This window comes from Pinus tabuliformis, chromosome 4_2, assembly GCF_031772625.1.
Source record: "Pinus tabuliformis cultivar Carrire ecotype Pingquan chromosome 4_2, CPIR1, whole genome shotgun sequence".
NCBI classification, from domain to species: Eukaryota; Viridiplantae; Streptophyta; class Pinopsida; order Pinales; family Pinaceae; genus Pinus; species Pinus tabuliformis.
In genome coordinates this window covers 215845226-215917314 of record NC_142304.1, presented here as the reverse complement: position 1 = coordinate 215917314, position 72089 = coordinate 215845226, and positions in this window count along the sequence as shown.

The window sequence follows — 72089 nt, the reverse complement described above, 5'->3', positions numbered from 1 at the left end:
GTAGAAGCAAACTTGCTAGCCAAAAGAGAAAGAATGAGATCTGAGAAAAGAGTGACCATGAAAGAAGAAGCATCTACATCAGATGTAAAGATGGATACATTGATTTGAATAGTGGAGAGGATGGTTGACCGGTTATCCATCACAGATAGACCTGAACCACCAATCCAGAATCCAAATTTTAGAGGACAGCAGCAACCCCAATTCCGAATCAAGCAGAGAGAACAAAAAGCACCAGAGCAACCAGCATAACAATAGCATATCATAACTCCTTTACAGCAGAATTATGTTCAAGGAATGGAAGAAGAAGATGAGGAAGATCTGGTAATTGAAACAAATCACTTTTTCTTTTTTGCTGAAGCAAGAGTCGTGCCTTCTTATCATTAAATCAAACAAAAATTACAATATGTACAAACTCCGTCACACTGTGTGGTAATAGGCTAAAAGGAAAATGCCTAGTTGAAGCCTATTCCTCAGTTCCCCAAAAAGTACCCACCCAACCCTTTTTTATTACAGACACGTAAACTCATCAGGCATCTCAGGTCCTATGAGCCCTCCCCATGTGTAACCACACACACAAACCTTCCTATATTTTGATCGCTGCCATTCAATTTTCTCCTTTGATCTAACAGCCAAGGTATACATCGCACCATGAAGAGGTAAGAAGATTAACCCCCGGGCCCCACTAAACTGCTCACTCAATCCAGAGCATTGATCTACCTTGCGCCATCGGACGGCTGAGCCGAATATCGCACGACCGAAGCCGTTGAACTTTAATGTGCGATGAGGGTGGTTTTTAGACCAGGCCCTCATCCATGTGTCATGCACTGTATTGCATCGCTACCAAATTTTCGAAGCTGCCTTTGTCATGAAAGCGGTGCGATCGCACCAAAACCACTCTGGTAGCAATTTTGACTTCTGCCACTGAAAGATTGGGTAATGTCATTGCTTAAACTAGTGCCTTCACTTTCTACCTTTAACATTCCTTCTGTCTGAGAAAACCTTTCGCCCTACATTAGGAATATTCTGGATTGTGGTCACCCTGACTGCTAAGGCCACCCCTGGCCCACCTTCCATCGTAAACCTCTCTGTCCAAAATTGTGAATCCTTCTGGCCTCTGTCCATTACGAGTTGGATTCTTTAGTTTTGCTTCTATACACTTTTTTGTCATCTTCCGCCTGGTTATGGCAGATTTTTCTCAGGTTGCTCTGCGAAATTGCGTTCCACTCCATTAAAATTGCTCTATCCTTACAACTGACACCTTGGTTGGCTAGAATGTTTGCCAATTTGTTGGCCTTTATCCGCACATGTATGAATCTGAGAGTGCGTAGTTCCTGTAGATGTACCTAAATTTTATGGAGAACCCGAGTTAACCTCCAGTGTTTTGTTACTTTTTCCAGCCCTGTTCCATTACTGATTCTCTTGGCTGCGTTGATGACTAGCTCTGAATCAGCTCCTATTATGACAATTTTTGCAATTGGCCCGTATTAGAAGTTATAAGCATTGTTCCAAATCCATTAGTTCTGCGATGTTGTTGGTGGATTTTCCTAAGTGCCCATGGAAGAGGGAGATTATGCTACCTGTATCATCCCTAAGAAATCCCCTAAAGCCAGCCTTCCCGAGGCTGCCTTTAGAAGCTCCATCGATGTTATACTTTAAAAAACCTTCCGGGGGAGGACACCAAAACTCTTCAACTTTTTCTCTCATGATTATTTTCTTGTCTAGGCCTTGTGGAATAAGCCCCTACATGCCTAACTGCCTAAGAATTCTTAATTCTTATTCTCAGGGAGGACTTTTAGGGAGATCCATAACTTTGGTACCAACTATCTCCTTAAGTTGTTTTAAGTTCAGCTCTACTAGGTGAAGAGAGGAATTCTTTTCCTCTTTGAATATTCTTTTGTTTCTTTCTTTCCATACATTCCATATAATGAAACTTGGCAAGAGAGCCCAGGTAGAGTTGAGAACTTCATAATCCGAAAATTTATTCCTCCAGTTGTTTAGAGTGTTAGTGATACTTTCTTTGTCTTTATCAGACTGATTGAAGATGTTGGTAAAAAAATTCCATAACCTAGCGGTGAAAATGTAGCTGTTGAGAAGATGTTCCATAGTCTCCTCTTGGGCTTCACAAATCTAGCATCTAGAGGGTCCCAACATACCCCTTTTTTTATTGTTGTCCCAGTTTAAGATTTTCCTGTGGTGAACCAACCATATAAAGAGTTTGATTTTCATCCAACCTTTGTGCCTCCATAGCTTCTGCCAAGTTTTATTTGGAGCTTGAGATTCCAGATCAAGGAGAATACCTTTTGCTTCCTTGATATTAAAGTTTCCCTCTTTGTTGTTACCCCATCTTAGTTGGTCCTGCCCTTCCATTACTAAAATCATCCTCTGATCCAGCATCCTCTTAAGGGACTTTGCTTTACTGTTGAGGGTTCTATCCTCTCTGCCATCTATTTTTTTCCATGTTCTCCATTTTCCTACATTATGTGAATGCTCCCAAAAGTCTTTCACCCTTACTAATCCTTGTTTGTATGTCTCATGCTTGAGGCCCAAAAATTCCTCCTTCAGAAGATTAGGTTCTTGTTGCCATTTTTCCTCCCAGAAAAGTGCCAGATCGCCCTCTCTGATTTCCCAGAAACTGTTTTTTTGAACCACTCCTCTGTTCTCCCAGGCCTTGTTCCATATGGGAGAGCCTTTCACAATTCCAGACATTCGTATGATCTCAAAAGCAGGCCAGGCATTGGCATATTTTTCCTTCCAGATGCTTTCCCATTGAGCTTTGGGATCCTTAACCCACCTCCACCAAAGTTTGGCCCCTAGAGCCTTGCTGAGAATCTCTAGATTATCTAAACCTAGGCCTCCTTGGTTCTTGGGTTTACAGATCTTATCCCATGAGACTAAAGCCCATTTTTTCCTTGTTTCCTCTTTGCCCCAAAGAAAATCTCTTTGAATATTTCTAAATTGCTGCAAGACTCCTATTGGAGCTGGGAGGGTTGATAGCATAAAGATTGGGATAGCTTGGAGTACTGCCTTTGTAAGAACCAGTCTACCAGCTAGATTTAAAGATCTGCTTGTCCATTTCCTGACCTTGTCTTGCATTTTAATTATTAACAGATCCCATATGCTCTTGTGTCGGGGTTTAGCTATTAGAGGAACTCCCAAATACTTGGAGGGAAGGGATTCTCTTTGAAAGCCTAGAATTCTGGAGACATTTCTCTGGATAGCAATATGGGTGTTAAAGAAAAATATTTTTGATTTGGAAAGATTGACTTCCATACCTGTTGCCATTGCAAAGTCATTCAAAATTTGTTTGTAAGCAAGCGCTTCCTTAACTGAGGGAATTCCTTGTAACATGGTATCATCTACAAACTGTTGATGAGTTAGAACTTGACCATTCTCCGAAAGTTGGAGTCCTTGAATTCTTCCCATTACTCTAGCATGCTTAATGGACCACCCTAGCCCTTCCATCATGAGGATAAAGAGAAAAGGAGAGAGTAGATCTCCCTGTCTAAGTCCCCTACAAGGAAGAAAAAGTTCAGATGGAGAGCCATTAACTAAAATTGAAAAGTTGGCTGAAGTCACCAGGGCCATGACCCATCTGACCCAATTATGATCAAAACCAAACACTGTGAGCACTTTTTTTATGTATATCCAATTCACTTTGTCATATGCTTTGGCTATGTCTAGTTGCATGATCATACCCACTCTCTTATTACTAGTTAACGAGTGAACCACCTCGTGAGCTTGAATTATATTATCCAAAATTTGTCTGCCTTCCACATACCCAGTTTGTTCCCCCGAGACAAGCAAGGGTAGCAGGGGTTTGAGTCTGTTAGCCACCACCTTGGAAATTATCTTGTAAACTACATTGCATAAAGCAATGGGCCTATATCTCTCTGGCATTTGAGCATTATCCTGTTTTGGAATAAGGGCTATAAAGGAGGTATTGAGAGCTTTCAAAATGGTTTTGTTCCACCTGGAATCTTCGACTACCTCTAAAATATCCTTTTTTACAATATTCCAGCAGGCTTTGAAGAAATCCACATTGAATCCATCCGGACCTGGAGCCTTGCCATTTTGCATTTCCTTGAGGACCTCACTGACCTCCTTTTCAGTTACAGGTCTGTTGAGATTACAATTATCCTCTCTGGAAACCAGTTTAGGGATATGTTTAATTAAGTCCTTGATGAAAGGTTCTCTTACTAAAAAGTTTTCCTTGGCAATGTCACGAAAGTGCTTTACTAACACTGCTTCTATCTCCTCATGGGATTGATGAATCTGGCCCTCCTCGTCCTTGATCGAAGAGATTCTATTGTGAGTTCTGTTTGCAATGGTGGATCTGTGGAAAAATTTGGTGTTACATTCTCCTTCTTTTAGCCATAGAACCCTAGATTTTTGTTTCCAAAAAATTTCCTCTTGTTTACACAACATTTCCCATTCTTGATGATGTTTCTTTGCTAGATCATTTTTGTCTTTATCAAAGCCATCCTTGATCAAATCTTGATTGAGCTCTAGGATTTTGTTTTCCACAATTTTCTTACTCGTAAAAATATTTCCAAATTCCTTCTTGTTCCAATCCTTTAGCTTTAGCTTGATGTGTTTTAATCTTTTATGTAGCAGGAACATAGTTGATCCCTGAAACTGCAAGTCCTCCGCCCACCATTTTTCAATGTTGCTGATGAATTCTGGGTGTGAAAGACAAATATTTTCAAACCTGAACGGTTTGTTTCTTGGGTTGCCAATGCCCTTAATCTCCATATGAATCAGCTAGTGATCCGAGCCTCCAAAAGGAAGAATTCCTGCTATTATTTCCTTTTCTAGAAGCATGAGATCCTCAGAGATCATGAATCTGTCTAGCTTGGAAGCTACCTAGGAATCCCCTCCTCTTTTATTGTTCCATGTACATAGACCATTGTTTGTCTCAATTTCCACAAGCTTCATGTTTTCTGAAAATATTTGGAAGGCTGAGGAATCTTTATTTAGTGCTCTTGTACCCCCTTTTTTCTCTGAGAGAGATCTAATCATATTGAAGTCTCATCCTCTAGCCCATGGTAGCCCTACATGTCTGGTCCAGAGATCCACCAAGGAAACAATAAACCTGATTTTTTCATCTAACCTTTGAGGGCCATAAACATTCGTTACTAGAGAAGTGTCCCTGTCTCCTACAGGCTGTATAACAATTGATAAATAATTCCTTGATGCCTCCGCATCAACTATTCTTATTTTTTGGGGATTCCAAAGGGTGAGGATACCCCCTGCTGTATTTTCTGCTTTGACTTCTAGAAACTCAAATCTGTTGAGCCATTTACTATGAATTTTCCTTAACTTTTGAACGGAGCACTTCGTTTCTTGGACAAAAATTATATCCGGAGCTGCCTGTTTCATTCTGTTATTCAACATTCTCTGTTTTCTCTTGCTGCCTAGACCTCTGATATTCCAAGTTGTGAACTTCATAATTACAGATTGGTAAAGGAGTAACTGGTTAGATCTTTCATCTTACCTGAGTCTACCATGAGCTTACCACATTCCATCAGTAGCTCATTCTGCTTTTTTCTGCCTCTTTTTTTTCCTGGGTTTCTCGGTGCTAACCCTGGAGTTGTTTTTACTGCTTTCACTCCTTGGTTACCCTGTCTTTCAATGTTGTTTACTTCTTCCACGCCCTTTGCCTGAGTTTTCCATAAGAACAACTGCTTTATTCGATTGCATTCTTCTTGTGGTAGAGATTCTACCCCACCAGTTGTTCCCTTACTCAAGAACCCTTCTAGATCTAGGTTTTCTCTGTCAAGAATCTCCTGTAGCTCATTGTCCTCCATTTCCATCTCACTCTGGGTCATTTCCTGATCCATTTCCATTTTTGATTCACTCAACATGATCCCTTTCTATTTTTCATTTACCTATTCCTGATCATGTTCTTCTTCCTTCTCGTGCTTATCATAACCCTCCTTCATTACTTGATCTTCAACTATTGTTTCTTCCTCCTCTCCAAGAACTTGAAACTGATTTGGCCTAACTTTTTGTCCTTCACTTTGGTGCTGCTTTGGCCCTTTTTTGTTGCTTTTTCCTTTATGAACTACTTTGTGAAAGCTATTTGTATCTTTCATTGTGTTAGGTTTGCTTTTGTTCTCTGCTTTACTAAGAGGGCAGTCTCTTGAAGGTGCCCGTGTTCATGACATTTACGACATCTAAATGGAATATGTTCGTAGTCAACTCTCTGCACCCATTCCTCATCAAAAACCTCCAAGATTACCTCGTCCGAAAGAGCTCTAGATAGATCCATCTCTACATAGATCCTAGCAAAGGAGGTATATTTTCCCCTCCTTGTCGCTTCAGAAGTTTTGACATAACTTCCTAATTTATTGCCTATGGCAGTTAGCGATTCTATTTGCCAATAATCCAGAGGTAGAGAATAGAGTCTTACCCAAACCGGGACTGAAGTAAAAGTTTCCCACTCTGGTACGAAGTTCATCATCCACGACTGCATATAGAGCCCTGCTGCTGCATAGAAGTAGGGCCCGCCTTCAAACACTCTGTCTTTATCTTCAATATTTGCAAACACCACAGTGAAGAATCCCTTGGATCCTAGATGAAGATCAATGCTCCCTTTAGGCTTCCAGTGGTATCTGATCCATGTTTGTAAAGCCTTTTCAGTGGGCCATAGTCCCATGAATTTGCATATGATTGCATAAGTCTGCATGTGCTCCCTGTGCGCCTGCAGCGCTGGGTCATTTAAAACTACTCTGGGAGTGATTTCAGCTTTGGGTTTGCACAGTCCCTTTTGTTTCATGTCTTTTGTTTCCTGTTTTTTTGTCATTTTCCTCCTTGTCTTTTGTGCCATCATTCTCCTTCGCTTTGATACTTTCTGTTTCCTCTTCCCTGTTTTTTCTTCCTTCCATAGTGTTACTTCTGCCTGATTCTGGAGGTTTTTTGCCCTTGTTGGCCACTGCCTCTTTGTAGGAGGGAATGGAGCTCCCTCCTCTACAACCGTCCATGGAGAAAATCCCCTTTAGAAAACCGCAACCCTAATCGTCCGCTCTTTCGTTTTCTGCCACCCCTAGGTAACAGCGTAAAAAACAAATCACTTTTTCACTATTGATGGTATGCCTATATTTCTGACCGAAGATGAAGAATGCGCAGAAGTTCCAAACATTCAAAGGGATGAGGATTACATCTTAGAAAATGATGTGGTTTTGGAGGCTGAATCTGATGATTATCAACATGGTTATATGAATTCTTTGACTGCACAACAGAGGTAGTACTCTTTAAGGAGCAGAGATGTACCAGTCAATCCCATTTAGAAAAGAAAGGATGTGCAATCAAAGAATGATTCCTCAAACACTTAGAAGAAAGGGAAAGAGCTTGCTGATCCGAATCCCAACAAGTTACCATCAACAAGTATCACTGCAAACGAGAAGAACAATTAGCAAAAAGATAGTGCAACGAAAGAGAAAACAGATAAGGACATTGGTGTCAAAGAGGTAGAAAAAGTTTCATCCTTTAATTTAGAAAGTGAAATTGCTAAATTAAAAATGTCCATTCCTTTGACTGAGCTTGTTAAGAATAGAAATTATAAACACCATGTATCTAGAATATTGCAAATAGATCCTTTGTCAGACATGGTGAATGTCGAGGATGATCATCCTGAACTCATTTTTGGTCCAGCTATAGAAGGTCAGCCTGAAGATAGCGAAGTCCCTCCCTTTTATCTGAGTCTTAGACTGCATGAGTATATTCTCCATAATGTTATGTTAGATTCTAGAGCTTCCCACAATTTGATGCCCAAATCCGTTATGGAAAAGTTGATATCATGATTTGTACTCCTTTGACTCTGGTAGAGTTCGTTGCATTGGTCTCATCAAATATTTGGTGGTTTCTTTAGATCAAATCCCAGCCAAAAATATCTTGATGGATGTGGTATTTGCTGATATACTGCCTCGATTTGGTATGCTCTTATCTAGATCGTAGGGTGCTAAACTCAAAGGCACTACCATCCTTGTTTTCGGTCAATTGAGGAAGTTGTAAGGGGAAAAGAAAATGAAGTATATGATCACTAGTAAAGAGAAGCTTGTGAATCATCCGGTAATTGTTGTACATACTGATTTAGAGTCCTTTGTTTTGTACTGTGATAGTGGATTGAATGATGTAGATATTCAGCTTGTAGAAGTAGATGATGTACCAGAAATTTCTGAGAATTGTAGACCAATTTTTAATCGAGAAAAAGAAAAATAGCAATTTCTTCTCAGAAGCCTACACAGCAGCAAAAGGGAGTAAAGAGCAGAAAAATGAAGTAATCAGCAAAGGTAAGGTTGAGAAAGAAACAAAATTCCAGCATCTAGAAGATGAAGTTGGCCTTTGGAGCATGGACTTCGATGGCGTTGTGGGTAAAGACGGTGTTGGTATTGGAATTTGGATTCGAAGCCCTGCTTTCCAGCCTGCCAAAGTCCCAAGTAATGTTAGAGTATGTTCCTACAAGTTAGCTTTTGATTGCTCTAATAATGAAGCGGAGTATGAGGCTTTGATTACAGGTCTTAAAATTTTGAAGAAACTGGATGCGAAAAGGATTTCTGTTTATGGTGATTCAAAGCTAGTGATTAAATAGTAAAAGGAGAATATCAAGCAAAACATCCATGGATGAGAGCCTATAGAAATGCAGTTCTGGATATTTTGAGGATGTTTTCGGAATATACCTTGACAACAGTACCCCGGAACTCAAAACATCATTGCAGATTCACTTGCCACTACGGCCAGCAATTTGAAGATTCCAATGAATTCTAACAGCAAATTTGAAATTCATGTCAAACATAGGCATGTTGTTCCTGATAATTTGAGGTATTGGCAAGTTTTTTGGGATGACAATGAAATTAATGCCTTTTTGCAGAATGAAGGAAAGTTTAAGAATGCTTTCATTGATGATGTTTGTGATTCCGATGAACAAGATATTGAGGTAAATCAGATGGAGGTTTTACAGCTGAAGGATAATATTATTCCTAGAGGTCTCATACCTTTAGAGGAGCTTTTTGATCAGGATGATGTGGCAAGAAAACCAACCTTGGTTCCTACGAACAAAGGAGTTGAAGATGTAAATCTTGGAACAGCTGACCAGCCCAAGCTTGTAAAGTTATCAAAAACATTGTCTCCCGAAGTAAAGGCTAAGTATGTTAGATTACTTTCTAAATTTTCTGATGTTTTTGCATGGGATTATTCAGATTTGAAAGTGTATGACAAGAATATCATTCAGCATACTATTCCTATCAAGCCGGATCAAAAACCTTTTAGACAAAAGTTGAGAAGAATCAATCCAAAGTTACTGCCATCCATCGAGAAAGAGGTAAATAGATTTTTTAAAGCTAGCATCATTGTTCCAATTAGATTTTCTGATTGGATTTCAAATTTGGTCCCGGTACGAAAGAAGACCGAAGAAATAAGGTTGTGCATAGATTTCTGGAACCTCAACAAAGTGTCCTTAAAGGATAATTACCCTCTTCCTAAGATGGACCATATTCTGCAAAGAGTAGTTGGAGCATCACGGATGTCACTACTAGATGGCTACTCAGGCTATAATCAGATCTTGGTGCATGAAAGAGACCAAGACAAAACTACCTTCACAACATGATGGGGAACTTTTTAGTATGCCAAAATGCCATTTGGGTTGAAGAATGTCGAAGCCACTTTTCAGCGGGCGATGGACATATATTTTACTAATGAGAAGGATGTTTTCTTGGTAGTTTATTTAGATGATCTAACGGTATTTTCTGGTTTTGATGATGAGCATTTGCACCACTTAAGGATCGTATTTCAAAAATGTAGGATGTTCGGGATTTCTCTAAACCCGAAAAAGAGTCTTTTTGCCATGGACGAGGGTAAACTCCTTGGCCATATAATTTCTAAAGATGGTATTCGCATTGATCCTTCAAGGGTGGAGGCAATCCAACATATATACTTTCCGCGCAACAAAAAGGAGATTCAGGATTTCAATGGTAAAATGAATTTCTTACCCATATTTATACCAAATTTGGTTGAGCATTTACGTGAAATAACTAATATGTTGAAAAAGGATAGCACTGTGAAATAGACCGAGGATGCCATGAAATCATTCAACTTGGTAAAGCTTGCTTTGACCACAGCGCCAGTCTTGATCAGTCCTGATTATACTCATGATTTTATTATATTTTCATTTGTGTCTGAACACACCATGGCTGCGGTGTTGATGCAAAAGAGGGATCAAGTGGAGAAACCCATTGCTTCTTTTCAGTAGGACTATTCGAGATGCTGCCTTGCATTACAATATCATTGAAAAACAAGTGTTGGCTCTTATAAAAGCATTGAATGATTTCAGAGTATACATTCTGCATTCACATACTATAGCATATGTTCCTAATGCAGTCGTCAAGGATGTTCTCATGAAAACTAATCTGGAGGGGAGAAGAGGTAAGTGGATAGTAGCAATGTTGGAGTATGATCTTGAGATTAAGCCTACCAAATTGATCAAAGGACAAGGCTTGGAAAAACTGATGGCTGAATCAAATTTGCATGCTCTAGACATAAATCTCATTGCAGCAATGTCAGATGACGAAGATGGTGGCTCACTCATTCAAGTATCAGAAATATTTCTCAAATCACCTTGGTATTCTAATATGTTCTTCAACATCTTTCGCCACCTCCTGGAATGTTAAGAAGTAAAGGTAGATAACTAAAACTAAAGTCTGCAAAATTCTACATTTTAAATAGTGTTCTCTATTAGAAAGATCCGAGAGGAATTCTTCTTAATTGTTTGGTTGAAGATGAAGCTCAGCAAGTAATGAATGATTTTCATAGAGGTGATTGTGGCGGTCATTTGTTTTGGAAAATAACAGCTAACAAAGTGTTGAGAGCAGGATATTATTGGCCAAATTTGTTTTCAAATTTATATAAGATGGTTATGGGCCGCCATGAATGCCAAGTTTTTCAAGGAAAAATGAAGTTCCTTCCTCTTCCTTTGAATCCAGTTGAAATAAATGCACCTTTCCAGCAGTGGGGACTTGATTTCATAGGAGAAATCCATCCTACATCATCAACACAACACAGATGGATTTTGACAGCTACCGATTACTTCACCAAGTGGATTGAGTCCATTTCGACAAGGCAATCCACGGACACGATAATTATCCAATTTTAGAATCTAATATCTTGTCTCATTTTGGTTGCCCTCACAAGATTATAACAGATAATGCAGCAGCATTTAAGTCCAAGAGGATGGTTGAGTTTTGCAACAAGTACAATATTACATTGGGTCATTCCATGGCATACTACCCGCAGGGCAATGGATTGGCTGAGTCATCAAATAAATCCTTGGTGAACATTATCAAGAAAATGTTGGAGGAAAACAAGAAGAATTGGCATCGAAAGCTTGTTAATGCCTTGTGGGCTGACAGAGTGAGCAGCAAGAAAGCAATAGGTATGTCACCTTTTGAGTTGGTTTATGGCACTAATATAGTATTTCCTACGTCACTTGCAGTCCCAGTCATGAGATTATTACAGGAAGCTGGCAACGAAGAGGATGATATTCAGTGCAAAATTAATCAGATGATTCACCTTCAGCAACCAAGGGAAGAGGTTTCCCAAAACACTTTCCGGTTGCAAGATAAGATAAAGAAAATCTATGACCACAAAACCAAAGCAGAAAAGTTTCAGCTGGAAGATGTAGTGCTACGGTGGGATGCACGGAATGAGGAAAAGGGAAATCATGCTAAGTTTGACCATTTATGGAAAGGACCGTATAAAATCTCAACTTATCGAGGATAGAATGCATTTTTGTTAAAGGAAATGGATGGTCAAGAATGTTCAGGAGGGCCAGTAAATGGTAGGCTCCTGAAACACTACTACTTTTGAGGATGTTCCCCGAAGTTACTTCACCTTCATTGTATATACCAGTTTGCTTTTCCTTGCAAGGTTTCAAGTACATTTTCATCTGAGCTTGGGGCCCGAAGTGAAGGCTACAAAGTTTGAATGATTTGTGTTAAGTTTGGTTGATTTGGTTTATAGTCAAGTTTAGAGTCGGTTGTGAGTCAGTTTTCAATTTGTATTGAGTCATTTTTCTTTAAAAAAATTGCAAAAAAGCCAAGGGGGTTTCCCTTGTTTTAGTCTTTTGTTTGTTTGACTGTATTTCCCAATGGATGAGTCACTTGGTCTACGGTGTTCTTGTCACCTCCAAGGAGGTGCCATCCCAATAAGGCCAATGTTAGTGTAAGTATCTGTATACTTCCATCAGGGATCAAATTTTCTCTTTGCATTTTCATTTTAGGGGGCTCATACTGAAAATTCTTACATCATTTCATTAGGTCATGTCAAACTGATCCACTGATGGTTGTCTTCTCTTCAGAAAATCTAATTTCTCCATCATAGAGTATACTTGCTGACCCTTCTTCTAGTTGTCTTCAGTTATGGTTTCATGGTCAATTTGCAATCATGCTTTCATTAGGTCATAGGGCATGTTTCATTAGGTCTTAGGGTTTCATTTCCAAGGTCAAGAGCGTGATTTAAAAGTGTAAATAAAGGGTAGAAAGGGTATGAGGATGATAAATAAGTCAAGTATGATGGCTAGTAAGTCATAGCCACTATATAATTATCTTTGTGAAAACATAGTATTTTGAGTTAATTCGTATTGCTTATGTAATTTTTAGTCACATTATGTAATAAATGATCTCGGCTGCACCAAAGCATCTCTCCTTGCTGCAAGACAAAGAAATACTGCAAAAATCAATTCAATTTGAGCATTATCCCCCTAAAAAGAAACAAAGAAGGAAAGGCATTAAAACTAGAGTTTTGAAAAAGGTCAAGAAACATTAGAAAGTGGGTTTTTCAAGTGAAAAATCAAAATCTACTCCTATATAAGGTCTCACATTTCATTTTCAAGTTCATCATTCTGATTTGGCAAAGAAGGACTCAAAAAGTGAGGAAAAAGAGGAAAGGTTGAGTGAGTTTTGGGCAAAGGACAAGTGGTGTTGCGCTTATGGAGGTTGGCGCTGCGCGTTTGGAGCAGTGGTGAAGTGGCGTTGTGCTTCTGTAGTCTGGCACTGCACATTTCAGGGAGGAGAGTTGGTGCTACAATTTGAGAGGTTGGGGTTGCACGTCTGGAGGTTTCCGCAGTGCAAATTTACACTGCGTTGCGCACTGAGAGGTGGCGCTGCGTGTCTGTGGTTGGCGCTGTGCATTGAGCAGAAAGACTAGAAAGCCTCCAAACTTCATAAAAACTTCCAAAAAACCCTCTCATATCTCAAACAAGTGAGTGCACTCCCTCTACCTCATCATTAAATTTGCAATTGCAGGGTTTGAAGGAATTTACCATGCCAAATATGAAACCCTAGTTTCTCCCTCCATGACATTCTAGAAACCCTAATCCCCTCTATTTTTCCCACCACTTATCACTAAGCCCTAAACCCCTTCCATACATCGCTCCATAACATCTATACCCTCTCATCCTTTATCCCACAAGTTATATTTCAAAAAGGGTTCAAACCCCTCTCCCTCACTTTCATAATTCATATCCTTCCCTTCATTTTCTAGTCTACCAAAATACCTCATAAGGTCATCTCCCATCCCCTCACTCCTAAATCACTCTTACTCATTCCCTTTATCCCTTTTCTTGGAGTGTACAACCTCAAACCTTGCAAACATGGACAGAGAATACCGAGACTATGAGGAGGAGGAAAACACAGGCAGCGATAGTTCGACAGATAGACCTCGGCATCAGAGAAAACTACATAAGGGAGGCAGAATTATTAGGGAGTAGCCATCAAACCTCATAGAATTGCAGGCCTCTCAGTTAGTTGTCACTTGTTTCAAACATCAAGGGTGTTATGAGTTCTGTGAGCAGGTAGAGAGAGTTCAACACCACCCTGAGCTCACCAGACTTTTTGTAGCCCATCTTCAGGACAACAAGGTGACTCTCGTTGGGGTGACATTTACAGTTTCACCTTCCATTATTGCAGATGCAACCAGGATTCTGAATGTAGGGAAAAGTGGTACAAGGCACAGGACCTGGATGAACATTATTATGAGCCTTATATCAAACCCAGGTACAGAAATGAGGCGAAAAGACTTTTTCCCTTCATATTCCTTGAGGACAAGTATGCCTCCATGATGAAAATCATCATGAAATATTTCACTTGTGAGGGCAAATTTTCCAGGCTGTACACCTATCACATCAGGCTTCTCATGCAATTTACCAGGGTGAGGATGTTAAACCTCCTTTATTTCTTGTTTTGTAATATTGAGAAGATGTCCCATTTTGCTTAGAAAAAGCCATACCCTCAGCAGATGAGCAATCTCTATCATTATTCCCTGATCAAGATGATTGTGCTTCATCATCTTAGCCTCCTCAACACCTCCTGGGAGACATTTATTGCTCATGACATCTTCAGGAGTCCTCAAATTCCTCCACCAATGTCTCAAGAATCAAGGAGGCCTTCTAGCAGTGCTCAGGTGAAAATAGATGAGGAGGCCAAAGAGACTAGAGCTACTGAGGTACCTGGGACTTACATGACATATGAGAGGGGCACAAGGAGATTGTTTGCAGCTGATAGGAAAGTTTTTGCTCCACGGGATGTGGAAGGGACCTTTCCTTCTTCATCAACCCATAGGCAAATGCTTGCTCCACAAGATGTGGAAGGGGCTTTGTCTTCTTCATCAACACAACAGGTACAGGTGCAGCAGCTGCACAAAGGGAAGGAAAATATGCTGAAGGAAAGTTTTTATGATGAGGAGAAAGAGGGAGACATTGATTTGACAAAGCATGATGAGCCGGAGCAGCATTATACTCATCATGGCGTGGAAATAATTGACTTAGAGGCTCAAGATGAAGAAACAATAAAGGGAATCATCATATAGGAAAAGGAGGCTCAAGTCCAAGCGTTGATGGACAATTTGGAGAGGGCCAAGTATGTCACCACATATTTGGAATAAGAGAACACGCAGTTGAGTGACAAGCAGTTCCTCATGGAGCTGGAACTTCTCAAGGTAAAACGACAAGGTGACAAGGAGGCACCGGTCACTTTGTCTCCTATTGAGAAGGAAATTGAGTATGATAGAGAGACTTGGCTTGAGAGGGTCAATTTGCACCTAGAGAAGCTATTGCAGAAGGCCAATAGGGAAAATCATATGATCAAGCACATGGCCTACCATTACATGACCCGAAACAAAATTTGCAACATGAAGGTCAAAAAGATGAAAGCTAGGCTAAGGCGGGATCTAAAGGGAAAAAAGAGGAGGATAGGCTTAGGTTTCTTTCTGAAGCTTCCTTGGCTCATCAAGATTCTTGATGGTGGTGCTGCTCACCAATTTTGGTCAGGTTTGGAGAAGATTTTGTTTTTTTGCAAATTTTGGAAATTACACACACAAAAAAACTGGCTCAGGGGCACCCAATGCACATATGGCTTGGATTTTTGGATTCAGAGCATTGATTACATGCACCCTATGGATTTTATAAGTTTTGGGGGCAGAACTAGTCCACCAAAAGGTCAAAAAACACCCAAAAAATGACCTTTCTGCCACTTTTTGGACACACAGAAGCAGTCTTGGGAGAATCAACTTTTTAGGGGTCAAATGAGCTTCAAATGAAGAATTTATAGGTATTTTAGAAATTATACTTGAAGATCTTTCCAATGAGCTATGATGAGCTCAATTTGGATGCTAGGAAGGCCTCCAAAAGGGACCTGAAATTGGCACTACGCGTTGGGCCAGTGACGCTGTGTGTAGGGGAAATTTTGCACAGGATGGCTATGTTTCTATGTTTTGACTGTGTTCATGGATTTTCCCTCATGGAGGATGTTTTACTATGGTAAATTCTGACTTGGATTGTAAATATGATGGATAATTAGTAGTAGAGGGTAGATTCATAACATTAAAAGTCAATTTGAGCTCAAATGAATCAGTTTTTCACTTTTAGAGGCAAGTTGTTAAGATACCTATATTCTTGTTTCTTATTCAATGTTGGTTATATTAGCTCCTCATCTTAGGGATTTGACCCCTGAGGATGGGAGGAGGTTGAAACAAAGCCTATATCTTTTTCTTCTTTCTCATTGTAAAGGGTTGGACTCAACTGGATGCTCATACCTTGATTGTACATCATTTTGTAGCAGTTTAGCAGGATATTAATAAGAATTGCAGCTATTTTTCTGGGATCCATGTGGTAAGGATTTTGAGTACAGTTCCTTCTCTTATGATCATATGTTAGTATGTTTTGTGTATTTCGTTAATCATTTCATTGCTTCTAATTGAATGTTTTCAAGTTGATAAGAAAAATTCATTACATCACTGCTCTACTTTGGGAAAATATTCACCATTACATGTTTTCTACAGTTTGGGAAGGATCCATGATAATCACATTCTCTTCCTAGCCTCTCACCAATCTTAAACACCTCACCCATCAAGCCCTAGAGTGACAAAACTTATGCCTACCTTGCCCTATTGAACACCCTACAATTTTGACCTAATTCCCTAGCCCTAACTATCCAACTCCTCCTGATCCAGCAAAACCCCTTCAAAATCCAATCAAACCTTGTGCTACTATACCTAGCCTAATACCCTTTTTCTGATCCAGTCATCTTGGCTTAGATCCTTATAGAGAGAGCCCTCTCCGGGCCTAGTAGGGCTAGCTACTTAGCTAAGCGTGGATTGTGGTTACCCTGGCATTGCCTTCCTTCAGCCTGAGGTTCAATCCAGGTGATAACAGGGTCGAAAAAGAGCTGAAAGAAGATCTCCCATTTTTATTCTCTTTAACGAGTCAAAAAGGGGAAAATACTCAACAAACTTTTCATTTTTTATGAGTCAAAAAAAGAGCTTAAAGGTGACTCGTCCTAGAGGAACGAGTGCTATAAAGCGTAGCAACTAGTTCCGGCAATGGAGGAATTGCTCAAAACACATAATGGTCAAGAGGCTGGCTAATAAAACTGCTCATCGTTGCGGTCCCTCAGGAAAGGAAAAACAACCAAGTGAAAGCATATGATCAGCCAAAGAGATGGTGACAATGGAATGAAACAATCAAGGCTCATCTAACAGAAATCAGCTGATAAAAACGGCAATCACGAGATGTAAATCGAGTGTGGGTTAATTTTCACAAGAACGAGATGTAAATCGGGTGTGGGTTCATTTTTACACAAGCATGAACCATGGAGAACTCTGCTTGGATTCGGTTTCATATTTACACAAGCGTGAAACGAAAAAACTGAGCTTGCTATAAGTTCACATGCCCCCGACATAATGACTTAATCGAGGTACATGCCCCTGAAGCTTCATTTCAGTCAACTAGGTGAATGGAATGAAGGTTCACTTGTGAGATCTTGGAAAGACTCGATTGGGATTTTACGAGATCTTAATCAAAGACTCGATTTGGAAAAGGGAGTTGTTTCATTTTTTACTGAGGTTGACATAGTAAAAGAACTATCCTCGTGACCCTTGTTTCATGTTTTAACGAGCTTGACACACGACAAGAAACTATGCTCCGAACCCTTGTGTCATTTTTTTTTAACAAGGTTGACACAAGACAAGGAACTCTCTTCATACTCCTTGTTTCATTTTTTAACGAGGTTGACACAAGAGAAGGAACTCTCCTCATACTCTTTGTTTCATTTTTTAACGATGTTGACACAAGATAAAGAACTCTCCTCATATTCTTTGTTTAATTTTTTAACGAGGTTGACACAAGACAAGGAACTCTCCTCATGAACAGCCCATGGACCATATGAGAACATGGCTCCCACGAGGTCTTCACTAAATGGAGGGACCACGCTCTGGGAGGAATACATGTCATTTGGTACCAAAGACAGATCAGGTTCCAATGCTCCCAGTACATAACATACTATACCATCTGTGTGATCATCAGCAGATGCAGAGATAGAATGGGTAGCCACATAATTGACCTATGGCGAGGAAGGTACTGCTTGAAAACAAGAATTGATTGGGGATGATGGTTGCAAAGGAGACGCCTAGTGACCAATGAACGACAATTGATCAATAGTCATAATTCTTCCTTCATGCAAAAAACAAACCACACGGAAAAGCGAAGAAACAAGGGCTCCCATGACATAAACATAGTCACATCCAAGGAGAAGATTGAAATCTAAAGGACCTTGGACTACCATCACATCTATATAGACGGTCTTTCCTCCCAAAGTAATAGGGAACTTTGGAAGGATCCCTAAGGGTTGACTGGTTCCTCCGTTGAAAGCCAACAGATTCTAGGTGACAGGCACAAGCTGTGGGGAGCCCAAAGCTTGCCAAGTAGTAGAAGACATGATGCTAACAGATGCACCTTCATCCAAGAGAGTGCCAGGTACTACCATATTATAGGCTTGTACTGTGATCTGGAAAGGCACATAAGATGGGAGGCGGAAAGCAATCAAGTGACTCCAATCGAAAGAAACGACAGAACTACTTGGTGGGGGTATCATATGATTGCCCCCATGCTCTACAAGAATAGAAGAAGGACTCTCTTGAACAGCCGAGATGGGAGGGTCACTCTTTGATTCATGAGAATCTGAGGAGATGAGAAGAACATGAGCAGTATGATCACCGTGCTCTTCCACGACAGAGTGAACAACTGGTGGTGAAACCAAGTCGACACCCTTTTCGACCTGTTAGCACCTAAATCTGCCCTAGGCTAAAGGAAGGCAAAATTCAGGGTAACCACAAACCACGCTCAGTCTGGTAGCTAGCCCTACCAGAACAGGACAGGGCTCTCTCCGAGTCACGCTCAGTAAATAGATAAGCGAAAACGGTCTGAGATGACTTACAGCGAAATATTGATCTTAGGCTAGTAAGTGAATAGGGATACAAGAAACAATTTTTATGAATGACTGAGCTTCTGGGATGGTATGGGACCAATGGTCAGCAAAGAACAGAGAATTTAATACAAAGGCACAGATTACTTCGTGAGGTAAGGCAGGCAGAAAGTATAACAATTTAGTTTGAAATAACGTGGAATGGAGAGATTATTTAGGAGAGTGAAAAGGGCATAGGAACATGAATCCTTTTCAACAGAAGAAGAACACTGAACATGAAATTTTCCCACAGGCAGAGCAATAAAATTGAATTCTACCTTATCTAACTCAGAAAATTTCACTGGAAATGAACATGAATTGAATTATGAAACATAACAAAATACATATGGAAACATAAGAGACACATTTGCTACACTCACAACCACATGAATCTCATGAAACAGAGCCGCTGCCTTTCATTAATTCTCTGTCAAAAATATACAGTGAAGAAGCAGAGTTTCTTTCCCACAGTCTCCCAGAAGTTACAAGCCAACCAACCCTTTGCAAATGGTTTGCATACAATATATAGAATGTGCCATGAAGAGATAAAACGCCCAAGGGTTGGGGAGTTACTCGAATCATTACAAAATGGAGATGAAGAGCCAACCATCAGCTACAGGTGCAGCGTTACAAACATGACAAATGGCTTGGGTGACCGTTTGCCTTCCTTCGCCACTTGGATAGAAGCCAATATGGAGAGAAAATACTTTAAATGCCACCTTAGGTGCCAAAAAACTGAAATGTAGATGAGCAGGCCCACTTGGAGAAGTCGCCAATAGAAATTTCGCGAAACAGAGGCAAATTTGGCAATTTTCCCTGTGTGCGCCACGCCATTTTCTCTGTGCGCCGCGCTACTTTGGAGCCTGATTTGAGGCACTTGAAGGTGTCCAAAATGTGCCCAAGTGTGCTTGTTGGAAAGCCTGTCCTATCTACTTTCTAACCCAATTGGAATTTCTGAATTTGGTGCTCATTTTCCCCTCCAAATCTTCATTCTCCCAAGACTGCTTCCTGTGTGTCAAAAAAGGGGCAGAGAGGTCATTTTTTGGGTGTTTTTGACCTCCTGGAGACTCAGATCTTGCCCAAATTTCTTGTCCAAGCACCAGTAGTCGTGATTTTTCATGTTGAATCCAAAAATGCAAACCATTCCTCATTTGGAGCTCCCAATTTTTAGCGTCGCGCCACAAGGAGAAAAAACTTGTGTTTTGCCCAAAAATTTGTCATGTGACCAAAATTTCCCCAAATTCCTTGAAATTTGGGTTGGAGGTTCTCTATGGGGTGCTATGTTGTGCCAAAGAAGCCTTAGCCAAGATTCGAATCTGATCTTGCTCTTTTGCCTCTTTTGTTGCTTTGCTCAATTTTGCTTTCAAGCTCCTTATCCGGGCCTTTGCACTCATATTTCGTGTCCTGTAATGATAAGCCATGTGTCTCAGCAAAGCATGGTCCTGGTCAGCCTTGTCTAGCAGCCTCTCCAAGTGCATGTTCACGCTCTCGAGATGGGCCTCCCGGTCCTCATTGATCTCTTGCTCCAATGATGTGAGCTCAACTCTTCTTCTTTGTGCAGCTTGGCGATGCTCTCGAATGTTTTGTAGCTCCATGATCGCCCGCTGATCCTCTAGTTGTTTGTTTCTCTGCTCCAGGTACTTCATGTTCCACTTAGCCCTCTCCAAGTCAAGGGATAAGGCCTCAATCACTGATTGCTGCTCCTGGATGATCTCTCTAAGCTCTGCATTTGTCGGTTTTGTATCTGTCTCATCATCATGAAGGAGAACAAATTCTGTCTCTCGCTCACCTGATGGCTCACTTGAAGGCCCCTCATCATGCATTCGCTCCTTACCTCTGTCCTATTCATGTGTCGTCGATGTAGGAAGCGAGGCCCCTTCCACCCCGGGTGGAGATAACACTCGCTTTGCCGCTGCAAACAAATGTCTACTGCCTCTCTGATAGGTGATGAATACTGGCATAGTAGCAGTCTCATGGCACTCATACTGATGTGAAGGACCACCTATCTCATGCTCTGCCTCTGATACTACCTGTGGAGCGCTGAAGAAGTCACGGGAGATGAAGTCCTCCCAAGAAATGCCCTGCAATCCCAACTGATGATCCACCAAAATCCGGATAAGAGAAAAGTGATAAACATTGTTGAGCTGCTGCTGAGGGGTCTTATGCTACATGAAATTTTTCATCCTCTCTATGTTCCCGCAAATGAAAAATGGGAGGTTCATCATCCACACCCTGGTAAAGTGCATGAGCAACCTGATGTGATAGGCATATAGGCGAGAAAACCTCCCCTCACAACTGAAGTACTTCATGATCAATTTCATGAGCGGAGCATACTCATATTTCAAAAATCTGAATGGGAAGACTCTTGTGAGATGCCTCAAACAACTAGCCGTAATGTAAGGCTCATAATGATGCCTATCCACCTTCTTTTTCTTATGCCACTGTTCTCCAACATTTGGTATGTCTGTTGCCACTTAGATAGTTTCAGGTGTCAATGTGAAGGTGACCACGGCCAAGATAGACTGACCTCCATGTAGGTGAAGCACAAACAGACGGGCCAACTCATGATGAACTCTGACATTTGCCACCCTTTGACAAAATTCAAAACATGCTAGGTGCTGGAAACATGACATGGCAAGAGGACATGCTTGTAATTCATTGAGGGTAGTGGGCTCATCCCTAACATGTTTGCCACTATTGTGATATCTCCTGGGAACCTGCTCTTCCGAGGATGAGTCACTTTTTGTCTCCATCTCATACTCTGATGAATGTTGTGATGCCATGACTATTGTGTGTACTGTATTTAGGCTGCCCTTTGATGATGGTGTGAAACTAGGTGTTGTTGTGATATCTGCCACCAAGGGGAACAATGAAACAAAGGGAGTATTAGGAGGGGAGTAAAGTGATGGGAATAGGGGTTATAGGGAGAATTTTGTTTAGAGAGATGTAGGGGTTTTGGGTATTTTGATAGGTTAGGGTTTGGGGGTTTTAATAAGGTAGGGTTTGGGGTTTTTATTAACCAATAGGAGGAGGGGAAAGGGAATATGAGTTTGGTAGTGTTAGGGTAGTGATAATAGGAAAAATGGCATAGGGGAATAAGGAAAAGTGGTAGGGCAGGAAAAATAGAGCCTTGGCATCAACATACACTTATACAACCCTAGCATCAATGGTTTTTTGGTGTCTTCTTGTGGTTGGATTTATGAAATTTGTTGCATTCAATCACAGGCATAAAACCACCATATCGCTTATAAAATTTGATGAACAAGTGATGTTTCGAGCCTACCTTGCAATTTGATGGGCTTCACAAAAGATTTGAGGGAGTTTGGCACTGTTTATGGCCCTTTGTCTGTGTGCGTCGCGCGCAAAACCCAGTGCGCCGCACTCTGGGTGTGCACCGCGCCAGTTATAAAAAATCACTGCGGGCGGGCTCTGTGTGCGTCGCGCCTTGTGCATGCGTCGCGCCCCTACCTGTGTGCGCCGCGCCCCTGAAACCTCTTCCAAACTGCTCCAAATCGCGCGATTTCACACTCCACGACCTTGCAACGTTTTCCCTATGCCTTTGATTGCACAATGGGTTTGGTTTGTGATGGAAACTTGTGTATAAGACTTGGAGGTCATGATTTTAAATTTTGCTTTTTCAAAAAACCCACTTTTCTAATGTCATGTTTGACACTTTTTCACTGACTTTAAAACAACCCTGATTTTCACTTTTCCTCTGAATTTTGGCTCAAGTGATGAAATTTTCGGCACTCTTTGCAGGGATTGCTTGACAGGACATTTGGCCACGGAAACCATGACTGCACTTGAAGAAATCAACTGAAGACCTTTTTGAAAATTTTGTCACCAATAACACTGTTTGACTTTTCTTCAAAACAGAGTTTTGAAGAACAGTCGAAGTTTATCAATATGACGATGAAACTCTGTGAATCATTACTTTACAAGGGCACCACTCTGGCCTGCATGGCTTTACTGGACATATTTAAAGACCAAACTGATAAATCCCTAGACCTAATGATCGAAAATGACCTTTGTCCATCAAAGGACCAGACCTTGACTGTCATGGACTTTTGTGATCATTGACCAAAGACCTAAGCCAACAGGAGCCAGACATGAGGGGAAATGACTAGCATGACCTTCTCCGTCAGATCATGGCATGCCCCTAGCAGAATGCAGCTGAGTGAATGGAGCGGGACACCTAAAAATGAAATGCATAAAGAGTTTTGATCTCTGACGGAGGACTGACCAGACCGACTCTAACACGACCAATGGTTGGTCAGGAACAGACACAAGAGAGTCAGGTTTAGGAAGAGCAGGATGGGCAAGAGATGAATCCAAGTCCATCTCTTTACCAATTGGCGAGGGTTAGAAGAAAGCCTCTGATAACCAACAGGAAGTTGGGGTTGAGGAGCTATAAGGTTTTCCAAAACTTTGGAAGCTTTATCTATAAGGGGAAAAAGGTGAAGAAGATGCTCTCCTTCACATAACCTACAGGGAAATCTAATCTTCCCTTTCTTCTTACCATCGCTAGCCAAGAGTGCAACATTGACATGATCTCTAAAGGTCAATGGGGAGGGTCAATCTCGGAGGACAGTCTCAGAGGAGATGGTCACCCTTACACAACCTGCAAGGGAAGTTGACCTTCCATGGAGGATCAGAGGGTTTTCCGATGGGAGGTGCATTTGAAGTAACAGTCGCACGGTCGACCCCATGCTTAGCTGACTTCTTCTTCTTTATCTTCTTCTTAACCTCCTGGTTACTAGATTTGAAACTTTGACCAGGCAAAGTAGAAGAGGAAGGTGAAGAAACAGGGGAAGAAGGTGAGGGGTCAACCTTAGAATCATCATGTCGTGATTCGAATGAAGGAGACAGTGGGGTAGGAGTTGAGACACTCAAGATCACTGAGGTCGAAAATAACCAGACAGGTAAACCAATGGTTAACCCAGGGAAGGACAACGTTGCCATATAAGGAGCACCAGTGTTTCCAAAGGAAGGAAAAGCACCAGGATTCCCTTCTGAGGGGAACCCTCGACTGGTAGACTCCATAAATGTTTCCATTGGGATTGACTCTAAAGAATTACTAAGGAAGTCAACTTTTACCAGGAATATTTCGTGGTAAATTAATTTTAGAATACTGAAACAAAACTTTGTCGTTTCATGTTTTAAGAGTCGAGAAAAGGATGAAAGGTGACTCTATTGCTTTCGATTGGAAACGAGCTCAAAAGGACAAGTGCTCGGATGATCCTTTTACTTTTAAAGAGTCAAAAAGGAATGAAAGTGACTGGTTTGGAACTCTAGGCAAAAGGTTAACCAGACAACCGTGAACTGCAGAATACTTAGCGGCGAACCAAGAAGTACGAGCAGGCAATCTCCCCAAATGTTGTGTTTGGTGTATCACGTCTGCCAGGCGGTCGACTGGATAAGAGGATTACAACCTAGTGGGGTCTCCCATCATATACGTTACGGTACAGGGAGCTATTACCGGGAATAGTGTCTATGCAGAACTGCTAATCCCACTAAGGCTAGTAGCTACCTTAGAAACAAACAAAGTAAAACTACTTTCGTTTTCCTTTATGAAAGATAAATGAGAGAAGAATAAAGGAGACCAACCTCTGTCTTGCAATTGGTTCCTTACTCGATTCCTCTCTCTTCTGATAGTCCTTTGCTACTTGCTTTCTTGTATACCCAGCTTCACAGAGTACCTGTAGAATCAAAGCAGCATAACACTATATGAGAACATGGATCTATTATCATAAACAATCTAGGATCATATGTAAATTGACCATACAAATGCATAAAACATGAATCACACAAGAGTATGGAGGAAAACTTGAATAGCTTTATTGATAATCAAGAAAGAGCCAAGAGAGTTACAACCAATTGTTCTAATCAAGCATCATCCTCTCAACAAGAAGCCCTTCTTCACCTCATGAAAAGCTTAGATCACCCAACACTATGATGTTGCCTCAAGAAACCAACAGCAATTCCTTACAAGATGCAAAATTCCAGCCTCTGGATCTCTGGGATGAGGGATCCATATATAGATGTCTGCAAGGGAGATGAGTCAGCTTGTGATTTGATTAGTGTCTTCCCTCTGATAGTTCTTGATTCCACTTGGAGATTGATGATCTCTTACTCATCCCTAGTTGAATTCAGAGAGGCAAGTGTCACAGGAGAAGTTTCTGGAAGATTCCATGCTTTTCCACCTCGCGGATTAACACTGCCATTTGTCCCTTCTCGCCCATCGCACCCCATAGAAGGGCTTTTTGAAATGCAACGCACTTTGCCTATGGAGCAGGTGAAATGGTCCAGTTTTGACCATTTTTGAGTAGTTTTTCATGGAGAACTTCTGGGAGAAGACGTAATTAGTTGACCTTGTGCTTTTAGGGGTTGGAACAACACCTTTAGGGACTTAGGAGCCCTTGGTTTATGGACATTTTATGCTTGGGGTTGCAGTGCCCAAAAATGTCTATAACAGTTTCCCCCTAAAGCATGAGGTCGTTAATCTTTTTGATGTCGGGTGAAATGCTTTATCATGAGGATCTGAAGTTCTTTCAAGCTAGAAGGAGACCTGTAATAAGATACAATACAATACATTATCTTCATAATATTTTCATGATCTAGCTGAGGCAGGCATTCCCATGCTCAGCTTTATAAATTCATTTTCATGTACATAGGACAGACAATCGTCTGAGTGTAGACTGATGATTCTGGTAGAGCCATCATCCCTTAGATTGGATGATTATCTGTGCAGTAATGATGTACATTTGATGTCTTTATTTTCCTGAATATATATCGCAGCCCGGATGGATGAAACTAGATCCGGGGTCTTCAATCTTGTTCGATCTTCACTCAAAGTACAAGTCGATCCATGTGAGAGATGTTCTGGAGTCGAACATGGAAAGACATCGCCTGATTACCAACCAATGATGTAAGCTGTTAACAGGTGCGAGAGGAATCACCGATAATGATAATGATCCTCAAGGTACTGCAGTACAATTCACGTGGTGTGAATAAGGGACTTGGCGTCGAACACCACGCAAAATCTTTCGGTCGAAGGCCATTGATGTAAACCTATCGTCGGAAGTGAGAAACTTGCCATTGAGGCATGCAAGCTTCAAAGTACTGAAAGGGGTGTTCCTAGATCGACTTCTTGGATAATGAGTTGATGTCGACAAGAAGTGATCCGTCATAGGAGGGCCTTAATGAATCCCACATCAATGACACGAAACGGAGCAAATGATTTTAATGGAGGTGAAAACGATCTGGTGATATAAGGTTCAGGGTGGCGGTCATGAAAGAATGGAGCGTAAATGTATTGCAGCGGGTAAGACACAGGTGAATTCTTTGAGTGACTTCTCTTGAACATATCGGCGACACTGACATGATGGATTGGTAGCATTAACCCCAAATGTGGATGGTGCGATGTGACCATGGTGATGAGACTGGTGAATGAAACAACCCAACCCGACTTGGATGCGGAGTGAAAGTGTCATGTTCAAGAGCGACTTGCTACCAACAAAGTTTCTTCAAGTTTTCTTCCCAATTTTCCCCAGTCATTGCTGACCAGTACCTCTTTATTTTTGTCAAGCTTGAGGAGGATAACATATGCTTGTTCTATAATTTGCCCTTCGGGCAAACCCATCGCTATGTTTCAATGAGCCTAGCGATAGTGAAACTCGTTCTTGTCTGTTATGGACAAGTTTGTCGCTATTAGGTTTTAACGAGTTTAACGACAAAGATAACTTGGTCCTTTTCAATTTTAGAGAGTCTGAAAAGGGACGTAAATGAAACTCCAAAAATCCTTTTTCGTCATCTAATCCCTTAAGTCTGAAAAAGTATAAAACAATACAAAAGGGATGAATTTTTGGTACTTTTAACGAGCCGAACAAAACAAGCGCTCGATCTTTTTGTGTAATAATCCCTCAGGTCCAAAAAGATTAAAATCTAGAGGAGGGATAGCACTTCCGGTCACTTTAACGAGCTGGAGAGGCCAATGGCTCTGCAATCTTTTCATATTTTACGATTCAGTTGAAAAGAGCTTAAAGGAGATTCGTATTTGAGGAACGAGTGATAAATTCGGGTAGCAGCTGATTCCAGGTAAGGTTTGGAATTTCCCAATCACGGCAGTGTTACAAGGATGGCTAATAGGATCACTCTTCGCAGCTGTTCCTCAAAAGGGGTAAACAATCAAGTGGAGGTGAATGATCAGCCAATACAAAGTGGAGGTGATGATGAGAACACGACCAAGGCTTCAAAGGCTGAAGTACTACATTCACGACGGTTATTTACCAGAAATTGGTTCATTTTTAATGAGCTTAAACGCTGGGGGAAACATTTGCTCATTGCTTATGTTTATTTTTTAACGAGCATGAAGTCCGCGTTAAAACTGCTCGATTAATCCAGTCGTATAATAAGAATGTCTCATATATAAAAACGGCATTATTTCAAAGCTTTGCCCCACATCCTTTCTTTATGCAAGTTAGGAAACAACCAATCCTACGAGTTTAAAGGGTTAGAGGACCTACAAATTTAAAAAACAAATGGTTGCTCTTTGCTTGCATGCCAAAAGGTTTGCATGCCCCCAGGTATAGAGACATAGAGTTTCAAGGTTACCCCGCAATTTCGCAGACAAAACATTTGTTTTGCCAAAAAGGTCTACCTCTTTCAGGTTACCAAAGATTGTTCTATTCGCACCACAAACAAAACACTTCTTCGGCGATGTCTACCGAAATAGACAAAGGCGAGTGGCGCAGACGCCTCCACCCACATAACTTTGACGAGGGAATCTTATTCCAGTCTAACCCCCTTTTCCAATTACGGACGGGAGTGTCAAACTAGTCATATATCTCTCGCGGAAACCTATGTTATACCTGAAGTTTTCCTGCCGAAGCAGACCAGGGTGCATGCCCCCTGGGTTTCAGTCATGTCCCCCGAATTACTCGCGCTCATCAGGTGGACGGACCGGGGATTGATGAGACATTCCTTGCGTGAAAAGACCATTCAGGGATGGTATATGACTATTTTCTATGTGTGAACCGGGGAATCAAAGCTGGTCTACGAGCTTGACCACTCTTCCTTTGTGCGGAAAACACATTACTCTAAAGAGTGAGGAGACAATGGCTCCCATGCAATAAATATAGTCTCACCCGAGGAGTAGATTATAATCCAGGGGTCCTTGGACTACCATTACGTTCATGTGAACAGTTTTCCCTCTCAATGTTATGGGCACATTGGGAAGGATCCCTAATGGTCGACTGGTTCCTTTGTCAAAGCCTGTTAGATTTCTCATCTCAGGCAAAAGCGATGGCGAACCAAGCGCTTTCCAAGCAGTCGAGGAAAGGATACTCACAGAAGCCCCTTCATCTATGATGGTACCGGCCATAACCATTCTATATATTTGAGCAATGATTCAGAATGGTATACTAGCCGGTAAACGGGGTCTGCCTAGTAGATTCCAGTCAAAGGAAACAACTAGGTTGCTTGGAGGTGGGACCGAATAGACGGTCGGGTACGACTCTAACGAACTTCCTTCCTGCGGTAAAGGAATGGGTAAATTTCCCCCATGTTCATCGGAGTCTATGCTTACGAAAAGAATTTGGACGGTGTCATCCTTGTTCTCTTCGGTGACTGTATCATCTGAAGATGGAACCTCTGAAGGCAAGACCGAGTCAACTGTCGCCTCGACCTTTTGACTTTCGTCTAGTATGGATTCAAATGGTTTTTCTTCAGTGATAGATACTTTGGCCGACCACCTGGGCGGGTCAGCCGGATTTTCAACTAGTGACGGACTTGGCAAGAGTTTCTTATATCCAGGAGGGAGCCGTAACAGTGAAACCGGACGGTCGTCCAAAACTCTTTTAGCCTTGTCTAAGAAGGGACAATGCTGGACGGCGTGATCACCTTCACACAGTTTACAGGGAAATTTGCATTTTCCTTTTTGTCCAAGGGCTTCACTTTCACTAGTTGATGGTGTATTTTCAACAGGATCATCAGAGGTTGACGACACCGGGTTGTGCAAACGAGGAGACCAGTCCCTTAAGATCCGAGGGATGCAAGGAAAATCTCTATGATAGTGATCTCCTTTGCAAATGACACATGATGATTTAGGCAACGTCAGTGCAGTGTGTCGATTTTCGCTAGACGACGCTTGGTTACCCATTTTCGCCTTTGGCTCCTTCTTCTTCTTCTCTTTCTTCTTCTTTTCCTTCTTCTTCTCAGGTACTTGATTTTTGGCTTTACCAGCTTTATCAAGCGAAGGGGAAGGAGGAGAGGAAGAATTGGACGAAGTAGAGGGTTGGGGGGTAATCCTGGAATTGTCTAGTTGCTGACTCGATTGTTCAGGAACCGTGGTGTTCTGAACGACAGAGGTTGAGAAAAGCCATACAGGCAAGCCTATTGTCAATCCTGGAAGCGACAATGTGGCCATATGGGGTGCACCAACATCTCCCCAAGAGGAGAAGGGACTAGGATTTCCTCCAATGGGAACTCCTTGGTTGGTGGACTCCATTTTCCTCAACCTAAGACCAACGTAGGAAAGGTGATAATTATTCCGTTTAAAATAAATTTTAGACGCTTTGACACAACTTGTTTTTTCAATTTTAAAGAGTCGAGAAAAAACAAAAGATGACTCTAGTCGCCTTCGATTTTTAATGAGCCTGAAGTGACAAGTGCTCAGATGGACCTTTTCCGTTAAGGAGTCTGAAAAGGAATGAAAGGGACTACTTTGGAAATCTAGACAGAGGGATTACCAAACCAATCGCAAAACTGCAGAATACTTTTTACGGTACGGCAGTCAATCTTCCCGAATGCTGTGTTCAGTGCATTGCGATCGATAGGGCGGCAAACACGACTTCCTATGGATAAAGGATTAAGCCTATTGTGGTCTCCCAAAATATACTCGACGGTACGTGGGAGCACAAGTGCGTACTGGCACTTATCGTCTCAAATTGGAGGAATCACCGAACCAACAGTGAAAACAACAGTTACCAGGCTTTACGATGCCGGAATACGTCTCTAGCCTAGACTTCTAGATGTTGTGCTTTAGGTTCCAAAGCGTTGTTAGATTCATTAAATTTATTTTATAGTTGATCTTGCTTAAGAAATTTGCCTTTCAGGTTCACCGCATGATGTAGATGTACAATTCCTAAAATGCAATCTAAGATGATAAACAGTCGTTTTATCTTCTTTGTACAATGAAAATCCTAGCTACTAAGGAAAGAGAAATGGCATTCTTTCAGCAAAGAGCATAGAGCACACACTATATGCATTGTCCTAAATCAAACCAATCAAACAGTCTAAATGCAAATGCACATGCATGTATTTGTTTTCAGCCTTCTTAATATGTGAATGATAAAAAGAAAGCTAATGCGCAAATCTGAATTATTTTTCAAAGCGACAATTACTAACAAGTTTCCTTTCAAAATCAAAATGAAGACAATGACAACACTTTGCGATTTGGAATTGAAAACTTGCTTCCGACACTAGAAAAACTACTAATTCAGATCAAATACAATAGTAACAGGGTAATCAACTATTAAGAGCAATCAGACTCTCTTCTATGACTAAAAACGACACTTGCGACACTTTCAAATCAAGAAACAACAGTACAATTACGTTACTTCTTTGTAAAGGAGAACTGAAAATGACTCAAAAAATACATAAAAACATTTACAGTTCTTTGCACAATGGAGGCGGAATAACAGCAAGGAAAGGGGTTTCAAACAGAGGTGTACTGACTACAGGCAGCAAAACTCTTGAATAGATCTGAAAAGAGTGAACACAGAAACCAAAATTTAGGAACAATGCCTAGTCTGATCAGCGCACCTGTAACACAGTGAATTTGAAATGCAACGCACCTACTACACTCGGGAAGTGCGCTGAATTTGAGATTCACAGAACAGACAGTGCACTGGACCAAGGACGAGAATTTGATTAGGTTCCGGGTCACAGTTTGCAGTTCAGTTCAGGGATTTTGGCCGAGCAAGTGGTAATCAGTAAATCAATCACAGGGGTAGATATAAGGAGGTTACTAGAGCCACCACAAGGGCAATTAGAGAGCTTGTAAATCAATTGTTTAAATCATAAACAAAACCCGGAGATTGACTGAAGCAGCTTTGATCTACTATGCACTTGCATAGCAAGTGCAGTTCGAAGGCTAGCTGGCTTGACTTCAGGCTCCGTTTGTAAGTTTATAAAGTAAACAAATGTAAATGAACAAACAATCTACTCGCTCCCCAGCGGAGTCGCCATTTTGTTACCGGGAATAGTGTCTATGCAAAACTGCTAATCCCACTAAGGCTGGTAGCTACCTTAGAAACAAACAAAGTAAAACTACTTTCGTTTTCCTTTATGAAAGATAGATGAGAGAAGAATAAAGGAGACCAACCTCTGTCTTGCGCTTGGTTCCTTACTCGATTCCTCTCTACTTTGATAGTCCTTTGCTACTTGCTTTCTTGTATACCCAGCTTCACAGAGTACCTGTAGAATCAAAGCAGCATAACACTATACGAGAACATGGATCTATTATCATAAACAATCTAAGATCATATGTAAATTGACCATACAAATGCATAAAACATGAATCACACAAGAGTATGGAGGAAAACTTGAATAGCTTTATTGATAATCAAGAAAGAGCCAAGAGAGTTACAACCAATTGTTCTGACCCAGCATCATCCTCTCAGCAAGAAGCCCTTCTTCACCTCATGAAAAGCTTAGATCACCCAACACTATGATGTTGCCTCAAGAAACCAACAGCAATTCCTTACAAGATGCAAAATTCCAGCCTCTGGATCTCTGGGATGAGGGATCCATATATAGACGTCTCCAAGGGAGATGAGTCAGCTTGTGATTTGATTATTGTCTTCCCTCTGATAGTTCTTGATTCCACTTGGAGATTGATGATATCTTACTCATCCCTGGTCGAATTCAGAGAGGCAAGTGTCACAGGAGAAGTTTCTGGAAGATTCCATGCTTTTCCACCTCGCAGATTGACACTGCCATTTGTCCCTTCTCGCCCATCGCACCCCATAGAAGGGCTTTTTGAAATGAAACACACCTATTGTGTGTATTTAGGTGGGATGCAACGCACTTTGCCTATGGAGCAGGTGAAATGGTCCAGTTTTGACCAGTTCTGAGTAGTTTTTCATGGAGAACTTCTGGGAGAAGCCGTAATCAGTTGACCTTGTTCTTTTAGGGGTTGGAACAACACCTTTAGGGACTTAGGAGCCCTTGGTTTATGGACATTTTATGCTTGGGGTTGCAGTGCCCAAAAATTTCTATAACATGAGCACAAGTCCGTACTAGCACTTATCGAATCACAAAAGGAGGAATCACCCAACCTCAGTGAAAACAACAGCCACTAGGCTTAACGACGCCGGAACACGTCTCTAGCCTAGACCTCTAGATATAAGTGTTAAGTTTCACTTCTTCCTTAGGTTAATTCAATAGATTTTAATAGTTTATCTTGAATTAGATCTCAGTTTCGAGGCCCTACCGAATGTATCTTCCAAAAATCCTAGAATGCAACTAAATGAGAAAATAGACCATTCCTTCTCAATGAACAACTAACTAAAGAAAAGTGAGAAGTTCATTCAAAGAAAAGCAAAGAAACAAGAAAGAAAATGAAAGGATGGTACTTTTCATCATTTCTCAAGCAAACCAATCAAAAAGAGAGAGCTATGCTTCTATCTTTCATTAACTTGCAAGCAATCTAATTAAGAAAATGAAAAATACATCCTTTGCTTTTCAATGTCTAAATGTCAAGAATTTACTAATGCAAAAGATTGTTCTCATTTCCTAATGCAAAATGAATGCAATATTTTGATTTTTCAAATAAATGATAAGCAACCAAATGCAAAACTCAAAACAATGCTAGTTTTAAGCCCTTTCCAAATGAAATCATTCAATAAGTGAAGAGAAACATTCCACTCAAAAACTAATCAAAGACTCAAAACCAAGAAGATATTTCTTTTTGCAAAACTGGAAAGCTATCTCACTGATTGGGAAGCAATGTGATCTATGCCAAGTGAAGGAAGGAAACCGCATGAACAAGACATGAAAGTTTGGTAACCAAACGTCACATACTAATCAGGAAGATGACAAACAATGAATAGGAAGAAGCCTCAAACAAAGTCAGAGATTATGCCAAGCAGAGCCTAAAGATCCCAATGAATGAATGACCCAAGCAAACCGATCATTCAAGAAACCCTAAGGTATTTAGGTCACACAGTTCAAGAGGAAGGATTTCAAAAGACTTGGAACCTGGAATCGAAAATCCTAACAACCAACACTTCTGATACAATAAAGAGGCAAACAAAAAGCTCAGAGGATAGAACGCACTGGCCAATCAACCAAAAAACTTCAATATTTGAAACTTACAGGAATCGTCACGAGTATAAAACTAACAATGTGCACTGACAATAAATCATCACACCCCTTTAACTAAGTACTTTGCGATGTCGTCGTGAAAGTACAACAGTTAGCTACGCCAAGCCGATTTCAGGATTCGTCGCGACTATTAGGAAATTTAACTGCGCTAGACAGTAAAAGGTGCAACCCAGGACATAGCGCAGGTGCGACTACTCCACGACTGTCAGAACATAAATAGTGACGACCTCATATCAAAGGAAAAAAATGAAAGTTGGCTGAGGCAAGGGCAAATCTATCACTCATGAGAGTGGGAAGACTACAGGAGTAGTCTAACAACTTCCAGAATATAGCATGCTACCCAAACAATAAGGGAGACAATAAACAAACAAAACCAATCAACACAAAAGACAAAAGACAAGGTCCCCAGTATGGTCACCAACTTGTGACACAGGCAAGTTCCCTCTACAGACAAAGGCAACCCCTCTAGCCCTAGAGTGGGTCTAGTCACCGCAAAGACAATATCAAAGCAAATTTCCTTAGAAATATGGTGTTTTGAAGGCCTACCTTTAGATCGACGTTCGATGAAGTCCTCACCGTGTCGCTCTAGTTCTTTTTCTTCTAATCACTTGTACCTGAAAACAACATGTAGAGAAACACCACAAACATAATAGGAAACAACCAAACAATCTACTTGAAGAGTCACGGAACCTCAAGCTATCGACATACAATTTCAACATGCGACATAGGAAACAAGCTATTGATTTTTATTAATATAAATCAAAGTAAAACTTACAATCGAGCCTTGACGTCGTAAGTCTCCTTGAAGGGTCTTGTCGGCATGTCTCGATAAGCATTTACTTGTGAAACATCTCCCAAGGGAACAAATGACTCTCTCTTAGTTCAAAAGGTTGATGCTAGAAAGTTCTCAAACCAACTCTACTCAAACATCTCTCAAGCAAAAATACATATGAGGCTACTTCCACACTCCAATAACACTCTCTACCTCTACTCCTCTCTTAGAAACCTGAAGCTATCAAATTACATCTAGCTATCATCCAGTTACGTTCAAGCTAGCTGATATCATTCATGGAGGAGACATTTATAGGAGGGAGAGGTACCATAAGAGATGGGAGGAAGAGCTTATCTCTTAGGGAGGTTGCACAAAAGGTGGAACAACTATCCCAAAGGAGAGAAGCGAGCTCATCTAACCCAACAACCAGCCCTAGGATCACCCATGAAGTAGTTTCATCTCAAAGCTTCGACGACTTGTTAAAAAACTTTCCAAAAGTAGATCTTCGCGGGTGAAACACAGGGATAGAGCGACGACTTCGCTAGGGCTAGTGCAAACTTGACCATCTTCATGGGTGTGACAACTGATTACCCACGACAAACTTAGGTAAAAAGGGGTCTGCTTCAGGGATAATGAACTGAAACATTCTTCCTGAGATTACAAGGAAGGTATTGACACATAAATGGCAACATGACACAGAATAGATGTCAGTAATATGGACCGGTAGTATTCGTGATCAGGGAATACGGGGTCAATGACAAATTACTGTGTAACACAAGGTCAACTGCAACAACCACAAGGTCAACCCTTGCAACAGTTGCAGCAAACCGTGCAGCAGTAGATGCAATATGCTCTGCACACCTCCCAGCCCATGTCTTTGCAGGGCCAGCCTCAGGGACAAATTTTGAAACCGCAAGGTCAACCCTTGCAACAGTAAAACCAACCAGGGCAGCAACAACCCTTGTATACATATCAGCAAGGTCAACCCTTGCAAGGGTCGGTTCAAGGTCAAGTCCTGCAGCAAGCTCAAATTCCTAATGTCCTAGGTCAACAGCTCCAAAATCCTACTGACCAAGGGCATCAGGTACAAAACCCTAATGCCCTAGGTCACTAGGTTCAAAATCCTTTTGGTCAAGGGCAGCAAGTACATAATCCCTATGTCCAAGGGCAACAAGTGTATCAACCTTATGCCCAAGGACAGCAGGTCCAAAATCCTCTTGTTCAGGGACAACAGGTTCATCACCCGTATGTTCAAGGACAACAAGTCCAATATCCATATGTCCAAGGTCAACAGGCTCAACAGCCTTTTAACCCATATGTTGCTTATCAGCAACCTATGGTCGGACAGTTCCAAGGTATTCAAGGTCAAAATCCTCCCTATGGTCAAGGTAATCCGCAATTGGGGCAACCTTAGATGCCATATGGCCAAAATCCCCCACTGTGGGGCCAAAATCTTTACCAACATGGATGGTTTCCTTGATTCGGACCCGCTTATTGACCTCCCATTCCTTTTAACACCCAATTGCCATTCTTGGCCACACTCGAGTTTCCAGATGTATCTCTCCTTACGAATGATCCAATCTTTCATTCGCCATACTGGCCTCCAGTGCCGTTCAAGATACCAAGAGATTGTCCAAAGCTCGATGGGAAAGATAAAGAAGATCCTTAGGCCCATGTGATGACATATCACCTCTGGTTCTCATCGAACTCATACGTTGACGATTCCATTCATCTTTGTCTTTTCCAACGAACCCTCACAGGCATTGCAGCTAAGTGGTACATCGAGCTGCCTCGAAGTACTTACCATGACTTTAACTCTTTAGCCATGGGTTTCCTCATGCATTTTCAGTTGTCGCTTTGCTATGAAACTGGCACCTATTTGCTCACATCACTTAAGCAAGATATTGTGACACACATCTCCGATCACATCCATGAATGGAGACGTAGACGTCGCCTAATCAAATTTGAGATTGTTGATCAGTTTCTCACTGAATGGTTCACCAAATCATTTGTGGCCCCAATTTCTCACGATATAGCTATGGGTGGATGCGTTACTGAAGAGAAAGCCATCGCTTGTGCCCAGTACTTGGATCTAGTTTACTCTCAGTCTGGCACTTTGTATGAGTTATTACCCGATGCTCCGCGGTCGTCATCCAATCTTGTAACATCAAAGTCACAAGTTGTACCTCCCGTTGATGGAGTTATTGGTTCAATATCCTAGACCCCTGCTAAATATTCTTCCAAACAGAAGTCGGTCTCAAATGTTGTTCCTAATAGTTTGTCCTAGAATCCACCTAGCCCTGGTAAAAGCTCAGAGGTCCACGTTGTCCAATCTACCGCAGCAGATAAATCCTCAAAAGGAAAGAAGAAAGGCAAAGGCAAGAGTAAACCCGATGCCCCAAAACAAGGTCCTCCCAAATCATCTGTTAACGAATCTTCGCAACGGAAACCTAAGTATCCTTGCCTCATTTTCGAGGAAGATCACTACACTAAGGATTGTCCCCGATGATCCAAAGTTAGTCGCTTGCTCAAAGGGACCCCCATTGTCCTTAAAGAGTTATTTCCATCTCAGCAGACCCAAATGGTAGACCAACCCCAATTTTCTTCCTCCAGATCTCAAGTGTTCATGATGAGTACACCTATCAATGTGGCTACTAGATCGAAATATTATCAAACTCCTACTTCCGCAGATGGGAAAGAGACAGAAGCCGCACCTTCTTCTTCTACCCCGAGTTATGTCCCTCTTTATATTGAGCGCCCTAACCTTGATTTTGTTATACAACCACCCTCTCAAGGTGTGCTGCGAAAATCCTCGTACAATCCTAACACTCGAGCCAATAGTTCTCCTTCTTTGAACCAATCTCCAAACACTTTGGAAGCTTTTGATGGGCGCAATCCGCGACCCCTCGGTGTCTTACCTAACCTTGCCATCGCTCTAGAAGGCAAGACAGTATAAGTCGAGGTAGAAATTGTTGACGCCAATCTCAATTATAATCTTCTACTCGGTTGAAGCTGGACCCATGCCATGCATGTCGTGGCCTCCTCTTTATTTCGTGTGATTCATTTTCCCCATCAAGGGAAGATTGTCACTGTCGACCAGTTGTCTTTCTTTGCCTCTTCCTCCTCGGATGGCAATGTTTCGTACGTCAAGCACACTGGTGCTCCCTATGAGAGTGTGGAGGAAGGTATTTTTAAAGATTCTGCCTTAATGGGAATTTTTCCACTCCCACCTCCTCATGTTGCCTCTGTCAACATGATCTCGGTCAAATATGATCCTTAGGTCATACCTTCACCAGATCTTGTTGATCCCTGGGGTGAGGTTATGTCGCTTAGTCCCACTGAAGTCAATTACATGGAAATTGTTTCGGCTTCAAGTTTTGCATCCTCTAATTCTTTTATGTCAAAGACCTCTCTTGATACGTACTCTCAATCCCTGTGGCTTGGCACTTTGGAATCACCTGATCCCTTAGTCGAGACCTCCCTTATTGATGAAGGTATCATGGAAGTCATGTCTCTCGAGGAACCACCTTGGATCAATACTCATCATCGCTCCCCGTTCTTGCCTCGTCTAGCGGCGGTTATGTCTACCATTTTCGAAGAGTCCTCTTCTATGTTTCTACCATCAATCGTGACTCACGAAGTATGGTCGGAAGGAAATTTGGGTAATACTACCCAAACGATGCCGATTGATATTCTATCACACCCGGTATCGTTGAACACATTCATATTGGGGTATCTTGTTCTCTATATGAGATCAAGACATATACTCTTCTATTTCAAGAATTCTATGATGTGTTTGCATGGTCCTACGAAGAAATGCCTGGCATTGATCCCAGCATTGTAGTGCATGAAATACCAACTTATCTGCACGCAAAGCCTGTTTGCCAACGGCTTCGCCCGGTGCACCCTAGGAAGGTTGCCGCTATTAAGGGTGAAGTTGAAAAACTTCTCAAAAATGGGTTTATTTACCCCATCCCTCTTACAGATTGGGTGTCCAATATTGTCCTAGTGACTTAAAAATAGGGCACAATCCATGTTTGCGTCGATTATCGAGATCTCAATCATGCCTGTCCTAAATATAACTATACTACTCCCTTCATTGATAAAATCATTGATGAATGTGTTGGGAGCGAGATTTTTTCCTTTATGGATAGTTTTTATGGTTACAACCAAATCAACATCGCACCGGCCGATCAAGAAAAGACAGCTTTTATCTGTCCGTGGGGTGTGTTCGCATACAAAAAGTTCCCTTTCAGCCTCAAAAATGCTGGGGTTATGTTTCAGTGAGCAATGTCCTATGCGTTTCATGATATTCGCAACATTGTTTAGCCTTACTTGGATGACCTTCCCGCTCATTCTCGTAAATTCCAAGATCACTCAGACCATATTCAACAGATTTTTCTGCGCTGTAGACACTATAACATTCAGTTAAACCTGCACAAATGTGTTTTTTGCATAGAATCCAGACGACTCCTCGGCTTCATCGTTTCCAAGGACAGTATACACCTTAATCAGCTAAAAGTATAGGCCATTGTAAATTTACCCCCTCCACCTTCACTACACCAACTCCAGAGCCTGCAAGGAAAGGCCAACTTTCTCCGTCATTTTATACCCAATTATGCTAGGCTAGCCATAGGATTTACCTGGTTGCTAAAACAAGAAATGCCCTTTGTATGGGACGAGGTGGCCCAAAAATCTTTTGATGATCTCAAGGCCGTCGTCGTAAATGCTCCTCTGTTGCACCCGCCAGATTATTATCAAGATTACTTCCTTTACCTAGTCGCGGCTCTTAGCACCATTGTTATAGTCTTGGTCCAAGACAATGACAAAGGCAACGAACATGTGATCTACTACCTTAGTCGAAATATCCTCGACACCAAAACGTGTTATGCACATGTCGAGAAGTTGGCTTTGACTGTCATCCAAGTTATTCAACGCTTTCGGCACTACATCCTTCTGTGCACAATTACATTGATTTTTGAATGCAACCCCATGACCTATATTTAACTCGTCAGTTGCTGGGGGGAAAATATTCTAAATGGATCGTGATCTTGCAATAATTTGATTTGGTATTTACTACTGCTAAATCTAAGAAGTCACTCGTTTTCACCGAATTGATTTGTTCCCTTCCCTCTAAGTCTCTTCCTGCTAGTGCAGATGAATAGATTCCGGATGATACCCTCGTTCTGATTAGCACCCTTGATCCATGGTACAGTGATATCATCGTGTATCTCCAAACGTCCACATTCTGGTCTGTGTTGACTAAGGATGATCGCTGAAGGGTTCGACATCACTCCCAGCCCTACCGTATTATTGGCAATACTTTATACCATGTCGGTGTCGATTCAGTTCTTCGTCGATGCCTTACGACCAAGGAAGCTGAAATAGTTCTCAATGATTGCCACTCAAGGGCATGTGGTGGTCATATTTCTTATTATGCTACCACTCAAAGAATCCTTCACGCTGGTTATTTCTGGCCGTTTATTTTCAAGGACTGCATTCTTGTTGTTCGCTAGTGCCATGAATGCCAAATTTACTAATGCAAGATGCGTGCCCCACCAACTCACCTACACCCCATCACTACCGTTGGTCCTTTTACCAAATGGGGCATCGATTATATGACATGTAACCCTCGTTCGATCGAGGGGCATGGTTATATTATCGTCGCTGTGGATTATTTCACCAAATGGGCCGAAGCGATGCCTACATACTCTACAGACGGTAAGACGGCAACTCAATTCCATTTCAACCATGTTATTTCCTAGTTCGGTGCACCTCAAGCCATTGTCACAAACCATGGCTCCCATTTCAAAGATTACATGACGGTTGAGCTGACATTTGCATTGGGCTTGTGCCACGATGGCTCGACCCCATATTTGTTGGAAATACTGAGAGGGGGGATGAATCAGTATTTCTTACTTTTTAATTGTTCTAGTGATTTCCAAAAGCATATATAGATATGTATATGTATACATAGAACAAAGAAATCAACAGCTGGAATTAATTCTTTTCTTAAAACTCAAGACAGTGCAATGAAATAAATACAATATAAGTATATATCTGATTGTGAATAATTGCCAAGCTCCAACTTGGACTTTAGTGAGGCTCCAACCTCCAGAGCACCAACTCTGTTTTACAGTGGTTCTGCACTTAGGAGCACCTACCCCTAATGACTTTAGTCCTGTTCATTTCTAAGGCTCCAACATCTTGGGCTCCAACCCAACCTTGGTATAAACTGGTATGCTGCTACACTCTATTCAGCTGAGGTTCTCTCACTCCTACTCTCCTGCCTCTGCTGCTTCCGCTACCTCATGCTCTGGTTCTTCACCACAACAACAGCACCAACAGTTCTCTATTTTTACTATTTTATACATTCTCATGCCTTTGTCCATTCGTTTCCGCTTACTCGCTAGCTCTTTGGCTTCCTTCTCGCCTGCTTCAGCTTCCTCACCACTGGCTTGTCTGTCGTTGTAACTTCCTCTGTCTCATTGTGCTCATAGGACACATTAATTCATAAGAGAGTGCCAAATAATCCACGGAGAATACATCTCACTGGTTACAACTGTAACAGCACTCCTTTAACAATGATTGTGGGCATGCACAGAGTTCAGCTTCATTTAACGGATAGCCAAGTCCAATCGCAATCGATTTCCCCATGAATCACCCCATTTACCTGACGTTCAGCCTTCTAAAACCATCAGACATAGCCATGGTAAGCCTTTCAGCTTAAAACCACCCCACAAGAAAAAACATGGTTACATAAGAAAATATATGAAAAACAGGTGAGAAACACTAATGGCGGATTTCAAATTTCATTTACCCGCTTCGATTCCTGTATCGGGTCCATAGCTCCATCACAATCGGTGGATTTAACATCCCTTCGATACTAGCGACACAGCAGATGCGATAATACATTGGACCATGTTGCAATCGTACCATCGGGTCCGTGACTTACATCGCAATCGGTGCTCGGGAGAGTGTAATTCCTTTGTGCATTGTTGCGATGGGCGGATGCAATATAGCATTCAACCATAACACAATTCCGCAGCGGGTCCGCACTTGCAATCGCAATCGGCGTTCAAGACTTCTGGGGGTCCTTTATACATCGACCCCATGACATCGCCGATGGCCGACGGGCCGATCCTCCAGCAGATGCGATCTAGCATTAATTTGTGTTACAGTTGGACCATCGGGTCCGTGTTATAATCGCAATCGCACGTTCGGGGGTGACCACTCTTTATTCATTGCGATTACCATGGATGCGTCATAACAATAGGGTGTGATATAATAGGACCATCGGGTCCACATACCTTATCGCAATCAGAGGTTTTGGGTGTGACACTTAATGAACCCGCCGATATAATATACTGCTCCACCTCTGATAGTGTATTTGTAATATGTATGCTATGGCCTCCGTTTGCGTTAAACGCATATATATAAGGTTACGCATATATATAGGGTTTTCTCCTCCGATAATGCATTTGCCTATTCATATATATATTCTCCACTCCTTTAACCCTGTGTATATATATATATATATATTGCTCCTCTAATGGCTCTGTCTGCTTCCTCCGATGGCTGTTTGCATCTTTTGTTGCTCTGATGGCTCTGCTTGTTCCTCTGTTGCTGCTTGTTCCTCTGTTGCTCCAATGGCTATCTACTCTTTGTGTTGTTTTCTCCTCTGGTGGCTCTGTCTCCTCCTCTTGGCTCTGATAACTCTATGTACTCCTCTTGGCTCTGTCTACTCCTTGAATATTGCCATATTGACATCAATGACAATCTGTGTCCAACAATCTCCCCCTTTGTTATTGATGGCAATATTCTTCTGCTCTCTCCCCCTTTGACATCAATGGCAACGGAATGCATACGGACTCCCTGTTATAGACATTTTTGTGCCCTACAACTCCAAGCATGAAATGTCCATAAACCAAGGGCTCCTAAGTCCCTAAAAGTGTTTTTCTAACCCCTAAAGGAACAAGGTCAACATATTACAGCTTCTCCTAGAAGTTCTCCACCAGAAACTGCTCAGAATTGGTCAAAACAGGATCATTGCAGCTGCTCCACTGGCTAGGTGCGTTGCATCTCACCCAAATGCACTGTGAGGGTGCGTTGCATTTCAAAACTCCCTTTTGTAGGGTGCGATGGGCGAGAAATGACAAATGGCAATGTCATTCCGTGAGGTGGAGAGGCAATGGAAGCTTCCAAAATCTTCTCCTGTGACACTTGCCTCACTGAATTCGACCAAGGATGAGTAAGAGGCCCTCAGTCTCCAAGTGGAAGCAAGAACTGACAAAGAAAAGACACTAATCAAATCACAAGCTGACTCATCCTCCTTACACATATCTATATATGGATCCCTCATCCCAGAGATCCAGAGGTTGGAATTTTGCATATTGTAAGGAATTGTTGTTGGTTTCTAGAGACAAAACATCAGATTGTTGGGTGATTTATGCTTTGTTTGAGGTGAAGAGGGGCTTCTTTGCTAGGAGGTTGATGCTGGGTCGGAACCACTAGTTGTAACTCCTCCTGGATCTTTTCTTGTTTATCAATAAAAACTATTTGAGTTCTCCTCCATGCTTTTGTATCATTGATGCTAGTTACATTTGTATGGTTAACGTAAATCTGACCCTAAGTTGTTTATGAATATAGATCCATGTCTTTGTGTAGTGCTATGCTTCTGTTATCTTACAGGTACTTTGTGAAGCTGGGCATGGAAGGGAGCAGGTAGCTGGAGACCATCAAAGAAGAGAGGGATTGGATCAAAGGATTAGCGCAAGACACAGGTTGGTTCTTTCTATTCCTCTCTATCTATAATTCATAAAGGAAATACAAAAGTAGTTTTTCTCTGTTTGTTTCTAAGGTAGCTGCCACACCTTAGTGGGATAGAGTAGTTCTAAATAGACACTTTTCCATGTAACAAAATGGCGACTCCACTGGGGAATGTCTAATTAGTTTGTTTGTGTATCATTCTTTATTGTTTGTTTCATAAACTTATAAGTAGCTTTCGAACTGCATTTGCCATAACAAATGAAAAGTAGATAACTGCTGCTTCAATCCATTCACTGGATCTGTTTATGATTGAAACAGCTAATTCACAAACTATCTGATTGCCCTTGTGATAGCTCTTAGATCCTCCTTAGATCTACCCCTGATTGTTGCATTACTGATTGCTTTTTACTCGGCCAAAAACCAAGGACTGAACTGCAAACTGTGACCCGGAACCCGGACAGAGTCTCGTTTCTGGCCCAGCGCAGGTACTGTTCAGAGATCCTGAATTTCAGCGCACTTCCCGAAGGGGAAACCTGCGCTGCATTTCAGATCCTTTGTGTTACAGATGCGCTGATCAGACTAGCTCTGTGCAGCTGTGGTTCCTGTGCTTCATTCTTTCCAGTTCTATCCCTGAATTTTGCTGCCTGTGATCAGTATATGGCTGTTTGAACCCTCTTTTCCTTGTTGTTATTCCGCCTCCTTTGTACAAAAGAAATGTAGTTGTTTTTGTGTGTTTGTTGAGTCGTTTATAGTTTTCCTTTGCAAAAGTAGCATAGTCGTACTGTCGTCCTTTGATTTGAATCTGGCGCAAGTGTCGATTTCGATCATAGGAGAAAGTTTGATTGCTGTTGATGGTCGATTACCCTGTTACTATTGCCTTTGGTCTGAATTTGTAATTTCCTAGTGTCAAGAACAAGTGTTCGTTTCAAAATCGTAAGGTGTCGTAATCATCTCTGTTTTTTATTTCGAAAAAGAGCTTGTTTATATTTGTCGCTTGAAAAGAAATTCAGATTTGTACATCAACTTTCTTTTTAGCATCAATACTAAGAAAGTCGAAAACAAATACATGCATGTGAATTTGCATATAGACAGTTTGTTTGGCTTGATTTAGGAAAGTGCATTTACAGTGTGCTCTTTGCTCTTTGTGAAAAGATTATGTCTTTCTTTTCCTCTAGTAGCTAGGATTTTCATTGCACAAAAGAGATAAAAGTTTGTTTATCATCTTTAGATTGCATTTTAGGAATTACATCTACATCTCGTGGTGAACCCGAAAGGCAAACTTCATAAACAAGATCAACTTAAAATAAATTCAATGAATCTAACAACGCTTTGGAACTTAACGCACAACATTTAGAGGTCTAGGCTAGAGACGTATTCCGGCGTCGTAAAGCCTGGTAACTGTTGCCCTCACTGATGGCTGGGTGATTCCTCCACTTTGAGACGATAAGTGCCAGTATGGACTTGTGCTCCCACGTACCGTCGAGTATATTTTGGGAGACCCCCATAGGCTTAAATCCTTTATCCTTAGGAATTCGTGTTTGCCGCCCTATCGATCGCAATGCACTGAACACAACATTCGGGAAGATTGACTGTCGTACCGTAAAAAGTATTCTGCAGTTTTGCGATTGGTTTGGTACTCCCTCTACCTAGATCTCCAGAGCAGTCCCTTTCGTTCCTTTTCAGACTCCTTAACGGAAAAGGTCCATCTGAGCACTTGTCACTTCATGCTCATTAAAAATCGAAGGAGACTAGAGTCATCTTTTGTTTTTTCTCGACTCTTAAAAACTGAAAAAACAAGTTGTGTCGAAGCGTCTAAAATTCATTTAATTCGGAAACATACTTCCCCTTTATTTTAGTTGATCAAGTAATCCGCAATCGTGGAAGAAATTCAATTGAAACCCCGTCATTCGCGGAGGCTTGTGAGTCAACCGTCTTTGTCTCCGGAATCGAAACCAGTACGGACAAAGCGAACTCGTTTAACCGGTTCCAAATCTCCTATTAAAGTTAGAACAAGTGTTCCAACGACATCAGAGACTTCGGTTACTCCAAACATTTCTGGAATCCCTGCCTCTACATAAGAAGTTCAGCAACCACAGAAGGACAATGATACTGATCCTAGTCTGAGAGTAAACACTTGTGTTACCGAACCAGTTCCATCTACAACCGGTTCGGAGAGTCTTGCTCTTCAAACATCTGTCGCTGCCGATTTCACACCTTCTTCGGCACCAGAAATATTTTACGAACCTGACGGTCTTCCCCTTCCACCTGGTCTGATTGCAATAGAAGAAATTGTAGAAGATCCTCAAACAAGTACTCCAACGCAATTTGGAGTCGGGATTACTCTATATCTTTCTTCGTCAGAAGTTAGTCTACCACCAGCGGAAGCTCCTGTAGAATCGCTAGGTAATCTTTTGGATAGACTACAAATGTCTGAACAGCCGTCAACATCTAGGACTGTGTCATCTAACACAGCGACGGCAGAACTCCCTGCTATCACTCCGACAATGTTCACCGGTATACCATCTGTCCCGACTAGCTCTCAGCTGCTAGAAGGAGCCCACTCAAGGGCTATTTTGACAGTATGGTCCATTCTTGTTTGTTCATCTGGAATAATATCCGGAAACTCTTATGTTGAGTCTCAACAAATTGATCCATTTGGAGTTCAATTTGGGCAGTCCGGCCCCCAAGGGCAAACAATTCCCTTGAGTTCTGGATTACCACCGTATGGGGGGCAGTATACCCTTTCATTATCCCCTCAGGGAGGATATCCATACGGGAGTTCACAACAACATTCAGGTTATACTGGAATTACCTCAAGTGGTTGGGTACCTATACTACCTCAACAACCAAGAGTTGTATACTCAATGCAACAATGCGTACCTATGTCGAATATCCCGACTACGCCAGCTATTGTGACGGTGTCGCAAGTTCAAGCGCTGCCTGTTGTATGCCAACCTCAGGTTTCTCAGGTTGTAATGCAACAGCCCCTTGACCCTGCGACTCAACCACAATCGCCGACTAGTGGAACGACCCAGGTTCAGATGGGAACAATTACCCCTCATCTTGGTCAAACTGTTAGTATCGGGCAACAACACGTGGCTTCACAACCATGGCTAGTGCAATACCAACAACCACAATTCCAACAAGTATACCAAGGTTCTGAGCAACAAATCTTTGCTAACAGTGGACAGCCGTACATTCAAAACGGTCAAAATCAACCATTTTACAATGGTCATGTCCACCAACCTTACCAAACGTACCAGCATCAAATGCATTATGCCAGTATGCAAAGACCAACTGCTCAGGCAATCCCATCTTACCCTGGGTATGCTTCACCTAACCCGAATCAGCAGTTACCATTTGTGGCAACTTTGGAGTTACCCGATTTAAACCGGTTAACCAACGATCCAATTGCTTACGCCCCTTGGTGGCCATCGATTCCGCATAAACTTCCATCAGATATTCCTAAATTTAATGGAAATCCGGGTGAAGATCCATCGAATCACGTGATGACCTTTCATCTATGGTGTTCGTCAAACACCCTAAATGATGATTCGATAAGACTTCGCCTCTTTCAGAGGACGTTAACGGGTCTGGCGAAAAAATGGTAAATCGAATTGCCTAGAGCTTCGTTCGACAACTTCAGTACTTTAGCCACAACCTTTTTAACCCATTTTCAGTTACCAATAAGGTACGAAACGGGAATAGAACTTCTTACCAATTTCAAACAGACAATGGCCACTCACATATCTGATCATATACATGAGTGGCGACGTCGTCGTAGAATGGTAAAAACGTATGTCCTCGATCAGCTATTAGCTGAATGGTTTATCAAGTCATTACTGCCTTCCATCACGGAAGATGTGGCAAAGGGGGGAGTCGTAACAGAAGAGCAAGTTATCGCTCGTGCACAATATCTGGATTTGATTTACACTTAGTCCGGCACGCTCTACGATAAAATACCTGACGCCCCTAGACCGGAATTCTCAATTCCTCCTCCTCCTAAATCGAACAATGACTCTCATGCCGGCGATGGCGTGATTGGCACAACAGACACGAAATCAACAAAGGCTACATCCAAAAAGGCCCGTAAGATTTCAGGTCAAAATGCAAAAGACGAACTTCTTGCTTCGGAAGTAAATGTCGTATCGACAGATAAAGGCAAAGAAACCAAACAACCAGGGAGCAAGAAAAAAGGCAAAGGGAAGAAGAAGAAACAGGAGGAATCATCACCTGAAAAATCTTCTTCAAACCCTCCTGGAGATAGGAAACCAAAAAATCCATGCTTTATATGCGATGAGGATCATTGGACCGCGAATTGTCCACACAGGGCTGAGCTTAAGAAATTCTTCAAGAATTCGAAGACCTCCGCAGTGTTAACCGATCCGTTTCCAAATCCACGAACAAATCTGGTTGAAAGTGGAAATGCTTCCCCGCCTCAAGTGCTAATGTTGTCGGTTTCAAAACAGCGAAATGATGCTTTGATATCGACAAGGAACAAGGATTATGGGAATCCACAGCTGTCGAATAACAAGGATAAAGATCAACCAAGTAGTTCGACAACAACTTCGACAGAAGTTGTGCCACCTACCATTCCTGAATTGACGATAAAACCGCCAAAGGGAGTAGTACACAAGTCGACATTTAATCCCCGCGCTAAAGCGGCACAGCATTATGATATAGTGGAAGATTTGGCCCAATCGCCATCCGCTATGTCGACTCTTGAAGTACTACAAAATTGCCCATCCCAAAGGCATGCTTTATTATCAGCCATTGGTGGGATAGACCCAAAGGATTCCAATCTAGTATCCTTCGACCATAAGGATATGATCCTCAATTCCAGCTCAACTAGCTTTCCTTGTTCAAGTGAAAGCCCTCAACAAAACTGTTCATCGAACGATTATTGATGAGGGGGCATCTACATGCATTATGTCGATGAGTTGCTGGAAAACTTTAGGATCTCCGACCTTGTCGCGATCTTCGACGACATTAAAAGCATTCGACGGAAGAACATATACCCCATATGGTATCCTAAGTAACTTGAAAGTTGAACTAGGAGGGAAAACGGTAGAAATAGATGTTGAAGTCATCAATGGGAATCTTGATTACAACATCCTACTAGGAAGACCATGGATATATACCATGGCAGCTGTTGTGTCGACCTATTTTAGAAAGATTGCATTTCCCTTTCAAGGAGGGATTACAATCGTCGATCAACAAAACTTCCTCCCCAATGGTTCTCAAGTTACTAGAAGCATTCCCATGATCCATGGAAGCCCCCATTCGCTTCAGAATATCGGAGTAGGCCTATTAAAAGATCCTATACTAATGGGAACTTTCGCTCTTCCACCTCCAATCAATCTGGCGGAAGTAGCGTCGATAGGAACCTGCAATATGATATCTTCTAAAAAGATCTTAGAAAACGATATCAACATGGATCATGCAGTTGTTTTGCCCCCAAGCCCAACGGAAATATTGTAGCAATCAATGTTCCTAGCATGGGAGGCAAACCCAAATCAACGCTCATCAAGCGTGTGGATAGATAGGTCTAGAGAATATGGTACCCCTTCAAATCCTTGGTCGCGAGTGCATGTCACCAACGAAGGAATTGTCCAATCTATGGTAATTGAAGGGACACCATGGAATGATTCCCACCATCGTTCCCTTCTTCTGGATTGTGGAGGAGATAATCAAGATGACCTGTATCATCCTTCAGTTTTTGAATTCCTATCAAATATTGTAAACACGGTGGATTCCGAGCGAAACTTGTCCAATATTGAAGAGACTATCGCCATAAATATCTCGACCAAAACAAATGTTGTAGAGAATATTTATGTCGACAAATGTTGTTCTCCTTCAGAACTAGAGATATATAACGCTCTTTTTCGCGAATTCAGAGATGTCTTTGCTTGGTCATATGATGAAATGCCAGGCATTGACTCTAGTATCGTTGAACACAAAATTAAGATGTATCCAGATGTCAAACCGGTACGACAACTGCTATGGCAGGTGCACCCCAAGAAAGCCGCTGCCATTAAGGCAGAAGTTGAAAAACTTCTCCATGCTGGTTTCATCTACCCGGTTCCTCTAACCGATTGGGTATCGAATATTGTCCCTGTTATGAAAAAACAAGGAACAATTAGAGTGTGCGTCGATTATAGGGATGTAAATCAAGCTTGTCCAAAGGACAACTACCCTACACCCTTCATTGACCAGATAATTGATGAATGCGCCGGATGCGAAATCTTTTCATTCATGGATGGATTCTCCGGGTATAATCAAATAAATATCTGCCCACAAGACCAGTCAAAGACTGCATTTATTTGTCCGTGGGGCACATTCACATATCGAAAATTACCCTTTGGTTTAAAGAACGCAGTGGCGACATTTCAGAGGGCAATGAATTATGCCTTCCATGACATCAAAAACATCATTCAACCATACCTCGACGACCTTCCGGCTCATTCGCGAAAGCGGACTGATCACCCGCAGCATTTAAGAGCGATATTTCTACATTTCCGACACTACAAGATATGACTCAATCCACACAAATGTGTATTTTGCGTCAGTTCTGGTCGTTTACTTGGCTTTGTAGTCTCGAAGGACGGGATTCGTCTCGACCCATGTAAGGTCTAGGCAATCATAAATTTGCCTCCACCTTCAAATTTGCTTCACATTCAGAAACTCCAAGGGAAAGCGAACTTTCTGAGGAGGTTCATTCCAAATTACGCCGAACTTGCTAAAGGTTATACACGTCTTTTGAAAAAGGAAGTACGCTTTGTCTGGGATCAGGTTGCGCAAGCTTCCTTTGATGCTTTAAAAGATTCCCTAGTGAAAGCATCATTAATGTACGCCCCTAATTATCAAAAAGATTTTAACCTGTATCTGGCTGCAGCCGATACGACCATCGCAATGGTTTTAATTCAAGAAGTCAATGGAATTGAACATCCTATATATTATTTAAGTAAAAACTTAAATGATACAGAGAGAAAATATTCTTACGTTGAAAAGCTAGCACTCGCAGCTGTTCAAGCGATACAGAGATTTCGACACTATGTCCTCTTTCGGAAAACTACCATTCTGTCAGATTGCAACCCCATGACTTATATATTGTCGCGACAGTTGCTGGGGGGCAAATATTCAAAATGGATAGCAATCCTACAAGAGTTTGATCTGGAATTTGTAAAATCCAAGTCAAAGAAAGCTCTAGTTTTCGCAGAGTTATTGTGCGATCTCCCATCGTCGTCCAACGATGACACATCCGAAGAAACAATCGTGGATGAAAGTTTGTTTCTGATATCTGCAAGCAATGAGTGGTATGGAGATATAATCATTTATCTCCAAACTCAAAAATACAGGCCAAACACCTCCCACTCCGAACAAAAACGTATTCGATACCAAGCAAAAGACTACATGATCGTCGGTGATACACTTTACCGTCGTGGTATCGATACAGTTCTGAGAAGGTGCCTCACCCATGAGGAGGCCGAAAAAGTCCTGAATGATTGTCATTCAGGCGCGTGTGGGGGGCATCAATCTGGATATGCTACGGCACAAAAAATCTTACGAGCAGGATACTTCTGGCCAACAATGTTCAAAGATTGCATAACCGCAGTCAGAAGTTGCCATGCTTGTCAAATTTTCGATAGCAAAACCAGAAGACCACCCGCACCTCTGCAACCAATAGTTGTTGTTGGGCCATTTGCCAAATGGGGCATCGATTTCATGACATGTAACCCCACCTCGACCGGGGGGCATGGGTACATCATAGTCGCAGTTGACTATTTTACCAAATGGGCCGAGGCGATGCCTACATTAGATAATACTGGTGAAACAGTTGCCCTCTTCTTTTTCAATCATGTAGTCGCCAGATTCGGCGTGCCGCAGGCTATAGTCACAGATCATGGATCGCATTTTCGCAATCACATGTTGGTCGAATTAGCTGCCAAACTAGGGTTGTCTCACGACAGCTCTACTCCATATTATCCGCAGGCCAACGGACAAGTTGAAGCAATCAACAAGGTCCTCAAACTCATGCTGCAAAGGATGATTGGAGTTCACAAAAGAAGATGGCACCTAATCCTGTACTCAGCTTTGTGGGCTTACCGAACATCGGTAAGGAATGCAACCGGGTTCACACCTTTCCAACTGGTATATGGCCTAGAAGCAGTCTTACCAATCCAGTGTGAAATCTCGTCTCTCAAACTCGCAATTGATCTCCTCCCCCGAACTTCAGAAGAAGAAGCTCATTTCTTGGAATTAATCCAATTGGATGAAACCCGTCGTGATGCCGCTTTGGCTAACGAAGCCCATAAGAAACGAGTCAAGGCGCAATTCGACAAAAATGTCAAACCTCGTGTCTTCTCAGAAGGTGACTTAGTCTTGCTTTACGACCAAGAATCTGATAAATTGGGAGCAGGTAAATTTAAGTCTCTATGGATGGGCCCCTATATTGTTAAATGAGTGTTAGCAAAAGGAGCCTACGAGTTAATGGATTATGACGGAATTCCGCTGGCGCAACCTCGTAATGGGTTGTACCTCAAGCGTTACTATGCGTAATGGTAACCTGTGTGCTTTTGTTATATTTTTGTTTTCGCTAAAGTGATTATTTTGGTCAAGTAATCCACTTTTTACATTTGTTGCAGATGTCAAACCTATTGGAGTCATGTGTTGGATATGTCGACGGAGCGAGTTGTAGTTCGCGGAACCTATCCTCCGCAACCTGGGCCATTTTTGATCCAAGCGGCGAGTTAGTAAGTTTCAGAGTTGTATGTATTGGTCGATCAACGAATAACATCGCTGAATATAGCGTGTTGATAGAACTTCTCTCTGATGCCATCACACCTGGTATACGCCGACTAATTATCAGGCTAGACTCACAACTTGTAATACTGCAACTCAATGGTATATATTCCGTCCGAAACCCAGCTATTTATCGCATGTTCCTAAGGGTTAAGTTTTTGGAAAGACAATTTGATCTTATTCAATATCAACATATTTCCAGAAACTTAAACACATTAACTGACTCATTAGAAAACTATGTGTTAGATAGACATTTGCAACATTTATAAAAAGAAACACACCATCAATGATTTGCATGTGGATCATGTAGCTCAACCAAAATAAAACTCCGAAAATCAAAAATATATATAACTATTTATGGTTTACACATAATGTTCTGTAACCAAGACAAAATCGGTCAAATGACCCAAAAACTCAAAGTGCTAGGGGGCACCCTAGTCTAATGATGCTCGTGATAGCAAGTCACAGCCTGTGCGATCATGCGTAAGAGACGAGTCCATCATCTAGGCACACCAGTAGTATGCCGCTGTAACCGCAAAGGTAGCTCGTCGGTCCTCACATCTGCAATACTGAGGGTGAGGCCCTCAACCTGCTCCTGTAATGCTGTGAGAGTCTCGGCCACATTGAGGTCATGAAGAATAGCCCTTCCGACGACCTCTCCTACTGGGGCAGCAGCTGGTACTCTCAGGCGAACTACTGGACGAACGAGACCAACATCTGCATGTACACATGAGTTTGATTAAAGTCTTGATAGAATAAAGCACAAGGACATTATAAACAAAAAAAATGATAAACAGGAATATGGTCAAAGATTTTACCAATGGCGCCCCACTGCTCGCCGTCTGGCAGTACCAAATCTGGATCACCCCGGAAGTCCATGCCAGCGTATGGATACTCAGAATAAACCATCTCCTGACGATCAAACCACCTGAAGAAGGTATCAAAAATTGAAATCTGAGACTGGCCAGCATGCCTAGACATATGGTCAACCCATCTCTGCATACGTGGCTTAGTAGGAGAAGGTAAATCGAGTGCAATGTATTGCGGTTGCATCAGTGGTATCTTCTCCAAGGAAAAGGCGGTCAAAATAGAACCATACCCAAAGTTCTTCAACCTCCCGCTCTTTATCTTGGTCAACTGTTCTTTCATCACAAGAAGTACTGCGTCGCACCAGTTGAACACCTTCGGTTGGAGGCATTCCAAGGCATGCTGCATGTAAGATCGGTTGGTTACATGAAGAGCCGCACCACCAGCCATCCTACCAAAAGTAAACAGAATAGTCCTGAGGGACCTGTCATTGACATCACGGATGATGATATTGCCGTCTTTACTCGGCTGAGATCCTTCTCTGCAGTACCGGTGAACATAATCTCTCACAGAATCGCCTCCTCGAGCCGAACCTGACAAAGAGATGGGGGCACCTCGCCTCGACAAGCCAATCAAGAAATAGATGTCTACTACAGTCAAGGGGATAGATATTCCCCTGATCTGGAAAACCTGATTGGTAGGATCCCAAGCATCGAGCAAATACTGCAGTAAGTTGATCTGCTGTCTCATGCTAGAAATGCGGAAGAACTTCAGCAAGCCACAGTTCCGCAGCGCGTTCACTGTAACTAAATCATGTAGGGCAAGCATGTCCTCTTCTTCATGCTCACGTTCTCGCCATGTAATAGTCATCTTACTCCAAAGATCTCTGAAAAACAAACAAGAGAGGAGTTAGGTCCTGATTTTGGTGAGAAACGGGCAAAAATTCCATCAAAAATTGTGCATCAAATTCCATTTTTGTGCCCAACGCACCTGCAGCAGTGTTCTAGGTGCGTTGAATGTCAGATAGCCTTTAGACAAGCCAACATTCAACGCAGTTTTCGATACATTGAGGGTGCACTGATGGCAGAACGAGTTCTTTAAACCCCAGGGACTCGGAAAAGCTAGGAATCAAGCTCAAAATGAAAAATGGAAACCATGAAATGAAAGAGCTCAGGTTTAGCTCCTGCCTGGTCCGGACGGCGCCGAGAATCGTCCACAGAATCTCCTGAAATCAGCTGATGAAAATCGAGGGGGAAAAGCACCTCCAAAGCTCCAACAAACCAAGTTCAAATGAAATGGTAAAATGAGAGGTAAAAAACACTTTTTCATTACATTTACGTAGTTCAAAGTAAAATATTAGTATTCTAACTCGTTTTCAAGCATATATTGTTCATTTCTGACTAGTTTGATGAAGCAGTTGAAAATACAATACGATCTTTGAAAGGACAAAGCTATTTATGGTAAAATCAAAACAAGGCCATTTAATCGAGCAGTTTTAGCACATAGTTCAAGCTCGTTAAAAAATAAACATAAGACATGAGCAAATGTTTCCACCCGCGTTTAAGCTCGTTAAAAAATGAACTATTCCCCGGTAAATAACCATCGTGAATGTAGTACTTCAGCCGTTAAAGCCTTGGTCGTGTTTGCACCGTCACCTCCACTTTTCATTGGCCGATCATTCACCTCCATTTGATTGTTTACCCATTTTTGAGGAACAGCTGCGAAGAGTGATTTCACTAGCCATCCTTGTGACACTGCCGTGATTGGAAAATTCCAAACCTTACCTGGAATCAGCTGCTACCCGTTTTATCACTCGTTCCTCAAAAGACGAGTCTCCTTTAAGCTCTTTTCAACTGACTCGTAAAATATGAAAAGATTTCCGAGCCATTGGCCTCTCCAGCTCGTTAAAGGGACAAGAAGTGCTATCCCTCATCTAGATTTTAATCTTTTTGGACCTAAGGGATTATTACACAAAAAGATCGAGCGCTTGTTTTGTTCGGCTCGTTAAAACTATCGAAAATTCATCCCTTCTGTATTGTTTTATACTTTTTCAGACTTAAGGGATTAGATGACGAAAAAGGAATTTTGGAGTTACCTTTACGTTCCTTTTCAGACTCTCTAAAATTGAAAAGGACCGAGTTATCTTTGTCGTTAAACTCGTTAAAAAGATTAATAGCGACAAAATTGTCTTTAGACGAGAACGAGTTTTACTATCGCTAGGCTCGTTAAAACATAGAGATGGGTTTGCCCGAAGGGAAAATTATAGAACAAGCATATGTTATCCTCCTCAAGCTTGAAAAAAATAAAGAGGTACTGGTCAGCATTGACTGGGGAAAATTTGGGAAGAAAACTCAAAGAAACTTTGTTGGTAGCAAGTCGCTCTTGAACATGACACTTCCACTCCATGTCCGAGTCGAGTTGGGTTGTTTCATTCACCGGTCACATCACCATGGTCATGCCATACCATCCACATTTGGGGTTAACGCTACCAATCCATCACATCAATGTCGCCGATATGTTCAAGAGAAGTCATCCAGAGAAGTCACCTGTGTCTCACCCACTACCATACATTATACTCTGTTCTTTCATGACCGCCACCCTGAACCTTATATCATCAGATCGTTTTCACCTCCATCAAAATCATTTGCTCCGTTCCGCGTCATTGATGTGGGATTCATTAAGGCCCTCCTGTGACGGATCACTTCTTGTCGACATCAGCTCATTATCCAAGAAGTTGATCTAGGAACACCCCATTCAGTACTTTGAAGCTTGCATGCCTCAATGGCAAGTTTCTCACTTCCGGCGACAGGTTTACATCAATGGCCTTCGACCGAAAGATTTTGCGTGGCGTTCGACGCCAAGTCCTCTATTCACACCACGTGAATTGTACTGCAGTACCTTGAGGATCATTATCATTATCGGTGATTCCTCTCGCGTTTGTTAACAGTTTACATCATTGACTGGTAATCAAGTGATGTCTTTCCGTGTTCGACTTCAGAACATTTCTCACATGGATCGACTTGTACTTCGAGTGAAGATCGGACGAGATTGAAGACATTAAATGTACAGCATTGTAGCACAGATAATCATCCTACCAAAAGGATGATGGCTCTATCAGAATCATCAGTCTACACTCAGACGATGGTCTGTCCTATGTACATGAAAATGAATTTATAAAGCCGAGCATGGGAATGCCCGCCTCAGCTAGATCATGAAAATAGTATGAAGATAATGTATTGTATTGTATCTTATTACAGGTCTCCTCCCAGCATTGAAAGAACTTCGAATCCTCATAATAAAGCATTTCACCCGACACCAAAAGGTTAACGGCCTCATACTTTAGGGGGCAACTGTTATAGACATTTTTGTGCCCTACAACTCCAAGCATGAAATGTCCATAAACTAAGGGCTCCTAAGTCCCTAAAAGTGTTGTTCTAACCCCTAAAGGAACAAGGTCAACAGATTACAGCTTCTCCCAGAAGTTCTCCACCAGAAACTGCTCAGAATTGGTCAAAACAGGATCATTGCAGCTGCTCCACTGGCTAGGTGCGTTGCATCTCACCCAAATGCACTGTGAGGGTGCGTTGCATTTCAAAACTCCCTTCTGTAGGGTGCGATGGGCGAGAAATGACAAATGGCAGTGTCATTCCGCGAGGTGGAGAGGCAATGGAAGCTTCCAGAATCTTCTCCTGTGACACTTGCCTCACTGAATTCGACCTAGGATGAGTAATAGGCCCTCAGTCTCCAAGTGGAAGCAAGAACTGACAGAGAAAAGACACTAATCAAATCACAAGCTGACTCATCCTCCTTACACATATCTATATATGGATCCCTCATCCCAGAGATCCAGAGGCTAGAATTTTGCATATTGTAAGGAATTGTTGTTGGTTTCTAGAGACAAAACATCAGATTGTTGGGTGATTTATGCTTTGTTTGAGGTGAAGAGGGGCTTCTTTGCTGGGAGGTTGATGTTGGGTCGGAACCACTAGTTGTAACTCCTCCTCGATCTTTTCTTGTTTATCAATAAAAACTATTTGAGTTCTCCTCCATGCTTTTGTATCATTGATGCTAGTTACATTTGTATGGTTAACTTAAATCTGATCCTAAGTTGTTTATGAATATAGATCCATGTCTTTGTATAGTGCTCTGCTTCTGTGATCTTACAGGTACTTTGTGAAGCTGGGCATGCAAGGGAGCAGGTAGCTGGATACCATCAAAGAAGAGAGGGATTGGATCAAAGGATTAGCGCAAGACACAGGTTGGTTCTTTCTATTCCTCTCTATCTATAATTCATAAAGGAAATACAAAAGTAGTTTTTCTCTGCTTGTTTCTAAGGTAGTTGTCACACCTTAGTGGGATAGAGTAGTTCTAAATAGACACTTTTCCCTGTAACACTCCCCCAGTCAACCTGCTCCCCCTGTCCTGCTACATCTTTATGAATGAACTTGAGTGATGATAAAGAAATAACCCCCATCTTTTGACGCAGATGTTCGAATGCTTCTCGAGGAAGAGGTTTTGTGAAAATATCAGCTATCTGCTCCTTAGTACTGATATATTCCAGGACGATGTTTTGTTCAGCTACTTGTTCACAGAGGAAATGATACTTGATTGGTATGTGTTTGGTTCTTGAGTGCATCATTGGATTTTTGCTGAGACTGATAGCACTTGTGTTGATCGGTTGATCTATACATATGTCGACATCTTTTAGAGCTTCCTTCATCCATAGTATTTGAGTACAACAGTCTGTTGTAGCAATATACTCGACTTCGGCTGTGGATAATGATATGGATGACTGTTTTTTGCTGAGCCAGGATACCAAACAGTCTCCTAGGAAGAATGCATTTCCACTAGTACTTTTCTGATCATCTATACTTCCAGCCCAATCAGCATCGGTGTATGCAGTTATAGTCAGTGTTGAGTTCTTTGGGTACCAAAGACCGAAATCAGAAGTTCCCTTCAGATATCTGAGAATTCTTTTTACGGCTAATAAATGGGATTGTTTGGGAGCAGATTGAAATCTTCCCACCATTCCTACTGCTTGCATTATGTCTGGTCGTGTAGCTGTTAAGTATAGAAGGGCTCTGATCATTGACCTGTAATGAGTTGCATCCACTAGAGGGGAGTCATCATCTTTGCTCAGTTTGCAATTTGTGGTCATAGGTGTGCTCATGGGTGCATAGTCCTCCATTCCATATTTTTTGAGCATGTCTTTTAGATATTTGGTTTGAGATATACACAATCCTACTCTGGTTTGGGATACTTGAAGTCCAAGGAAGTGGGACAGCTCTCCTATCATTGACATCTCAAACTCTTTTGACATGCTTTGAGAAAATTCATGGCTCATTTCATCATTATTACTAGCAAAAATCAGATCATCGACATAAACAAGAGCAACTAGTAACCTACCTTCATCTGTCTTTATGTATAGATTACTTCCAGCCACTCCCTTTTTGAAGCCATGTTGTTGTAAATAGTGATCCAGTCTTGCATACCAAGCTCTAGGAGCTTGTTTCAACCCATATAAAGCCTTTTTCAACTTACAAACTAAGTCCATTCCTGTTGTTAGATCAAAACCTTCTGGCTGCTCCATGTAGACTTCCTCCTTGAGTCCCCATTTAGAAATGTTGATTTCACGTCCATTTGATAGATTTTGAATCCTCTTAAGCAAGCAAATTCCAAGAACATCCTCATAGCTTCCATACAGGCCACTGGTGCAAATGTCTCTTCAAAGTCAACTCCTTCAATTTGTGAATAGCCTTTGCAGACAAGTCTTGCCTTGTTTCTGATAGCTTGTCCTTCCTCATTCATTTTATTTTTGAACACCCATTTCATTCCTATTATGTTTTTGTCCTTTGGACGAGGTACCAGCTCCCATGTCTTGTTCTTCTAAATTTGGGACATTTCTTCTTCCCTGGCTTTTACCCAGTGAGGATCCTTACTTGCTTCTACAAATGTTTCTGGTTCTATCATAGATAGGAGGGCAATGACTTTTCCCTTGGGTGTGATTGTTATCCTTCTTCGAGTCTGCACACCTTCATCTCTATCGCCAATTATCTGCTCTTTTGGATGATGTCTTTGGACATACTTCATCTTTGAAGGGGTATTAGGTGGTTCTCTTTCTTCTTCTTCTTCTTCTTCTTCTTCCTCTTCTATTTCTTCTTCTTTAGGTTCTTCTTCTTCAATGAGAGAGTCATCTTCATGTTCTTCAATTTCCTTTTCTGGAAGATCTTCATCAACCTTTACATCAATTCTTTCCACTATTTTCTTCAGTCGATAATTGTAGCACTTGTAAGCCTTGCTCCATGTAGAGTATCCAAGAAATATCCCTTCATCAACCCGAGAATCAAACTTTCCGGGTGAGCCATCATTTATTTTTATGAAGCACTTGCTTCCAAAGATCTTGAAGTACTTTACTGAAGTAGGTCTTCCTTTCCATAGCTCATAAGGAGTTTTTCCACAATTTGGTCTTAATTGAGTTCGATTTAATGTATAGACAGCTGTCCCTACTGCTTCTCTCTAGAATCTAGGCTGTAAGTCTGCTGCTAATAACATTGTTCTTGCCATTTCTTGGACTGTTCGATTTCTTCTTTCGACTACCCCATTTTGCTGAGTTGTTCTTCCAGCCGAGAATTCCCTTTTAATTCCATGTATATTATAGAACTCACTAAACTCGTTTGATGTGAATTCTCCTCCTCTATCTGTTCTAAGGCACTTAATTTTTGAATCTTTTTCATTTTCTACAAGGGCTTTTTAGATTCTTAAGGCACTCAAAAGTTTCAGATTTATACTTTATGAAATATATCCACATCATTCTAGTATAATCATCAACAAATAACACAAAGTACCTTTCTCCTTGGAGTGATTGATTTCTAGTTGGCCCACACACATCAACATGGATGATCTCCAAGGGCTTTAATGTAGAGAGCTCCTTTGTCTTGTGGTTGATTCTGGTCTGCTTTCCATGTTGACATGGACCACATACTGCTTGATTTGGTTTGAACAGCCTTGGGATGTCTCGTACAACTTTGATCTTGCTGATATTGATCAGATTTTCGAAGCTTGTATGTCCAAGTCGCTTGTGCCACAGCCAACTCTCATCTGTCTGACTCAAGTAGCATTTATTTTCTTGAATCTTGTTCAGAATGTAAATGTTGTCTAGTGTTCTCACCCCTTTTGCCACAAGTTTCCCTGAGGCAGAGTTCCTTATTTCAGAGTCTTTGGTGCTAAAAACAATCTTATGTCCTTGATCACAGATTTGGCTGACACTCAAGAGATTGTGTTTGAGTCTGTCAACCAGCAGAGCATCTTGAGCTTTTCCTTTTCCATTGATCAGAGTAACTGTTCCTTTTCCTGCAATTCTACCTGATCTGCTTCCAAAGGACACATTCCCTTCCTTTTTGCTCAGTGAGACAAACTTCCTTTTGTCTCCTGTCATGTGTCTAGAGCACCCACTATCTACAAATCACTAGTTTCCACTATTTTGAGCATATAGAGCCAGGCCGCATTTGTCCATGTTGGAGTTCTTACCACTCGTCTTTCTTCCTTTGAGTGGGCAGTCTTGTTCATAGTGTCCATTATTGTAGCAGAAAGAGTAAATCAGATCAAATTTGGTCAAGGGATCAAATGAATTGAAGGTTTTGATCTGTCCCTGCCTTTTGGGGGCATATGAGTTGATTATTCGGTCCTTTAGCTTTGTCTTTTCACTTCTGCGAGCCATACAATGTCTGGCTTGATGACCGAAGTTTTTACAGTGAAAGTAGTGTCCAAGAAAGATGGTTTTGTACTTGTTGAAGCAACCACGGTTTGAGTTGATTTCCTTCCTAGGAATCACTCCTCCCTCGTTCTTTGGATTTGTAATGGGCCCTTGGCGGAGTACAGGTTTGTATTTTCTGTAGTGTCCATGATTCGACTCCACATTCTTCTTTGGTGTAATTCTCTTCATTCTTGGGATCTGGGATGCACTTTTGATAACATACTTTTTCATCTTTTGGATTGCAGGAAAGTGCATCAGCATAGCTTTTCGCACTATTCTTAGTGCTTGAGGATTCTCCTTTGAAACCTATTCCAAACTTGTCATGTTGAGGTTTTTGATTTTTGAGAATAGTCTCAAGTATTTGAGAGCTTTTACAGCCCTTTTTAATTTTCTCCAACTCCTTTCTCAGAGACACTATTTCGGCCTCACGTTATTCACAAGTGTCTTCTTTTTCTTTAAGCTTTGCTTCCAAGAGATCTTCTCTCCTTCTTATTTCCTCGTTTTCCACTTTAAGAGAAATGATTTTGTTCCGTAGTTTCTCATTTTCTTCAATGGCGCTTATTAACATATCATCTACATTTCCTTCCAGCCCTGAGTCATCATCATCTATGAGTGCCATGAATAATGTTTCTTGGCTTTCATCATGATCACTTTCCTCATCTGATTTCTTTATGATGACCATAAACTCATCCTCATCAGACTCATCTTGCTTGGAGAAGAAGTTTTTCTTATTGAGCCCTTTCTTTTTGTGTGCCATTCTTTTAGAATTTCCTTCATCATCACTGTCATGTTTATGAGGACATCTTGTTGCATAATGACCTATTTTACCGCATTTAAAACAGATAAGAGGATACTTGCCTTTAAGCTTAGATCCTCTCTTTAGCTTTCGTACAAATTGAGCCAATTCAGATTCCACATTTGACTCATCACTACAGTCATTCCTTTCTTTCCCCTTCTTTGACTTTGAGGCCTTGAATGTTGCATCTTTGGAGCTTGGGCCACCTTTCCTCATTTCATAGGCAATGAGAATTCCATGGAGTTCATCCATTTTGAGGGTATCTAGATCCTTTGCTTCTTCTATAGCGCTTATTTTGGAGTCAAATCTGTCTGGAAGAGACCTTAATACCTTTTGAACAATGGTACTTTCTTCAATTTTTTCATCCAATCCTTTCAGGGAATTTACCACTTCAGCTACTCGAAGGAGGTATGCTGCAATATCTTCTTCATCTTCCATCCTCAAACTTTCAAATTGTCTTTTGTGAGTTTGAAGCTTTTCCTTTTTGACTTTTGAGTCTCCATCATACAAGCCAACTAGCTTCTCCCACATTTCTTTGGCAGAGGTACAATGCATGACTTTTGTAAACTCAGAATCAGTGATTCCACTAGTGATGGAGTTCATGGCCTTTGCATTTGCGATGTAGGCTTTCCTCTCATCTGGGTCTGTTGGAAGAGTGGAAGTCGTTTGATATTCATCTTGAACAAAATGCCAGACTTCAGGTCCAAGGGACATTAAGTAGTAGGTCATTCTTTTCTTATAGAAACCAAAGTTAGTGCCATCGAACAAAGGAGGTCTTCTTGATGCTTCGTGATTTCTCATCATGGCTGTAGATCCTTCTTCAAGCTGTTAGGCTAGTATGAAGAAGCCTGCTCTGATACCAATTGTTGGAAATACTGAGGGGGGGGGTGAATTAGTATTTCTTACTTTTTAATTGTTCTAGTGATTGCCAAAAGCATATATAGATATGTATATGTATACACAGAACACAGAAATCAACAGCTGGAATTAATGCTTTTATTAAAACTCAATACAGTGCAATGAAATAAATAAATATATCTGATTGTGAATAGTTGCCAAGCTCCAACTTAGACTTCAGTGAGGCTCCAACCTCCAGAGCACCAACTCTGTTTTGTAGTGGTTCTGCACTTAGGAGCACCTACCCCTAATGACTTTAGTCATGTTCAGTTCCGAGGCTCCAACCCAACCTTGGTATAAACTGGTATGCTACTACACTCTATTCAGCTGAGGTTCTCTCACTCCTACTCTCCTGCCTCTGCTACTTCTACAGCCTTCGCTGCTTCTGCTGCCTCTACTGTTTTTGCTACCTCACGCTCTGGTTCTTCACCACAACAATAGCACCAACAGTTCTCTATTTTTACTGTTTTATACATTCTCATGCCTTTGTCCATTCGTTTCCGCTTACTCACTGGCTCTTTAGCTTCCTTCTCGCTTGCTTCAGCTTCCTCACCACTGGCTTGTCTGTTGCTATAGCTTCCTCTATCTCATCGTGCTCACAGGACATGTTAATTCATAAGAGAGTGCCAAATAATCCACGGAGAACACATCTCATTGGTTACGACTGTAACAACGCTCCTTTAACAATGATTGTGGGCATGCACAGAGTTCAGCTTCATTTAACGGATAGCCACGTCCAATTGCAATCGATTTCGCCATGAATCACCCCATTTACCTAACGTTCAGTCTTCTAAAACCATCGGACACAGCCATCATAAGCCTTTCAACTTAAAACCACCCCAAAAGCAAAAACATGGTTACATAGGAAAATATATGAAAAATAGGCAGAAACACTAATGGCGGATTTCAAATTCGTTTACCCGCTTCTATTCCTGTATCGGGTCCATAGCTCAATCGCAATCGGCGGATTTAACATCCCTTCGAGACTAGCGACACAGCGGATGTGATATTACATTGGACCATGTTGCAATCGAACCATCGGGTCCGTGACTTACATCACAACCGCGCTCGGGAGAGTGTAATTCCTTTGTGCATTGTTGCGATGGGCGGATGCAATATAGCATTCAACCATAACACAATTCCGCAGCGGGTACGCACTTGCAATCACAGTCAGCATTCAAGACCTCTAGGGTTCCTTTATACATCGACCCCATGACATCGTCGATGGCCGATGGGCCAATCCTCCAGCGAATGCGATCTAGCATTAAGTTGTGTTACAGTCGGACCATCGGGTCCGTGTTATAATCGCAATCGCACATTCGGGGGTGACCACTCTTTATTCATTGTGATTACCATGGATGCGTCATAACAATAGGGTGCGATATAATAGGACCATCGGGTCCACATACCTTATCGCAATCAGAGGTTTTAGGTGTGACACTTAATGAACCCACCGATATAATATATTGCTCCGCCTCCGATAGTGTATTTGTAATATGTATGTTATGGCCTCCATTTGCGTTAAACACATATATATAGGGTTTTCTCCTCCGATAATGCATTTGCCTATTCATATATATATTCTCCACTCATTTAACCCTACATATATATATTGCTCCGTTGTTTCCTTTAACCCTGTGTATATATATATATATATATATATATATAGATATAGATATATATCTTGCTCCTCTAATGGCTCTATCTGCTTCCTTCGATGGTTGTTTGCGTCCTCTATTGCTCTGACGGCTCTGCTTGTTCCTCTGTTGCTTCTTGTTCCTCTGTTGCTCCGATGGTTGTCTGCTCTTTGCACTGTTTCCTCCTCTGGTGGCTCTGTCTCCTCCTCTTGGCTCCGATAACTTTGTGTGCTCCTAAGGATGATCACCGAAGGGTTCGACATCACTCCCAGCCCTACCGTATTATTGGCGATACTTTATACTGTGTCGGTGTCGATTCAGTTCTTCGTCGATGCCTTACAATCAAGAAAGTTGAAAGAGTTCTCAATGATTTCCACTCAAGGGCATGTGGTGGTCATATTTCTGGTTATGCTACCACTCAAAAAATCCTTCACACTGGTTATTTCTAGCCGTCTATTTTCAAGGACTGCATTCTTGTTGTTCGCAAGTGCCATGAATGCCAAATTTACTAATGCAAGATGTGTGCCCCACCTGCTCACCTACACCCCGTCATTACCATTGGTCCTTTTACCAAATGGGGCATCGATTATATGACATGTAACCCTCGTTCGATCAAGGGGCATGGCTATATTATCGTCGCTGTAGATTATTTCACCAAATGGGCCGAAGCAATGCCTACATACTCTACAGACGGTAAGACAACGACTCAATTCCTTTTCAACCATGTTATTTCCTGGTTCGGCGTAACTCAAGCCATTGTCACAGATCATGGCTCCCATTTCAGAGATTACATGACAGTTGAGATGACATCTACATTGGGCTTGCACCACGATGGCTCGACCCCATATTACCCTCAAGCCAACGACCAAGTTGAAGTCGTGAACAAGGTCTTGGTCACAATGCTTCAGCGTACTATTGGGATGCACAAGTCAAATTGGTATATCATGCTCTTTTCAACTCTGTGGGCCTACCAAACCTCAACCAAATACGCAACTAGTTTCACACCATTCCAGCCGGTCTATGGTCTAGAAGCAACATTGTCGATCGAATGTGAGATTCCTTCACTCAAGTTAGTTGTTGAACTCCTCCCCGAAACGTCACCTCAAGAGGAACACCTCTTGTATTTAGAATGACTAGATGAGACTCACCGTCTCACTGCCTTAGTTATTGAAGCACAAAAGAAACGGGTCAAATCCCATTTCGATCAGTCGAACTCCCCTCACGCATTCTCTGAGGATGATTTGGTCTTACTATACGACCACGCTGATGATAAGCTAGGGGCAGGCAAGTTCGAACCCATGTGGCATGGGCCCTACATTGTGAAACGTGTTTTGCAGAAAGCAGCCTATGAGATTATTGATTATGAAGGAAATCCTCTAGATAAGCCCTGAAGCAGGCTTTACCTCAAGAAGTACTATGCTTAGGTCATCTTGCATGGTTACTTGTGTACATTAGTGTGTCATTCATTTTTGTGCAATGTGGTTTTCTGTGTTAGTTTTCAAACAGATTTCCTGTTTACTATGCTTTTCTTGCTTTGCAGGTGTCTGCGACTTCCCCATTGGTTTCACTGATGGTGCTTATCGTAGTACCCGGAACCTATCATCCGTGGCATGGGTTATTTATGACCCTAACGGTGAGTTGATTGACCTTCAAGGTATCTATCTAGGTCACACAACTAACAACATTGCTGAATACAGTGCAGTCATCGAACTGTTGTCAAAAGCCATTGCTCTTGACATTAGAGAGTTGGTTGTCAACCTGGATTCACAGCTTGTCGTCCTTCAACTCAACGGGAAATATTCCATCAAAAACCATCAAATATTGAGAATGTATCTCTGTATCCGTCTACTGGAAAGACATTTTGATTACATTATATATCATCATATTACTAGACGCATGAATACATTGACATATGCATTAGCTAATTATGTGTTGGATAGACATTTACGAAACATGTGAAAAGACAAAACAAACCATTTGTACCACAGTAGACAAGAAAATATAACATATATATATATGGTGATAATGTTTTATACATCAGAACCCCAAAAAAATAATATGTGTGTCCAAAATAACATCAACGACTCGCAGGCCTCATATATGATATATCCATGGCACGCAGACCTCAAAAAATGTGTACGTGGACCTAGGAACTAAAGCATGGTGATCGTGGTAGCATGATACATCTCATGCAACACAAGTTAGCAATCGTCAAATCTGATCTGAGACTACCACCGTGTGTCTCTGGTACTGACGAGGAATGTCTCCTAGCCAAGCATACTCTAGGATACCATGAGTCAACCCCTCAAGGTTCCTCGTAGTCTCCTCCTCGTTGTCACTCCCCTCCTGATAAGGAGCGACAACATCAATAGTGCGGGGGACGTGCCTGGCTATTGGGTACATCCCAGCAGGTTGCTTTGGTCCAACGCCTGCATTAACAAGAGAAATGTTATAAGCACATATATACCAAAAACAATTAAAAAATCTCAAAATTAAAAAGTTTATATTTTACCTTCGTCGTCAAAATCCTCTCCATCCAATAAGGGAATGTCTGGATCTCCACGGAAGTCGGTGCCACTATATGGCCAATCCTCCATGACGATCTTCTGCTGTCGTAGCCATGAAAAGAATGTAGGTCTATATGACATGTGATGACCCCCAGTGATCCTGGGCATCAACCGACTCCAGCGGGTCATCCGCAGATCACGTGGCATAGGAGGATCTACCTCAGTTAGCTGATACTGGAACAATGGCACCCATTCCAAGAAAAATTTCACAAGCACAAATCCGAAGCAAAATTTCTTTAGATTCCCCACCTTATCTTTGGACAACTGGCGCTTTATGTTGATCTTCATGGTCTCTGCTCAGTTGAAGATCGTAGGTGATGTGCAGTCAATAACATATAGGAAATTTGACTTGTTGGTCTCATGTTCCGCCGGGGACCCCACCACTCTATTGATGGTCAACAAAAGCACTCTCAGTGTTAGATCTCGAACATTGGAAATCTCAATCTTCCCACTCTTGGATTTCAGGGCCTCAGGGCAGTGTTCAGTAAGCAATGAAGATATGCTTGCCCCAATCGGTCGTGACCCATACAAGTTAACTGGTTCCCCTCTTTAGGACAGTCTAGTGATGAAGTATATATTTGAAGTTTCCAACTCTAGCTCCTGGTCACCAATGACAAATATTTCTCAATTAATGTCCTAAAGACTAATCAGGTACCGAAGCAACTTGGGTTGGGCCCGCATCCCTGGCGTGAGAAAGAATTTGAGGAGCCCGCAAGCCCTCAAAGCTTCCAAGCAATTTGGATCATTCATTGCCTGGGTGTCAACATCCTCATGTTCCCGTTCTTTCCAGTCCACCATTTTCGGCGATTCTTTCCTGCAAAAGCCATTAATTTGAGTCAAAAATCATGCTTGGCCCATAAATTTTGAGTTTTAACGGTGATTTTTTTAGGAAATAGGGTTTTTCCCTATTCACGGTGCTAACGCGCCTGTTTTAAAAATAGTTGTGTCAATGGCGCGACTGGATTTGTTAATCATCCTCGGCCGGCGCGATTCTATGCCTGGAAGTTGCGCTGACCAAGGGCGAATTTTTTTTTGCAAAACCCCCTCAAAAAACCAAAAAAAATGGTTAAAAACATAAATAAAGGACATGAAAATGGAGCTCAGGGCTTTGGCTTTTACCTGTAACTGGCGGCTCGGCGATTGACCTCCCGAATCTCCCGCAATCTGCTCTAGAACAATTAGGGCAAAAGTGAGTAAAAAGTTTTCACAGCAAGGTAAAATGGTAAATGGTAAAAATATATTTACTTTTCTCCTTTTTATTCATTTTTTCATGAAAATATCAGGTTTTTGTAAATATTTTAACCTATTTTGCCTCAAGAACTAGATAATACATTTTATCTTTTTGTGCAGCAACAAGTGATGGATGTTCGGCGATGATGACGAGTCACGTTTCAGAACTTTTCTTGACTCGTTAAACTCATATGAAAAGATTTCCAAGTGTTTTTCCCTTTTGACTCGTTAAAGAAAACAAAATGGGTGGTCCGCTTTCAAGCTCTTTTCCGACCCTTTAAAAGCGAAAATATGGTCGAGCCCTTATCGTTTCGAACTCATTAATGGATGCGAAACATCATGTGCCCTATATAAGTTTACCTCTTTTTTAGGTTGGGAGGCACTATTTACGAAAAAGGTACTCCTTGACTGAAATGGTAAAGTGGTTCTCTCAAGTATTGTTTTCTACCTTTTCGGGCTCGAGAGACACAAACGTACAAAAATGGACCATGTAGAGTTTTCTTTTATGTGTCTTTTTCAAACTCTCTAAACATTAAAAGATATCGAGTTACACCTTTGTCGGACTCATTAAACTATTAAACGACATCAGATTCATCATCATGGCAAACATGAGCTTCTCCTTCCTATGGCTCATTAAACTTACTAGGTAGGATTCGTCCGAAGGATGAACTTGTAGTGCAAGAATATGCTACCCCTTTCAAGCTTGCGATTAAAAATAATTGGGGTACCTACCAGAAATGGTGGGGAAAAAATTGGAAATCTATTAGTTGTGTCGGGAGCTCACTCTTGAACCTGACACTTTTTGCTTTGTGTCAGGTTGGGATATCCTCCTTTGTATCGTTGACCTTCCCAGGTTTGGGCCATTCATTTTGCCTTCCATTTGATCTCTGCCACGTCATCATGACCACCGATCCCATGGATCCAAAAGCTGCCAAACTTCCAGTTGTGTCGCCAATATGTTTAAGAGTTTCCTTCTACAATTACACTTACCTCTGACTCTCTATATCACCCAAAATCATTTTGCATCCTTTCGTCTCGTGTTGATGATGTGGGAAACATTATGGCCCTCCTTTGACATGGTCGTTTCCCATCAACTTCAACTCATTATCCAGGAAGTTGACCAAGAGACTCCCTTCCAGTACCGTAGAGCTTGTATGCCCTAATGGCAAGTTCTTCGCACTCGACGACAAGTTCACATCATTGGCTTTCGATCGGGTGATTTCACGGGTGTTCGAATTCAGTTCCTCTATTCACATTCCATGAATTTTGTTGATAGTACCTTGAGGACCATTGTCATTATTGGTGGTTTCTCTCGCGCTTGTTAATAGTTTACATCATTGACTGGTAATCAAGTGACTTTCTAGCATGTTCGACGTCAACACATCTATTCACATGTTAGAATTTGTACTTTGATTGGGTCGTGTTGGAGCGCAAGACCCTGGACTCAGATCATAAAAGTCCAGGTTGCAAAGTGATGTGACATGGTTATGTTGATATGCATGTCTCTTTCAGATGGATGGTTGCGACCATACCATGAGTTATCATATGTGATCCTTCTCATTATTGGATGGCTGCAACCATACCTTGGTTTCATTATGATCCACTTTGACGGATGGTTGCGCCCATTCTTGGATCCATTCACATGATCATTCTCTGGATGGTTGCGTCCATGCCATGATTCATGTATCATTTAACAGAGTTCTCAGTTATGTATATGTATTTGTACTTGCTTGCAAGTTTTCTGACGGCAGACCATGGTTCCCTGCACTGATTCATAAAGCATTTCATCCCTCACTCAAGTTCGGCCTTCACGCTTTAGGGGGCATCTGTTACACAAAACTTTGTCACTATCCATGTACTCATCGTTCCTCGATCCTGGAGGACCTCTACAGTGAACCCCACATGCTTTGCCTTCATGAAGAAACTCCCATTGTGTTCCTCTTCATGAGCAAATCAATTCCCTTTTGCACCATTTCCCCTGAAACCTCTGTTTTGCCCAGTTTACAAGACTAGCGCTAATGGCCTTTGTCTCCCCTGCACCAATGTGTAGAGATTAGAACTATCCCTAGCGCTGACCGAAGTGACTCAGTTGTGTCCCAGTCATGTCGGTCCTGCTATGGAAAGTTTTTTAAATTAAGAGCCGAAGCTTCCAGCTCTAGAAGCTTCATAACTGAAGTCTGGTAAATGGTTTGGCTGGATGGGGTCAAGGATTTCAGTTTGGGATCCTTTCCCCTATAATGATGGAACTACCTCAAGGGATAAGACCTTCTCCCATGAGAAGAGGATCCATCTCCCATCCATTCATCTTATATAAACCTCCCTTCTTCCCAAGCACAAGCTAGTGTTACTGTTGGTGTGCTAGTGCTATTTTGGTTTGGAGTAAACAACAAGCTATTCATAGTTGTAGCTATCTAGTTGTGTGAGGGAGAAGTGTGATTTGGTTTGGAGTGAAGCCTAAAGGGAAGAGCCTTAAAACTATTGTTGATTGAGGCCATCATGGAATGATAGTGGAAGTGTGTGGGAACCTAGTCTTGTCAAAGGAGAACCACAACGTCAAGACAATGGTTGTAATCTCTTCTTGATATCAATATATATGCAACTATCAATTGATTTCCTGCATGATTTGTCATCTTACATATTCATGGATTAATGTTTCCTGACTTGTTAAGTAGGTTGACTTACAATATTTCTATTATCATGGTTGCTGTTTGATGTTGTTTACTTGTTTCAGGTGTTTGAAGAAGGAAGCGAAAGATAGTTGGAGCGAGCAAGCAAGGACATCATCAAACGAGATAAGCGTACTAAGAGGTAGGCCCTCTTAATTGGTTCTAACCTAAGTAAATCTTCCATAGAATGTATATGTTGTGGCTAGACCCATTATCAGGCTAGAGGAATTTTTTTGTGTCCGCACTTATCATTTTACTTCACCACACTTGGATAGTAAACTGTGAGATTCACTTATTGTTAAAATTGGCAACTGGGACCAAAATCCACATGGGTCATCTTATTTATGACAACAGATATTTTTCTTGGATTCCTCTCTCCGAGAGGTGTAGGATTGATCTAAAAATAATCTAATTCTGACATGTAAAAATGAAGATATGAATTTATTTATATTATGGACAAATTGTCAAGGTCAACCAGCAAGAAAAACAGGCATTCAAACCCCCAACTCATTATCAACGTTGCATATAAAAGAAGGACACCTCAAGTTATTTTCACCATCATCTCATCTCACACCTCTCTCTCTCCTCTTGTGATTGGGTACACATTTATGGGCATTCTTCTCTCTCACACATGCGAAGGAAAGGAGGACAAATTTTTGTTGACCAGCGTTGATTGAGATGCAGGCAGGTTGTTTGACTATGTTGACTTGAAGCATTCACCTGTTTTAACTTTGGTTTGGGTGAGGTAGCTCTGTCCTAGCAAGCCGCAGATCTGGGCACTAAAACCAAGGTAATATGACCTCTCCTTCAACCAGCTTTGACTGTACTAGGGCTGGCCATAGAGTTGAATTTCATTTACCAGTTTTGACTGGAATTTTTCAGACTATTTTGGGCTGATTAGACTTGTTGTTAGAGGATGAAGTTGATTGGGTTTGACTGAGCTCAATAGAGGAAGGAATCTACTCTGTTGACCAGCGTTGACTTTTCTGGTTATGGATTTTTGTTTCTGTCATAAATTATCAGATTTGTAAATTGTACTATCTCTCTCTCTAATGAAATATTGAAGAATATAAGAAGAATTGATCAATGGTTTTCCCACATTGGGGTTTGTCCCTAGTTGGTGCCACATCTTGTGTCCTCTTGTCTTCTATTGTTTATGTTTATGTCCTATCTGCATTTTACTATCATGTTGATGTGATTTCTAACAGGATATTGATATTGGGATAGTAAAGAAATTGAAGTAAAATTTCTCTAAATCATAAAACATACCATTGTTACCTAAAATTAATTTGGTATTAGAGGTGAGGTGAAGACAAAGCTCAAGCAAGAGTGAAAGAGAAATCACCATATATAGTTGGACAAGGACAAAAGGCTCAATGGGTTCCTCATCCCACATCCCTGTTGAAGACAAGCTTCGTGAAAAATCTGACTATCATGGATGGAAGATGTCTCTTGATTTGACCTTGGAAGAACAAGAAGTGTTGGATTATGTGAAGGGTAAAATCCTTGAGCCTCCTTCAAATGCACCGACTGCTGCAAAGACCAAGTACAATAGGGTTGAAGTCAAAGCAAAGAAGATTATTAGAGATTCTATTGATAAGCGTCTGGTGGCCTACATCTCTGAATTGAAGACCTCCAAGGATATCTACGATAGGTTGATCATCATGTTCAAGGTTAGTGATGCTAATCAAATTTTATTTCTCAAAAATAAGTTTAAGGATATTAAGAAGGGCAAGGACGAGGATATTCAATCCTACTTCTTAAGGATCACTAAGATCAATAATGATATACTTTCGATTGGAGAGGTCATTCCTGATTGGGAACTTACTATCACTACCCTTGGAGGACTCCCACTTGAGTGGTATATATTTAGAACCATTGTTCTCAATAATGATCGAATTCCAAGGTTTGAAGAATTGATATCAAGATGCATTCAAGAAGAAACAAGAATGGTAGAGCAAGAAATGCCTTCTAATAGAAGCAACCCCACTGCATTCTCCGCTCATGCCAAAAGGAGATATAATGCAAGGTCTAAAGGTCATTTCAATGGAAATCATGGATCTAAGGGAGGTGTTAGAGTCAATCCTTTGGCCTTCCTTAGTGATCAAAATGGGCCTCTTATTATGTCTATTTTGTTAGATATTTTGCACATGATCTTCAGCGCAAAACATGTCATAAGCAAGTTCATCAAGAGCAACTCGGAAAAAGCTTTCCAGCGAT